General features: G+C 42.2%; 1 protein-coding gene across 1 annotated transcript; it reads right to left on the reverse strand.

The window, feature by feature from the left end:
- Positions 1-19933: 19933 nt before the first annotated feature.
- Positions 19934-55092, reverse strand: TMEM156 (transmembrane protein 156). Its single transcript, XM_055139988.1, has 6 exons — positions 54961-55092; positions 33099-33365; positions 30402-30659; positions 22693-22812; positions 20269-20352; positions 19934-20025 (listed from the first exon to the last, which is right to left on the reverse strand). Exons 1-6 carry the CDS (start codon positions 55046-55048, stop codon positions 19934-19936), a joined length of 909 nt encoding a protein of 302 aa, XP_054995963.1. The 5' UTR covers positions 55049-55092.
- Between the last annotated feature and the right edge of the window lie 16997 nt (positions 55093-72089).

The raw sequence follows: 72089 nt of genomic DNA on the forward strand, positions 1-72089 counted from the left end.
AAAATATATCAGACAGAGGGGGTAGAATGACACATGGCTGAAACTTACGTAGAGTTATAATGCAAAGTTCTATTTTTTTAAGTTTATGGGTTGTCCATTTCCCCAGGGAATAAATTAATTTTTTAAAGTTCCTACTATTCCCATTAAAGGATTTTTGTGTCCCTACATAATGCAAGGGCTTTTAATTATATCCCTCAGAACATGGCACTAGCGGTAAGATTCTCAGCCTAGGACCCAGGACACATAGAATCTCCCTGAGCATTTGCCACAACAAACATCTGACTATTTTCACTCTCTGTGAAAGGAAAGTATAAGTGTTCAAGTTGATTTTCATTATAATCGTCCATGATTCTAGTACAAAGATACAGAAATTGGGATTCATTCATTGATTCCTAAAGGTATTATTGGATATGTATTAAGGAACAGGCAATAGAGCCTCTGAAAGGGAAGAAGGGCCGGCTTCCACACCACACTGCCCAAATCTTTTGGAAATGCCGCTATGTCCTGGCATTATTGGAAGCATGGGTTCCCTAGGCTCACGGCCACACTAGTAGGTGTGTTACTTTTGCCAATAAGGAAGAGAATTCCTGGCACACCATTCAGCTAATGAACAAAGGAGAGTTCTTCCTGGACAAGGTTGATCAACCCAGCACAAAGCCCAGAGAGAAATCTATCCAGCATAATCTGCAGCAAGAGCTGATCACAGTTACAGCCAGGCCAGAGTGACAGTACAGCAGGGAAGGTGTATTGCTTGCATGTGACTGACAGGTTCAATTCCGAGAGCCACCAGGAGTGATCTCTGAGCATAGAGTCAGGAGCAAGCCAGATGTGGCCCAAACCTTCCTTCCCTCATCTCCCCCCAAAAAAAATAAAAGAAAAGAAAAATCACAACTGCAACATAAAGTAAACCCCACCTGGGAGCCCCTGAGCCCATAGCAGACGGACTGCACCCACCCCTCCTCCCTCTAGCCCTGGTGACAGCCATGCCTCTGGAGCTCGTGTCCCCTCGGTTACCTTCCAGTCAGCTCTCCACCTTTCCCACCCTGCATGGGCGCTGAGAGAGCCAGTTAGAGCCCGCTGGGACACTGCATGTGAGCAGGGAGCTGGCACATGGTGGAGCAGGCGTGCAGCCAAATCAGGCTGTTCATTCTCTCCCAGGTAGCCGTGAGGCTTCTCCAGAGATCCCCGCTGGTGCCAGGCAGCACGGCACGAGCTTGACTTCTGAGTGTGTGTGTGTGTGTGTGTGTGTGTGTGTGTGTGTGTGTGTTGTGTCTCAGGTTTCCCTGCCCCTCTGGTCCTAGGGAAAGAAGCAGCAGCATTCCCCATTTCCCCAGGACAATTCTTTTTTTGTTTTTTTAACCCTGTTTGTTGGTTGAGGTTTTGTGACGTATAACACACAATATTAAAACCCTATCATAATTGATTCCAACACCACACCAATCTCCAGTCCCTACCTCCCTCCCCGGAGGATGCCACTACTCCTCCTTTTCAGTACCCCTTCCCCTCATTCATTTTATGAATCAGTTCTCCCTACCTTCTTGACCTCCCCATGTCATAGTTGGTAGCCCCTTACTATCGTCTCCTTCAAATATTCCCTCTGAGTACAGCATCGATTCTCTGCTAGAAGCTGGAATGTAATCACCCGAGTATTCTTAATAGTACATGACCCAGCCTGTCTGTCCCAAGCCCAATAGAAGAATCTGAGCGGGGCAGGAGGTAGTGTAGTGATTAGGGCTGCACGACCCAGGTTCACTCCCAGCATCACCAGGTGTGACCCTGAAGGCCCATCAGGTACCCCCAGCGCCAAAGGACCCAACCAACAGCACACGTTCAGGTCCTGGCCTTGAACCCCTGGCTTGGCTGGCCAAGACCCACCCCTGGGGCCTCCAGGCCTACTGGTACTGCTTAGGAGTGCCCGCGCCCAGCCCCCAAAATTCTGTAAGTGCTAGTTTCTTTCTTCTTCCCTGTTATCATTGTTATAACCTCCACAGTGGTTATCAATCAGGCCTTTAACATAGCAGCTATTTTAGGAAATCATTGAATGAACGGACAAAATGTTTACCAGAACCTCCACTACAGTTTTGAGGCCATATTAATGGGAACCAATGTATATCCATCCACATCCCAGCTGAAGACTGGTCGTCATGACCCCATATGAAGTCACTTGCTTGAATGTGGGGTTTGTTTCAAAAAAATTCTCTTTATGATTTATAACCAGTAGGGGTTTTATATATATGTAACATATATAGACATATATATGTCTATTTTATGTACCTATAGACCCAGGACCTTGTTAGAATTTCTCAGGTGAAAGATGTCAGGAGAAGCTTAAGCAGCTCCAATCTAGATGATCAGATGTTAGTTTTGGAGGTATCTGCTATTTATGTTATTGAGGGCCAGTGGGTAGTGCTGCCTTTTAAGTAAGCATCCTCTCTCTCTCTCTCTCTCTCTCTCTCTCTCTCTCTCTCTCTCTGTCTCTCTCTGTCTGTCTCTGTCTCTCTCTCTGTCTCTCTCTCTGTCTCTCTGTCTTTCTCTCTCTCTCTCATGTTTCTGCAGACACAAAGATCAGCCTGCTGGGATTACAAGTCAAGCCCAGGAAAGGGTGACATTTTTAGGCGCAGAGGGACTGATACCCATTTCCTAGTCTTTTCTAGATCTTGGAGAGATCTTATCTCGTGCCACTTAACGCAGATGAACTGATTTTGCCAGTTTAGCCCTCTCGGTCTGCTCCACCAGAGGAGAACTGCAATTTGGGGTAAACTCTACTTTCTCGAGCCCACTGTAGTGAACAAACCCCTTGAGTCAATAAAGGCCTTTTTACTTACCGTGTGTACTGATTTTGCTGGTGTGTCATGGATGTGACTTCTAGTTCTGGTATTTGAGGGAGCATTTCTTGGGTCTGAGATAAAGACAGCCTCTGAGGGTGGTCTATCATTAAAGAAGGAGATCCATTTAGTCTGTAAGTGGTGCTACAAAAACTCATTATTTTATGATGAAGTAAGGATTTCTTCCCACCACTCACTGAAATTCCTTCCTGTAACTCTCACCCTTCTAACCCATTTCTCTTAACTCTTGTTGGCTTTGAGGAGGGGGGGCGTTGCAGGGAAGAAACATACTCAGCGGTGCTCGGGGCTTACTCCTGGCAAGGCTCAAAGGATCATATGTGGTGCCAGAGGTTGAGTGGGAGTCGACTACGTGCAAGGCAAGTGCCTCGACCCCAGTACTTTCTCTCTGGTCCTCACCTCTGATTCTTCTCTTTCATTCCTCCCCTCTCCCTCTGTTCCTGCATTTTCTGTGCTTGAAACCTGAAGCATAGTATTGAGCGAGCCAAGGAAAAAAAGAAAAAGGTTTAAGTGCACTATCAGATAGCAAGCAAGAAAATAATCTCAGTTGGAAAACTGCAATTAAAAAAAAAAACATTTGCTGAAATATGTCCCTAAAAATTAGTAACCATGTCCCTGATTTCAGGGACAATTTTACTGAGACACAAAATTACAGGTTAGATGAATTCTCATCTCTCTTTTTTTGCTATGATTATGCAACCTTTATAACTGTTCTAATACTGTCTCCAGCTGACTTAAGGAAGAGATAAAACCTCCTGTCCTCGCATAATGGGGTCTCTTATTCTGCTGGGATCCTTGGTATTACTTTCTTTTTTCCTTACAGAAACTTAAGTTCTTCATTATACAAAAGGTTTGGGTTTCAGATCTCTTTATTTTATGCAAGAACCTGAATGCCGATGTAAATGAGGTGACTGACCTCTAATTAAAAAAAAAATGTTGAAATACTTACTTCTTAAGGAAAGAATCAAAAAGGATTTGTGTGACTCATCAAAAAGATCATACATCACGACCAAGTGGGATTCATCCCAGGGATGCAAGGATGGTTTAACATTCGGAAATCAATCAACATAATCCAGCATATCAACAAAAGTAAAGATAAAAACCATATGATCATATCAATAGATGCAGAGAAAGCATTTGACAAGATCCAACATCCTTTCATGATGAAAACCCTCGCCAAAATGGGGTTTGGAGGAACTTTCCTCAAGATAGTCGAAGCCATCTATCACAAGCCTACGGCAAGCATTATCCTCAACGGGGAAAAACTAAGGGCCTTTCCTCTGAGATCAGGCACAAGACAAGGATGCCCACTCTCACCACTCCTCTTCAATATAGTACTGGAAGTACTTGCGATAGCTATTAGACAAGAAAAAGAGATTAAGGGCATCCAGATAGGAAGGGAAGAAATCAAACTCTCACTATTTGCAGACGACATGATACTATATCTAGAGAAGCCTAAAACCTCTACTAAGAAACTCTTAGAAACAATAGACTTATACAGTAAAGTTGCAGGCTACAAAATCAATACCCAAAAATCCATGGCCTTCATATATGCAAACAATGAGGCAGAGGAAAGGGACATGAAAAAAGCAATCCCATTCACAATCGTGCCCCAGAAAATCAGGTACCTCGGAATCAGCTTAACCAAGGAAGTAAAAGACCTTTACAAAGAAAACTACATAACGCTACTCCATGAAATCAAAGAGGACATGAGGAAATGGAAACATATACCCTGCTCGTGGATAGGGAGAATCAATGTTGTCAAAATGGCAATACTCCCTAAAGCATTATACAGATTCAATGCGATCCCTATAAGTATACCCATGACATTCTTCAAAGAAATGGATCAAGCAATCCTAAAATTCATATGGAATAACAAACATCCAAGGATAGCTAAAACAATTCTTGGGAAAAAGATGATGGGAGGCATCACCATCCCCAACCTCAAACTTTACTACAAAGCAGTAACAATTAAAACAGCATGGTACTGGAACAAAGGCAGAGCCGTAGACCAATGGAACAGGGTGGAATATCCCTACACACAACCCCAAATGTATGACCATCTAATCTTTGATAAGGGAGCAAGAGATGTGAAGTGGAGCAAGGAAAGCCTCTTTAACAAATGGTGCTGGCACAACTGGACAACCACATGCAAAAAAATGGGTTTAGACCTTGACCTGACACCATGCACAAAAGTCAGATCAAAATGGATTAAAGACCTCAACATTAGACCACAAACCATAAGGTACATTGAAGACAAGGTCGGCGAAACCCTCCACGATATTGAAGATAAAGGTATCTTCAAAGGTGACACGGAACTAAGCAATCTAGTAAAAACAGAGATCAACAAATGGGACTACATTAAACTAAAAAGCTTCTGCACCACAAGAGATACAGTGACCAGAATACAAAGACTATCCACAGAATGGGAAAGGATATTTACACAATACCCATCAGATAAGGGGTTGATATCAATGGTATATAAAGCACTGGTTGAACTCTACAAGAAGAAAACATCCAACCCCATCAAAAAATGGGGCGAAGAAATGAACAGAAACTTTACCAAGGAAGAAATACGAATGGCCAAAAGGCACATGAAAAAGTGCTCTGCATCACTAATCATCAGAGAGATGCAGATCAAAACAACCTTGAGATACCACCTCACACCACAGAGACTAGCACACATCCAAAAGAACAAAAGCAACCGCTGTTGGAGAGGATGTGGGGAGAAAGGGACCCTTCTTCACTGCTGGTGGGAATGCCGACTGGTTCAGCCCTTCTGGAAAACAATTTGGACGACTCTCAAAAAATTAGATATTGAATTCCCATTTGACCCAGCAATACCACTGCTGGGAATATATCCCAGAGAGGCAAAAAAGTACAATCGAAACAACATCTGCACATGTATGTTCATCGCAGCACTGTTTACAATAGCCAGAATCTGGAAAAAACCCGAATGCCCCAGAACGGATGACTGGTTGAGGAAACTTTGGTACATCTATACAATGGAATACTATGCAGCTGTTAGAAAAAAGGAGGTCAAGAATTTTGTAGTCAAGTGGATGGGCATGAAAAGTTTCATGCTGAGTGAAATGAGTCAGAAAGAGAGAGACAGACATAGAAAGATTGCACTCATCTATGGTATATAGAATAACAGAGTGGGAGACTAACACCCAAGAATGTAGAAATAAGTACCAGGAGTTTGACTCCATGGCTTCGAGGCTGGCCTCACGTTCTGGGGAAAGGTCAACTCAGAGAAGCGATCACCAACTACATTGTAGTCGAAGGCCATGTGGGGGAAGGGAGTTGCGGGCTGAATGAGGGCTAGAGACTGAGCACAGCGGCCACTCAACACCTTTATTGCAAACCACAACAGCTAATTAGAGAGAGAAAACAGAAGGGAATGCCTTGCCACAGTGGCAGGGTGGGGTGGGGGGGAGATGGGATTGGGGAGGGTGGGAGGGACACTGGGTTTACGGGTGGTGGAGAATGGGCACTGGTGAAGGGATGGGTTCCCAAACTTTGTATGAGGGAAGTATAAGCACAAAAGTGTATAAATCTGTAACTGTACCCTCACGGTGATTCTCTAATTAAAAATAAATAAATTTTAAAAAAAATAAAAATAAAAAAAAATTAAAAAAAAAGGATTTGTGTGTAAACAAGTATATAATGCTTTTTATTCATAAATATGATCAAGTACCAGCTACAAAATCAGATGGTTGTCAGATCTGCTGTTGGAATTTTATCATTTTATTAGGAGAAAAAAAAGGTTTTGATAGAAAAACTTGTTTGGGGATTATTTATTTTTCTAAATAAAAAAAGACATTTACATGATCAAAAACATTTTAAGCATAAAAGGGTAAAATTTTATGTAAAATTCTCTCTCTCCCTCTCTCTCCCTCTCTCTCTCTCTCTCTCTCTCTCTCTCTCTCTCTCTCTCTCTCTCCCTGTGTTTTTAAGGCCAACCCAGGTGGAGATTGGTTCTGGCTCTCTGCTCGGGTCGGGGGGTGGGGGGGTGATCAGAAGACCATGTGGTAATGGGGATCGAACCTGAGTCAACTGCCTGTAAGGCAAGTGTCTTAGCCCCTGGATTCTCTCTGGTCCCAAATGCTTTTTTTTCCATCTTTTCCTAGATAGTCATCCTCTACCCCATGACATTGTTTCTTCCTCCTCCCCTTCCTCTCTCCACGGCTAACCATGGTTATTAGCATTTTCTGTACCAATAGATGACAGAAAGAGGACACAGACTTTGATGAATATATGTATGTTCTTTCCTCTTTTTTACATAGTTGGCAGCATAGTATAACATATGCAAACTTAATGATTTATCTTGAAGATACTCTCATATAAATACTTCTTCATTCCTCTTAGAGGGGTGTTGGGAGGAGGGGAATTAGTATTTTAATGTTAAGAAATCAGGGCCAGGGGCTGGAGCAATAGCACAGTGGGTTGCATGCATTTGCCTTGCACGCAGCCAACACAGGTTCGATTCCCAGCATCCCATATGATCCCCCGAGCACTGCCAGGAGTAATTCCTGAGTGCAGAGCCAAGAGTAACCCCTGCGCATCGCCGGGTGTGACCAAAAGAAAAAGAAGAAGAAGAAATTAGGGCCAGGAAGATATCTCAAAAGGCCCCAAGTTCAATCCCCAAACTGCCTGGTCCCCACCACCACTGCCAGCTCTGGAGGCCCCCGAACACCTGTGCGGTACCCCTGGGCCCCCAGCATTGCTGGGCCCAAGCAATCTTATGTCACTGGACCCAAACATTGGACAGCCCAGCCCACTCCCAACTGCTCAGACTGCCTGAGAACTGCTTGTGAGCTACACCCTCCTCAGAATGACAGAACCTGACGATGTGACTGTTCCGAGGTCCAGGCGGGTTAGCAGCGATGAGTCCCGGAGGCGGCTCCACTTGGCACTGTTCTGGCCTCCCCTGGAAACCCGGGCTTCAGTGATGGCCCTTTCACGCCCGAAGGTGCTGCAGCCAGCTCTGCAGGAGGCCTTCTCGGCAGAGAAGCCAGCTTCCTCTCCTGCTCCTTCGCTTGAAGTGCCAGTTGGCCACCTCGACCACTGTTTGGGACTGTGCCGGCCTCCATCGTTCCTCATTTGCTAGGGGCCCTTCTCTCTCTGACTCATCTCAGCACGATTCCCTTCAGTTCCAGCCAAGTCGCAGAGAACTGCAGCTTTCCGCTTCTCATAGCTGAGTGCGTGATCACAATTTCTTTATTCACTCCTTTGCTCTTGGGAACTTGGGGTGTTTCTAAATCGTGGCGATTGTAAATAGCACTGAGCACAGGTGAACAAGTATCTTCAACTTGCTTCCCTATAGACTAGGGGAAAGTTACTATCTTTGACAAACTGCCAATAATTTATTTTGCCCTGATATTTTTATTTGTATTTATTTTTTACATCATCAAATTTAGTCTCTCAGCTGAGTCTCGTGTCTCTATTAAAAGGCCCACATTGCAATTGTAAATTAATGCCATCGTTGTTTATACTATAACTTCTAAGACGTCATGCTTACATTATAACCATTGATCCATTTGAAATTTATCTGCTACTGCTATGAATTCTGGATTGTCATTGTTTTTCTAGATGGTTTGCTCAGTTGAATGAACACTATTTTCTAGCAATCCCTTTTCCTACTCATCTGATATGCCATTTTCATTGTTTCATCGAAGTCATGAGCTTTCTGATTTTTCATTTGATAATTTTTTCTAGTTATATACTAGTATTATAGTAAAATCACTGATTCTATTTCTTCCTCTGTCTTTTTTTTTTTCTGGTTTGACAGCTTGTTTTTTTCTGGATTAACAGCTTATTTTTCACAAGAATTTATTGCAATTATCCTGTTTATTTTTTAAAATATCATTTGTATTTATTGGTTTAGGAAGAATTCACATCTTAACATTCTCATCTTTCTATCCAGGAATATGGCATATTATTTCTTTTGTTCAGACCATTTTACAGACATAAAGTGTTTTTTCTATGGAGTTTTTAGGAATGTTTTTCTAAAGTTTTCTACAGAAAATTTGTGTAATTCTTGCTGAATTTATTCCTAGTAATTTAATATTTTTATAGTTGCTTTAATTGCAGCATTGCTTTTAAAAATGCATAATACTATTTATGTTTTATATTACTTTTGTACCCTGTTGAATTTCAACTTCTTAAATAGACCTTTGGGAGTTGCCTTAGATTTTCCACACACTCATCATATTAAGAAATCATTTTATCTATTGTTCTCAACTTATTAATCTTGTATTTCCATCTCTTTCCTAAAAGGCTAGTGTTTCCAGTTCAATGGTGAATTAGTGGCAATTGTGGGAATCCTTGAAATTTCCTGAGGTTAGTTAGACATGCTTTTAGTATGTGTCTATTAAGAATAATTCAGAGTCTTTGAGACAAATATATTTTATTATTTTGTGAAAGTGCCTACTTCTCTTTTTAGGTGTTTTCATGAAGAATGTATATTACGTTCTTTCAAATGCATTTTTGTGTCTATAGAGAAGATCTGGAACGATAGCACAGCGGGTAGGGTGTTTGCCTTGCATGCTGTCGACCCAAGTTCAATTCCTCCGCCCCTCTCGGAGAGCCCAGCAAGCTACCGAGAGTATCTTGCCCTCACAGCAGAGCCTGGCAAGCTCCCTGTGGCATATTAGATATGCCAAAAACAATAACAACAAGTCTCACAATGGAGACGTTACTGGTGCCTGCTCGAGCAAATCGATGAGCAACAGGATGATAGTGATACAGTGATAGAGATGATTAAACAATATTTCCCACAGCATTCCTGAGATAAGCAGCACTTGCACATAGAGTGAGTTCATGGAAACTGTTCCTTGGATTCTTTTGCTAATATTTGTTGAGGATTATGTACATAAATGTGGCTGATTCTTAGGAACAAAGTGGGGAAGTTGTTAAGGAGCTCAAAAACTGGTTCTTTGAGAGAGCCAGGAGTATCTCATGTTCTCCCCTCAGTCGTAGTCAGGAAAGCTTTGTCATTGAGTTTGTAGGAGGCTCAACAGTCTGAGGAAAGAAATCTCACACTGATGGCTATTGTGGTATTTTATAGACCTAGGAGAGCCCTCTATGGGTATCAAACATAACCCTAGAAGACAGCTACTGTCCCTCAAGGAGTAGTTGCTAACTTTATTTTTGATATCTCCAGTTAAAATAGATCAGTTTCTGGGAAAGTTTACAAAACCTAACCCCAGAAGAAACGTAAAATCTAGACAACGATCTTAGAAGAAATAGAAAATTTCTCAGTTACTTCTCAAAAAGTAACTGAAAGATCAGTTCACAAGGGAATTCTACCCATCTCTTGAAAGAAAAAAATAAAATGTGTTATAGACTGTATAGGGAAAAGGATGTTTTATAACTCTGCTTATAATGTTATAGCTTATAGAATTATATGCTTATAACTCTGAAATAAATATTATAACATTCAAATCTAAGAAAGATCATGTTCATTGAGAAATATTGCTTATGCTTTGAATGTGGCTAATTCCAGTTAAATTCCTAGTACCACATGGTCCCCCAAGCATTGCCAGGAGGAGCCCTGAAGCCTCCCCTCCCCCCCCACCTATGCACCAGTGAGGTGACCCAACACTGCAGGGCCTAAGCAGCACCAGAATCTTGTCAAAAGAATCCCCAGGAGGGAGCCTTAGGTCTTCTGAGAAAACCCCTCAAAAAAATGTTTAGGGGCTGAAGAGATGGTACAACGAGTAGGGTGACTGCCTTGCATGTGGCAATCTGGATTCAATCTGGAGTAGTCCCAAAATCAAAAAAATAAGTAAATAAAAAGAAAGAAAGAAATATTTCGGCCAAAGTAACTCTCCAGTGTTTCTCTAGTGTACATTATCTTCCATTTCTCCTAATAGCCGAAATCATGTAGCATATATATTAAGAGCAAAAGTTTTTAAAAGTTAAAAGAAAAAAGCAAAAAGGCAAGATACATGTCATTTTAATACCTTCTTCAGAATAACTGAAAGGTATGGAGTGTTTTCTAGTTCTACTTGGGGAAATAGAATTTATTTCAAAGAAGAGCAGTTCAATAACATTAGGTAAGGCAGCAGAAACAGTCAGAAATATTTTCAGAAGTCTTTCTGTGAATCTGTCAAACCTCTAAGGTGAACAATTCTTGGATAATTTTACCCCAGGAGCCCTAGAAAAAGCCTTACAATATCAAAGGAAAACCCAGTCTGAGCTTTTACCTGACTGCATCTAATGCAAACAAATAGATTTCAAGCAATAGCAGCTTTGATTAAAGATAAAACTTCATGCATTCTTTTGCTGAATAAAACCCTTCCCACTGCCCACGACAAAACCCAGGCTGCCTTGAATATTTCTTTCCTTCTTTTTGTCAGATCTCTATAGCTTTTCAAAGTGCTTCAGATTATGACATCTGGGATGTAACCTCAATTCATGCTTCCAAAGTCATTTTGTCTTCCCGCTGAGTCACCGAATCTTGCAAAGGACTTTCTTTGCTCTGTACGATGCTCTTCGGGTCAGAAATAAACGCACCTCCCTCAGAGAAGGTACATCTAAGGCAGCCTCAGCCTCACCAGACTCTCGGGGCTGCTGGGAGCATTTGCCCATCAATTTTTGACATTTTTCCCCAGCTAAGTCCTAACTTGACCTGTCCCTGCTTAGCATCTGAAATCAAATGAGATCAGGAGGGTCCAGAGTGGTATGACTGTGAATATTTTGACATTATCTCCAAAATGACAGCTAAATTGTTATTTTTTTAATGTTTTTCTTTTTGTTGCTTGGTTATTTAACTGGAAAGCCCAAACGAGTTTAGAACAAGGAAAGGTCCAAAGGTTAAAGGGATGAGAGTTCTCACCCTCCATAAACTCTGCTTAGAGTGAATTTATTTTGTTTTGTTCTCATTACTTATGTATCTACCTCCTCCAGTTTAAAGAGGATGTTTCCTGGGGTGTGTGTGTATGTGGGGGGGTGATATTCCCAGACCCCAACTCTAAGATATAGAATACTGAGACACAGCAGGTCCTCAGGAAGTGTGTGTGAATGACTGAGGGACTGACACCACAGTGGTTAGGGATTATGCCCAGCATACAGCAAACCTGGGCCCCACTCCTGGCCCCACGTGGTCCCTGGGCATCACCAGGTGCAGCCTTGAGGCCTCTGTGCACTGCCAGGGTGTCCCAGTTTTCCCCGGTGATGACAGCATGGCATCCATGGGTCCTTGTATTGACCCCTCCAGGACACTTGTCTCAAAACCCATGGAACCACCCACCCCCCATCCCCTCCCCACAGACCATTTGGGAGGTCTGGAAATTGTTTTGAAAAGAATGCCACCAGTGCTTCTAGATTTGGCATGAAGGGCTGTTCTATAACAGCGTTCAATGAACAGACAGAATCAATCATCATATTGTCTATAGATTCCACACACTTAGGCATTTTTCCCTTCCAGCCTCTGCATTTTTATCCGCCTGTCATCAAGCCTACAGCCATAACCTTGACTGCTTTATGAACCCGAGCTGTATTTTAAGAGTCAGATATAACATGCCTCATTTTTCTTCCTGAAAGGACCTTCTGGTTCCATAAACCGTAGGTGTGAGCTGGATGACGCCATGCATCTTCCTTACGTGTGGCAACTACAGGAGGCAGCACCGGCAGGCCTGGTGGGAGGCTTCAAACCAGGCCGGTTCACCCAGGCAAAGCCCTCGGGCGGTCTCGTGGGAGGCAGCAGACAGGGGGCCTCTCCTGGAAGTACCAGCCTTGAACCCCACAAGCCCAGGGCAGAGGTTTTGCATTGAGTACTGACATGCAAACTCCATGATGCACCAAGATCAAGTACTGTGGCTTTGGAAATACGGATATGGCTGCTGTGAGTCTAACAGAAATGAAATACATGTAAAAGTAAAATGGTCCAGACGGTACAGCAGCTACCTGCTTGCATGCAGCTGACCTGGGTTTAATACCTGGCACCCTATGTGGTGTCCTAAGTCCTGAGCACAGAGCCAGGAGTAAGTCCTTAGCACTGCTGGGTGGGGTGTGGACCATAATTAAAAAAATTTTTTGAAACCGTGAGTAATAAAGCTGTATTTGAATGTACTGTGAAAATTTTTTTAAAAACCCACGACCAAGTGCAAGAAAGGAGTATTTTGCTAGCATCTTTTAAGCCTATTTAATGCGTCTTACTCATAATTTGGTGGGGGTATGAGGGTGGGGGGTTGGGAGACCAGGGTTGGATTTACTGGTAGGAACTATTTCTGGCTCTGTGCTCAAGAGTCATCCCCGGAGAGATAGTGAAGGAGGTAGAACGCATGTGCCTAAACTGGGTTTAATGCCAGCACCCATACGGTCCCCTGAGCAGTAGCGGACCATGAGTGCAGACCCAGGAGTAATCCCTGAGCATCACCAGGTGTGACCCCCAAAACCAAACCAAAGAAAAACAAAAAGAGAGTGATCCTTGGTGATGCTCAATGCTTTGTCAGAGTCAGTCACACGTAAGGCAATCGGCTCTCTTCCTAGATGCTCTCTCCAGCTCACTCAGAATTCAGAAGGACCTACAGATGTGTTCCCTGGAGAAGGGCTATGTATGGCTAGACTTGAAAATGATGACCCTTGCTACTTCCTTACTCCCCTTTGAGCTTGGAGAAATTGAGTCCTTATGACACTTTGTAGAGAGAGCAACAAACATCCATGACCCACAGAAGCACTTGGTGTCCGGGGCTGCAGAGATAGCACAGCAGGCAGGGCACCTGCCTTCCAGGATCAATCCTGAGCACCACTAAGTTTAGTCGGCCCAAAACCAAAAAACAGAAAGTAGCCCTTGGTCTTCTCAAAAGAGCTTTACATGAGGGAATTCAAGTTACTCTTCACAGATTACTTGGGTCAAGACAGATGTGGAAAGTTTCAGATGATTTAGTGATATTTATTTGGTTCTCTAAGTAGGCTTCAAAAAAATCATAGAAATAAAAATGCAGAGCTCAATATTGCTACCTGTCATTCTGACCCTTTAAAAGGAGAGTGAGAGGAGCTGGAGCAATAGCACAGCGGGTAGGGTGTTTGCCTTGCATACGGCCGACTCGGGTTCGATCCTCAGCATCCCGTATGGTCCCCCTAGCACCGCCAGCAGTAATTCCTAAGCACAGAACCAGGAGTAACCCCTGAGCATTGCCGGGTGTGACCCAAAAAGCAAATAAAATAAAATAAAATAAAATAAAAAGAGAGTGAGAGAAAGGGAAAAAATCATTGGCACTTTCTTGTGGGCCCAAGACAGCTAGTAGCCTTTTATGGCTGAGAGATCCAATGATAACAGCTTAAAATAGATTTCCATTCTTTATGATGTTAACTCTACAATATTCCAAGTTCCATCTGCTATGAACAGTGATCCTAAGACCATTTATCTTTTCCAAATCTGCCCAATGTGAAAAACAAATGAGGATGGAAGACTAAATTACTGCAAAATTACCTAGAATTAACATGTAAAGAGAAAAAGGCATTTCTGGAACAGACAACTGCCAATATTATGAGTCATTGACTCTGTCCCCGGGTTATTCACACCAAAGATAACCTTAATATTCCAAGAAATGAAATTGATGAAGTGTTTCACCATTCTCCTTTCATTATTTGGGATCGGCATTATCAAAAATTAGAATTATAGAAGGAAAAAGTTCTTGAAAAGTCTTTGTAAGACAGCAGAGCCCATTCTTTCAATGGAGCCAATGACAGGGTCAGGGAGAGAGTACAGGCCAGGCACTTGCCTTGCACAAAGGTGACCCTGGTTGAATTCCCCAGCACTGCCTGCGGCTCTCTGAGCACTACCAGGAGTGACCATGACACAGAACCAGAGGTAGCTCCTGAGAACTAGGTGTGGCCCCAAAATAAACCAAAAGGCAGGTTTGCAGAAGCAGGCAGGATAGCTTGGTGTATGGACAGAAAACATCTCTGCGTATGTTTTCTCATCCATTCTTCCATCCTGAGTGTTCATAGCCGACATACAAAGGCATTCAATGAATGCAGAGAATAGCTTGTCATCCCATTCTGCCTGTAAAGTCTTCACCCGTAGGGATTTTTTTTCCTGCATCAAGAATCTCCTCTGCATTTGGGGCTGTTCTGTAGCGAAGCACATGACTCTAACCTTTACTGGGTTTATGAACCCAAATCTGTATTTTAAGTGTCATAACTCTTATCGTGGAGCAAGTAAAAATTAGATGTTCATGTTATCTTGCCTGGTGTTTTGACATCTGGAACCAGTGATTTATCTTTGCCTCTTCAGGAAATCGAGATCCACTTCATCTTTATTATCCCAACCATCAACATGTTGCAAATTCTAATTTTACATTCATTTTATTTTGGGCTAATACAAATTACGGGGCCCAGCCACTTATCTTAGCATTTAGTAATTCCCTCTCACAATTAAATTCTGTTTCTTTGGCTTCGTATTCCCTAAAAGCCCGCCCACATTAGCTGCAAAAAAAAAAAACATTTCAACCCCTGTTTTCCGGGATGACTCACATCGTCACACACAAACTCCTACATCCTCACAAAGAGAAACGTTTCATCTCCATTTCTAAGGTTAATACAAAAGAGTTTTGATCTGTGGTTCAACCCAGCTGGAGTCCACTCCCTGGGTCACCGCTGCCTTGAAGTGCCTCTGTGGAAACTGCACTGAGTCTAACTCTGCGAGGGACTGGCTGTGGCTTGGTTACTTCAACTCCTGTAGCTTCCATTTTCTCATCAAAAAATAAACAAGAGGGTGCTGTGAAGTTAAACAGTATGAGATGTCTGGGAAGTGTTAGGACTTTCTTCTCCTGAGGCAATCAGGGGAGCATCTCCGTGACCATGATACCAGCCACGCAGAGGCAAGGACTGTGCTGAGGCCGACGCCCCTGCACATCGATGCTGAGCATAAAGCCCACGGTTCCCGTTCCACAGAGTTTGGTTGACCGTGAAGGTGAAGAGGTGGAAGGTTTAAAATCTTCACCGTTATTGGTGGACACAGAGGGAGTGACATGAAGATGCCTTCCCTGGCCGGGGAAGCAGCTCTCCTCATTGCAGATATTTCACTGTTGGCTGTCGGGGTGATATCACTCAGGGGTGCTTGCCAGCACACAGCCACCCAGAGGAGGCATATTTTCTCTCCACCTTCTCTGCGCCCGGAGCTCCGTCAACTGTGCTCAACTTTTTCAATACTCTGGCCTGGGGCTTGCAATCCTGGGCAAAATGCAAAGCTGCAGGAGGAGGTGGAAGGGGAGCCCCAGGGGCCACCAAATGGGGGGCAGAGATGGCGAGAGAGGCAGAGGCAGTCTTACCAGACCGTTCCCAGGCCGTGACTTGCATTTTTCTCTGCCTGCCCTTCCGTAACTCCTATTTCACTTCCAAACTCAAACTCCTTAACCCGCCCACATCATTTCTTCAGTTTCCAAGGGCACTTCTTTTCTGCCAGGTCTGCCAAGTTGGCTTCCGGCATTGGCATCCATGATTCAGGTCTTGCGCACTGTGCCTTTCCTTGACCTTGGTCTCCCACCTGGTCAACCAGTTCAGCTGGGGACACTGGGAAACTATTCTTTATTTTTTTAAATTTTATTGAATCACCGTGAGATAGATACAAGCTTTTATGTTTGGGTTACAATCTTACAACGATCAAACACCCATCCCTCCACCAGTGCACATTCCCCACCACCAATATCCCGGGTATACCCCTGCTTTCCCACCCTCCCCTAGCCTCTATGGCAGACAATATTCCCCATATTCTCTCTCTACTTTTGGGCATTATGGCTTGCAACACAAGGGATCACTAAGAAAATGATGGCTGGGAAACTATTCTTACCTGGTCCTCAAAGCCTCATCTGCAAGATGGTCACTGGTTTTCCTTTTTCTCTGGTATCCTTAGCAATTCTCAAAGTGCATTATACATTTCTTTCAAGCAGAAGTATGTTCTTCCACTTAATTTTCCTTCCCCTACCCTAAAGATTTATCTCTTGCTTTCTTGCTATTTTTGCTTTTTTTGCTTCTTTGTTTGGCTTTGGAGGGAAGTGCTTTTTATTTCCTGTTCAAATCATTTTTGTTTATTTGTGGGGCACCTCCAGCGGTGCTCAGGGATTTCTCCTGGCTCTGTACTCAGGGATCACATCTAGGGGTTCTCAGGATCAAAGCCAGGCTGCCATGCACAAGGCAAGCACCTTTCCTACTAGTTCTCTGGTCCCTTATCTGCTTTTATGTTTAGGGTTTGTGTGATTTAATAAGCTTCTACTGCACATGAACTGCTTGCCAGACACTATGGCAAGAACACAGATGCAAAGATGAATATAACAGTCATTACCTTTGTGATGATAATAGTGGAACAAATAAAATGTAGATCAATGCCAAATGCAGCAAAACGTATCCCATCACGCTTCTCAAAGGCAGGAAGAAAATATTAGAGACATGCAAACGCTTCAGATTCAACCTGGTACAGCATTCCTCCTGACAGAGATGTGGCTCTTTTGTGTTCTATTTCCTTTTCTGGTGGCTCAAAGGAGAGAACCCAGGACTCACGTGTGCGGAGCATGTGCCCTACCACTGCACCCAATCCACAGCCAGACATTGTTCTCTCGGCCCGAATGTGCCTTCACTTACATCCCGGCCACCGAGCCCGCTTGGCAAGATAGTCTTATTTCCCTCTGTCTTTTTCAGGGTATGAACCCCCCTCTCTCCTTGTGTGTCTAAATGCAGCAACACTTGCTGTCTAACCCATGAACAAACTGAAGGCACACTCCAGAGATCCGGCTGCTGAGCTGCGTGCACCTGGTCCCTGTGCTCTTTGATCTACATTTCTTCACTCCTGTTACAGCTTCTCCCGAAGACCTCTCAGCGTGCTTTTCACCCTGACATTCTCCGGCTGCCTCTAATCCATCATTACAGAGCGAGGCCTTAAAAATGGCACTCAGGGGAAACATCAGTTCCTTTCCACTTCTCTCCCAGAAAGAGCAACTTATAATGGGGGACTGATGGAGGGGGGACTTTTTAGGTTAAAGAAATATAAATAACAAGAAAGAGCTTGCTCGGTTCTCCCTTTAAGATGCTAGGCTTCAAGCTTTAAAAAATTAAAATAGCCTTTTGGTTTTAAAAAATAAATAGCAATCAGCCCTTGGCCTTCTTAACCATTAATATTATATCCATGGTAATAAGGCCAGGGGAGGCTAGTGGGAGCTATTAAAGGTAGGAATGGTTGAGACCATTCTCTGGTGAATGAAGCACATGAGTGCATAAATATAACCTGTGTGAGGTTAGCCTGGTGCTTCCCTAGTGCTTGAAATTTGCGAGTCCCCTGATGCAAAGAGCAGATGGGGAACCTGTTGGGTTGGCTTTTGTTTTGTTTTTCAGACAGGGCTGCAGTGCTCAAAATTACAACTTGAGGAAGTGGGGCTGGAGCAATAGCACAGCAGGTAGGGCGTTTGCCTTGCACGCGGCCAACCCAGGTTCAATTCCCAGCATCCCATATGGTCCCCTGAGCACTGCCAGGGGTAATTACTGAGTGCAGAGCCAGGAGTAACCCCTGTGCATCGTCAGGTGTGACCCAAAAGCAAATAAAATAAAATAAAATAAAATTACAACTTGAGGAAGGTCCAACTGCGCCAGGTTGAAACATTGCCAGGGTCTGAAAGTCAGGTGTGGGCTGGCCAGAGGGAAGAGGACCGGATGTTATTTTCTTCATTGGAAAATCTGGTGTTGCCATTTGCTACAACCTGTGTTTTTTATGTTATTAAGCCAGAGTGTTCAGTGCACAAAAACTTTCAACTTTCTCCATTTTATTTTTATTTATTTATTTTGATTTGGGCCAAACCCGCCCTGCTCGAGGGCTACTCCCGGCTGGCTGCTGCTGGTCACCTCCCTGAAGCCCTCGAGGCCTCCTACACACAGCACGTGCACTCACCGAGCCTACTCTCCAGCCCAGCGCTGGCTAGTTTTAGCTGTTGTCAAAGGGTCATTTAGCCAATATTCTTTCCAGAGGCTAACAATTTTACTGTCAATGTTGGAAGCAGAAGGTCTACACCTGGGGGAGTTACATTCAGCAATTGCAGGGTGGGTACCACAGATGCTGGACATGCCTTATCCCTTTGAGCTATCTCCCTGCCCAAACATTTAGTTGTTATTGTTGTTGTTGTTGTTTTGTTTTGTTTTATTTCAGTTTTTAGCTAGGCTATTGAGAAGCATCTATTCCAGTTTTCCATCAAGCCAAGGGTGCTGCTAATTTTATTCGTTTGCAGGGCACAGAAGTGTTAGGGAGGCTATTCCCGACTCAAGGCTTGAAGATTTTTCCTGGCACATGAGGGACCACGGAGAGGCAGGGGTAAAACCCAGGGTTCCTTGGCTGCAATACATTTGAGCATCTCCCTGCAACAAAGCGGCTGCTAAGAAAAGTGCAGCTGCAGTGTCCGTGGAGTAAGTAAGCCCTGAGCACCGTCAGGTATGGGAGGAAGAAAATAAGTCCTGTATAAAGTGCTAAGTGCCTAGAGATGAGTTGCAGGAGGGCAGGGTTAGGGACAGTGCACAGGGCTGGTGCTCAGGGTTCAGCCACTGTCATTTCCGTTTCATTTCGGTTTTGAAGACTGTTCCCAGCAAACTTGCAGCTGCTGAGCGGGTGTGGGAGTGAGTTGAGGTCTCACTGGGGTTTCCCACGCCTGGAGGATTCCTTTCCAACTTGACGTTCCTTTGGGGTGGGATTGGGTGAGGAAATAGGCCACACCGCTCTATATTGGGGCAATTCCTACCTCTGTGCTCAGGAGCGCCCCGTGACGGTGGTGCCCGGGATCTGAGCTGGGGTGGGCTTCATGCAAGGCTCTTCATCTCCTTGCTTCTCCACAGCAGCTGGGATTCAGGGGGCTTTGCACGCTGGAAGATGGAGCCCCAGCGTCTGTGCTAGCTCCCTCCTTCCTGCTCGGATTAGGCATCCCTGTTTCCATTACTCAGGAGGGGGCAGGGGACATTTTAATTGGAGCTATTAGAAGTTTTTGTTACACTCGTTGCCCTCCGCGCAATGACGGCTCCCTCAAACGCCCCTGCCCACTCGGCAATTACTTCTTGCATTTGGAGACTTAATGGTATCTTGTCTCATTTAAAAATAAGTCGGAGGTTTAGACCTCACTGCCTGCCCTCATCTGCCTACTCATAGGAGTTTCTCTTTGCCAATTAAGCACACTTTCCGCTCTTTTCTTTCCGATGATCGCTGTGCCCGGGGATAATGACATTTAAACATTTAACTCAATTTTATTTGCCTGCAGCTTTTTTTGAATATAACTCTAGTTTTGTTTTGTTTTGTTTTCTTCTGGGGGTTTGGTTTCGGGGTCACCCCCGGCTGTGCTCAGGGCTTGTTCCTGGCTAGTTTAAAGAAATTCAGAGAGATCAGGCTCAGGGCACAGGAGAAGCCCCGGAATTTCCGACCGGTTCCCTGTGACGTCACAACACTCACCTGCAACCACCCACACATTCAGCGTTTGCAGTTTCTCCGAATCACTTTCTCTTAAGAGAGCAGATGTAGATGTGTACTTATGACCTGTTCCAAGAAAAGAAATGAAATATTAATATGTTAAAGAAGCACATTCTTGATCTATGATCCCGAGATTGGCTCAATGGGTTCTTAGGGAAAATGGACCATTCCACACTCCAGGGCCGGAAGACATTGATGTTAAAAGCTTTTCTATAGTAAGTGATTTTCCATCAACATAGTCAAGTTCTTTCTAAACCCAGTGGCTTCCCTGCTATCATAAAAGCCATTATGTCATTTCCTCTAATGGAAAACACCAATTCTACATACAGAATATTATATTATTTATGTCATTATATATATATGACATTCAGAATAGTTAGCACATGTTTGATACTTAGTGCCCTTCGTGGAGCGGTGTTTTTCATGATTTTGTAGGCTTGGCTTTGTAACACAGCCTTTGAAAGCCACTAAGTCTGAATATTCAAAAAAAAAATTGAATGTCATTTCCCACAATTGTTTTTTTCCCAGGCCCTTTTTTCTCTTGTTTTCTGTCTCTGTTTCTTAATACATTTAAAAGGGGAGGGAGAAACTCAGAAGACTCCAAGCTACTCTTGGCAAATAGTCCACATTTACTTAAAATAACACGATCATCAGATCTTGAAAGACTCTGGGTCTTCATTCTGACAATTTATTAGCTGTTCAACTTGGAACAAACAACCTCTGCAGCTCAGAGAGCTTTCATCTGTAGAATGAAAATCATAGCACACACCCTATTCATATGCTTTGAAAAACTAGTGAAAGCTCGTGAAATTTCTCTGGAAATGATTGTTCTACACGTAGACAATGATGACGTCGTTAACTGATGCAGGAAGGACCTTTTATAGTAACGGACTGAAGGTGAGATGTGATATGAAACAAGCTTCAGGGCCGGAGCGATAGCACAGTGGGTAGGGCGTTTGCCTTGCACGTGGCCGACCCGGGTTCGATCCCCGGCATCCCATATGGTCCCCCAAGCATCACCAGGAGTAATTCCTGAGTGCAAAGCCAGGAGTAACCCCTGAGCATCACTGGGTGTGACCCAAAAAGCAAAAAAAAAAAAAAAGAAACAAGTTTCAGAAAGATCTGCAGGGTCAGTGAGAAACTACAAGGGTTAAGGCACTTGCCTTTCAACCAGGGTCTCTGGTTCAATTCCCAGCACCTGAGAGCCTCCTGGAGTGGTCCCTGATCACAGAGCCAGGAGTAAGCCTTGAACCAAGTCAGATGTGTCCCTGCCCCTCCATAAATAAGGAGAAAGTTTAACAGCTGAAGCTTAACCAACAGGATGAGCTGCAGCCTCACTCAAACCTGGAGGCTGTCATTTCCCCCTGAATTCTTCTGCACAGCCTTGACTGCCCAAGAAATGAGCTGGGAGTGGGCCTCAAAGCGCTAGAATGCTTTGCGCATAAAACCCATGATTTGGTGGTTATCCCCTCAAGTGCCACTAGATTTGAGACCCCCACTTGATTTTTTGGAAAGAATCTTGGGAATACTATAACCAACACAATATCACCATGCTTTATTGAGAACTACCAAGCACAAGACATTCTATTGAATCTCTTACAAAGTCTCTTTATTTCATTCCTGACCTCAACCCTGAGGGGTGATGGTCATGAGTCTGGCTTTATAAAGAAGAAAGGAGACACTCAGATATAGTTATTTATTCAGTCACATAAATAGCAAGAGAGGGTATCAAAAGTCCAGTCCTGCTGTCTCCAAAGCCTGTTCTCTCAATACATCTTATACTGTATCTGAGAGACCATAAATGGCCCATAAACATTCATCAAACCTGATATTCATTATATGAATGAATATTCACTTCCAGGACCAGGGTATCTTGGGCACTCACCAGCAGGGCCATGCCAGGAGTTTTCTATCCTGATAGGCGGGTGCCTGAATCATGGATGTTAAATATTTGTAATATCACCCTCTGCTATTCTCATTTCCATTTTAGCTCTGCCTGACGAAATCTATACTGTGCCACTTTCTAAATATTGACGATTTTTCAAACTCATCAACTAGAACCTTTCTGTTCAAACTCTATAACTCTGAAATGTAGCCTCAGCACTTCATATTCTTCTATCCTTTTTGGTCCACTTCCACTCTGCTTAGCCTCCCATCAATCAGCTTTCCCAATTCACTGAGCCTCTCTTTCCACCTACTCACTAGTATTAGGAGAAAGGGACATGGAGTTTCTCAACTCCTCATCCTAGGCCTTTGTGATACTTATATTGCTTAGATTGTCTCGAATCACCACTCTCACAAAATTGTTGCTCAATAAATGATAAGTTGAACTTTAAGAAGAATTCAAATCTCTAGCTGAGGCATTCAATGAACTTATTCAAACAATACATCTATCTCAATACTTACTCTGCCACTTCTGTGCTCTTCTGAGGTCTTCAAGTATCTTGTAGATAGTGAAGATAAGTGAAAATATAAAAACCAATAGAACTAAAATATACCATGTGATCTTTATGGAGCAAATAAAATCTGCAAAGAAAAAACATACTATAATATTACAAGAAAGTGATGCAGCCAGTAGGTGCTACAGTTGGGTTCTACATATCCTGTCCTCAACTGAAAACTGAATATATAACCAGCAATGTTAGAGAGTCACTTGCTCAACTGAGCTCTTTGTTGGTGAATTGAATAAGTACATTTGACTGCGTGGCTTCCAGATATGCATTTTATTCCAAAATTTCATCATGAATTTTACTTGCCAATTGTGTGGCTTTGGTTTCGCTAATCTTTCATCTCTCTCATTGAGTCTACCCCACAGCACATCTCAGAATCAGAACTCCTGGAAATGAACAACTTTGACCCAGACTACAGAGCTAGAAACATATGTTCTCAAATCAATCAAGATGCAGAAAGGCAAGAAACAAAGAGAGAAGGCAGCACTGCGACACGCATAAAAGAGGTCATGTAGATTCACCCGAACTGTTCCACTGGCCCTCACAGCAATGATCCTATCAAGTATGTGCTTTCACTCAAGATAACTCAGCCCCTTTCTTAGAAAAAGAAAAGCTGAGCTACGGATGTAGTTGATTGCATTTATTTGTGGGATATAAAAATAAAGAAACAGTATGAAACTAATATCCAACACCAGGGAAAAATGGACCAGGAGGACTGGTCAATGGTGGGTCAATGGTGTGGGAGATGGAGGTGGTTAAGGTAGAAGAGGACCCATTATCACAGTACTAATTGACAATGGATGGGAACTGAGTGTTAAAGGCAGGTAATATAAAGGCAGGAATATAGATGATAACCTTTCAGCATCTGTATTGCAAATCATAATGTCTAAAATAAGAGAAATAAGAGAGAGAGGAAGAGAGAGAGAGAGAAGAGAGATACCTACCATAGAGGCAGGCTGGGGTAGGGGGTGGCTTGAAGGGGTGGGAGGAAAACTGGAGACACTGGTGCTGAGAAATTACACTAGTGGAGGGATGGGTGTTGAAACATTGTATGACTGGTGGAGGGATGGGTGTTGAGACATTGTATGACTGAAACACAATCATGAACAATTTTGTAATGCTCTATCTCAAGGTGATTCAATAAAAAGTTTTTTTTCAATAAAAAATAAATTTCTTAAAAAGAAAAGGAAAGCAAAGCTGGCAGTTAACTGCAGTGCCAGCAAGAGGCAAGGTAGGTCCAATCTCCAAGGTGAAGTAAAACACTATTAGGACTATGAAAAAAACATCATGCATGTATCATCTTTCTAAAGCAAGGGCGATCGTGCCCAATCGGGGGGTCCCAATGCATTCACCAAAGCATCAGCACCACCAGTAGAGAGCTTTCCCACCTCCCTACTGCCCCCTTGCCCTTCCATCACGGAGAGAGGAGCAAGCAAGATGAGTAAGAATCAGAAAATAGCTGAAGGAGCCAGTGACAGTTTCAGAGTAAGTTTTCCAGTTTGAACTAAATTTAGTTTCACCCCCTGGTGGATAGAACAGTTAAGAGAGATCCCAATTAGTCTTTGCATAGCAGAATGAAAGATGAATAAATTTAAACTTTTCTACACAAGGAAAAATAAATGTGCAGCTTCCAGATTACAGAGCTCCATAATTGGGCCTCACTATTATTTCTGAGCTATGAGTTCAATTATTTATCATTTGGGGCTGACTAGAATGTGTACGTTTTTTCCCATTAACCCAAATATAAATTATCTTAGAAGCAAAATTATGAAAATTATTCTTTCCTTTTTATATTTTTGAAAATATTAAAACTCACTAGCTGGATACAAAGATGTACAGTAGAGCAAATGTTTAAATATCTGTGATCTTTATCTTTCAGAGGATATCCTGGTATGTTTATGCAAGCGTTTCAATACATTCTTGCCCAACTCACTCTTTTTTTTTTTTTTTTTTTGCTTTTTGGGTCACACCCGGCGATGCTCAGGGGTAACTCCTGGCTCTGCACTCAGGAATTACCCCTGGCGGTGCTCAGGGGACCATATGGGATGCTGGGAATCGAACCCGGGTCGGCCGCGTGCAAGGCAAACGCCCTACCCACTGTGCTATCGTTCCAGCCCCAGGCAACTCACCCTTTTACTCAGGTCTCAGCTATTTTCCCAGTCTCCCCACCACACATACATGGACACATACACATAACTGCATGCACTTATGCATGCACACACATGCACATGTGAAATAATCCTCATTTCAGAGACTGTGGGGTCCTTGGAAAACTAACTCAGAAGGGGCAATTTTTTAAATCTATAATTTATTTTAAAACCTGCCTGTGTATTACCTACTTGTGTTTGCTCTAAAGTAAGCATGGCATTTTGAAAATAAATGCACCCAAAATTATTAGAGCTTTAGCAAAGCAGTTTATGGCTTCCATTAGGATGGAATAATAAAATTCAATTGCTCTCCCATAGCACCTGCCCTCGGGAATGCACTTACTTGCTTATTTTACATTTATCCACCTCCAAGTCCTTACTACCTCACATTCTGTTCTACAGCAGGCACTCATTAAAAGGCACACTATAAAATGTCTTTCAAGAGTAGATTTTTAAGAGAAGTGGGAGTACACTGTTTAGAGGAAAAGATCAATGACGGTAACTGAGACTAGGATGACTTGGTAGTTAAATCTTGACTTGATTGGTGAAACAGTCAAACAGAATTAAGATACATGCAGACTGTGTGTTCGCAGTATCCGCCTTTCTCTCAGGGCCACCCAGTGACCCACATTGCCTATAATCAAACTATCTTAATGACATTGCATCAAAAATCACATTTAATCCAAGTCTGGTTCTCATCTCCAAGGCAGAGCGTAAAAATCAATTCAATTCAATTCAATATAACACATTACAAAAAATACAGGAATTTTCATGTTTAAGAATTAATCTTGGGGGTAGGGCGTTTGCCTTGCACGTGGCCAAAGTGCCGGGTTCAATTCCCAGCATCACATATTGTCCCCTGAGCACAGCCAGGGGTAATTCCTGAGTGCAGAGCCAGGAATAACCCCTGAAAAAAAAAAGAATTAATCTTGGGGCTGGAGTGATAGCACAGTGGGTAGGGCGTTTGCCTTGCATGCGGCCGACCTGGGTTCTATTCCCAGCATCCCATATGGTCCCCTGAGCACCGCCAGGGGTGATTCCTGAGTACAGAGCCAGGAATAACCCCTGTGCATTGCCAGGTGTGACCAAAAAAAAAAGAATTAATCTTAGGGACCAGAGAGATAGTACAGCAGGTAAGGTAATTAATTTACACTCAGCCAACCTGGGTTTGATCCCCAGCACCCCACACGGTCCCCTGAGCCCTGCCATAGTAATTTCTGAGCCCTGCCAGGAGTGATCCCTGAGTGCAGAGCCAGAAGTAAGCCCTTAGCACAGCCAGGTGTGGCAAAAATAGACAAATAAATAAATAGAAAAGAAATCTCTGTGACAGGATAAAAAAAATTAATATGATTAATGCTATTGTGCATTGGTTTGCTATACATAAACAATGAGTTAAAGGAAAGGGAAATTAAGAAAACAATCCCAAAATAGTGAGAAAAGATGAACAGGAACTTCTTCAAGGAAGATATACAGATGGCCAATATTGTATATGGAAAACAGTCTTCTGTATCACTGATCACCAGAGAAATGCAAATTAAAGCAACAAGGAAGTATAACTTTATACCAGTGAGACCAGCACATATCACACAGAACAAAACCAGTCTTGGAGTAGATGTATGGAAAAAGGAACCCTCATCCACTACTAGTGGGATTATCGACTGATTCAACCGATTGGAAAGCAATATGGACACCTCACAAAACTAGGAATTGAACTTCCATATGACCTAACATCTCCCACTTTGGGGCATCTACCTCAAGACACCAAAATCTCCATTTAAAGAAGATATTTTGCATTTCTATGCTAATTGTAGCACTATTGGAAATAGCCAAAATCTAAAACAATTCAGGTGTCTAAGGACAGATGAACTGGAAACAGATGAACTGGAAATGACACTACAGTACATATACACAATGAATACTACTTGACTAGGGAAAAAAAAGATGAAGTAATGCAATTTTCCACTACATAGATAGAACTAGTGCATAAGCCCAGTGAAGTCAGCTATGAGGATAGTGACAGATACATCATGATTCCTATCATATAAGTGAATCACAAATGGTCCAAAGCAAGAGAATTTGTGAACTGGTCTACACAACTGCTTTCCACAATGGGGAGAGAAGGTGTAAGGAGCTGTGGGGAGGTCTAAGACAATGGTGGATGGAATCTCTGAGGGATTCTCTGGTGTAGAGTTTGGTGTTGGAATGTTGTATACATATCATTGACAGCATTGTAAGTCATAGTGACTAAAATTAATAGTTTTTACTAAAATAAATGCTGAAAAGAATAAAATGATCTCATTTGTAATTGCATCAAAAACAGATTAAGGTCATTGGCCACCGTCCAGATCACATGGCTGCTTCTCCCAGAAGGGAGCATAACATGAGGCCCCCATAGCCATGCCACAGGACCATGCTGTTTCACATGGGGCGTCCCAGAGGGGGGCGGGTGAGAACCCTCCCCGCCTCATGGGATCCAGCTCTGGCAGTCAAAAACCTCCACAACCCAACCACTACCATGCTCAAGGCCAGTCCCCATGTACTTGGGTGGAGCTTTACATATGAGTAAACATATTCTTGGACCACACGGCTGCTTTTGTGGCCGTGCAACACATCATAAAACACTCCCTACCCATTTTCCATAATTATTACACTACATTTGATGGGGTTCAGATAGTAGGCAACAAATAATAGAGGGAAATATATATATATACATATTTTCAGATATATATACCAAAACTCCCAACACCCCAAAGTTTAACAACATGTTAGCAATATCCTATAGAATATCTTAATGGCTCCTGCCAAAATAGAACAATCTTCACACTGTCTCCTATATGAACACCTTTTTGTAAGCCCGTTCAGCAGTTCTTCATAACAGACAATATGAATCACGAATCATGAATCACGAAATCCCGTTAATCACCGATTTCTCGGGCGGGCTCAGTAACATCTCATTTCGTCCTTTCCCTGAGATCTTAGAAGTCCATCTCGACTCAGCCCTCCTAACGATGTTGCACTGGGGCTCTTCAGGGTCAGGGGCATGAGATCCAGCTTGTTACTGGATTTTGCATATGAATATACCATGAGAAGCTTGCAAGGCTGTCCCATGTGGGCAGGAAACTCTCAGAATATTGCCAGTTTCTCCCAGAGGGAGAAGTAGGCTAAAGATATGCAATATATTATACAGACTATCTGAAATATATTATTTCAGTTGTGTTTTGGGACAGGGATTGGGGCTTGGATTGGAAACATCCCGAATTTGATGGTGGGAAGGTATAATGGTGGTGGGATTGGTGTTTGAATATTGAATGTAATCAAACATGTGAACTAACTTATAAAACAAATAAATAAATAAAGAGAAAGCTGTAACCATGCCCAGAAATCCAATCCTGAAAAAAAAAAAAGAAAGAAAAATTTTGACCAGAAATCTGCAGTTCAATGGTAGAGCACATGTCTCATATGTGTCAGGTTCTTAGTTTGATAACAATCACAACACAGAAAACTGTATTTGTTGAATGACTATATAAATTCTTAGGGGATATGAACACGATTCCATATGCTAGATATTCATGCTTTTATAAAGATCATTCTAGGGGCTGGAGCGATAGTACAGCAGGTAGGGCATTTGCCTTGCATGCAGCCGACCCAGGTTCGATTCCCAGCATCCCATATGGTCCCCTGAGCACAGCCAGGGCTAACTTCTGAGTGCAGAGCCAGGAGTGACCCCTGTGCATCACCAGGTGTGGCCCAAAAAGAAGCAAAAAATAATTATAAAGATCATTCTAAAAAGAAGAAAATGAGTATTTATCATGAAAAATAAAAACTTATTTTTAGACAAAAATTGTTTATGAAAAAAAAATAAAAAACAGATTAAAATAGCTGGGAGTAAACATAATGCAAAAGGTGAAAAAACTATACACTGAAAACTATTGGATATTACTAAATAAACAGAAATACCAAAGAAATGGAAAAACATACTACATTTAGAGATTGAAAGAATAAACATTATTAAAATAGCCATCTTAAAACCATCTACAGAATCAACAAAGTATCAAATTTTTTTTTTTTTGCTTTTTGGGTCTCACCCAGCGATGCACAGGGGTTACTCCTGGCTTTGCACTCAGGAGTTACTCCTGGCGGTGCTCAGGGGACCATATGGGATGCTGGGGATAGAGCCCGGGTCAGCCACATGCAAGACAAACGCCCTACCCGCTGTGCTATCGCTCCAACCTTCTGTCAAATTTTTAATGTCATTTTTTTAAGGAATAAAACAAACAATTCCAAAACTTGTATGGGAACACAAAGCATTCCCGAAAGAACAGGAGGGAAATGGAGGCATCAGGCTCTCTCACTTTGACTACATAACAAAGCAGTAGTGCTTAAAATGGCATGGAAACTAACGAAATAAGAGCAGATACACAGGACTGAGAATAGTGGAATAGAGAATCCAGAATTAATCCACACATATATGGACAAAAGAGCCAAGTCCAAACAAATATGGGGAAAGGAAAGCCTCATCAACAAATTATATAAAAACTAAATAGCCATGGCAAAAAAGGAAAAAAAAGAAGAAATTAGGTCATCACCTAGTATCATAAATTAAAAAACTTTTTAAAAGGGGGATGAAAGAGAAAGCTTCTGGGACTGGCGTGATAGTACAGCAGGTAAGGCGCTTGCTCTGCATCCAGCCTACTCAGGTTTGATCCCTGGGATCCAAATAGTCTGCCCCTGTACATACCCCAGGAGTAATTTTTTTAGTGCAGAGCCAGGAGTAACACCTGAGTACTGGATGATTGTTTGCAAAAAACAAAGAAACAAGCAAATAAATAAGAAAATTTCTGCACAGTTCAAGAAACTACAAAAATCAAAAGGCAACCTAGCATCTGGGAGACGATATTTATACTGCATACATCTGACAAGGAGGTTGGTATGCAAAAATATGTAAAGGACTCACACAACTCATCAACAAAAAAAGCAAAGAATTCAACCAAAACATGGACAGGAGAATGAGTAGACACTTCTCCAAAGATGACTACATCTGGCCACACAGATAAAAAAAAAAATGTTTGACTTGTTACTAGGAAAATGCAAATCAAAATCACAATGAGACATTGTTGCACTCGGTAAGGATGGCCTGTGTTAAAAAGATCAGAAACAACAAATATTAGTGAGTATGTAGAGAAAGGGATTCTTGGTAGGCTCTTGGTGGGAACTTAAGTTGAGACAGCCTTAATGGGAAGTGGTCTGGATTTTCTTTAAAACAAATCAAAATAGAAATACCACATGATCCAGCAATACTGTTTTTAAGTATTCAGCCGGAGTATATGAAAAGACTCATTCAAAAAGATGTATGCTCCCCTACGTTCATAGACCATTATTCACAACAGCCAAGACATGGGATCCCGTGACAAAGCCTGTGGATGCGGGAGCCCGTGTTTAATCCCTGGCATAACATGACCCCTTTGCTCCCCAGCAGCACTGCCAGAAGTGCCTTTAATATTATTAAAATAAAACTTACTTTTGACATCCATTTCCAGGTGCAAAGAAATATGTGTACAATTATTTAAATAGTTCATAACGGTACACGTGTGGTTTCTAGACATGTCCTGAGTTGGATCTCCATCAGACATTGCTGCGTAAGTGTGGGCTTTGAGGTTCTGGGTAATGTTATATTCCTCCAAATGGTTGACTGCAGAAGGGACAGTGATGTACAAATGCCGACAAGATGAATTAAGGTAATTTGTGTTCTCTTCTATTGAACCTCTCATGACAAGACCTGGGAAGAGATTAAGAACATGTTAATGGCAAAACAGGAAAACACATTCAGGTTGGGATGTAGCCCAGGAATAGAATGTTTGCCCTGCTTGTGTGAGGCCTAGTTTAATCCCAAACACCCCCCCCACACACACACACACAAACCCACACACGCACCTCAAAACTAAGTCTATTCCCTACACAAATCTGATCTTAGAACAAAGATTGTGTGCTTATAGCTTTCAAGATTGTGAAAACCAGGAGGGCTGAGAGAATTGGAACGTCTCATAAAATCAGACATTTCCCTGATGACTGACAGCACCAGCTGTATCCTCCAAAAACAGTTACAACAGTAATTCCCATGCATAGTGTGCTGTTTTACTGGGGTGGTCCTCACAAAATACCATAAAATGGAAGCATGAGGAGCTCATTGCTTTGTCTCCCAATTCTGGAGGAATTTCAGGATGAAGATGGTGCAAAGGTGCTTCCTTCCAGCTTTTGCTGCCTCTCTAAGGTCCAATTCCCAAAGCCTGAGGAACTCCAAAAGCATAAATGCTCTGGAATGTCAAAGAAAGAAAGAAAGAAAAGAAAGAGAGAAAGAAAGAAAGAAAGAAAGAAAGAAAGAAAGAAAGAAAGAAAGAAAGAAAGAAAGAAAGAAAGGAAGGAAGGAAGGAAGGAAGGAAGGAAGGAAGGAAGGAAGGAAGGAAGGAAGGAAGGAAGGAAGGAAGGAAGAAAGAAAGAAAGAAAGAAAGAAAGAAAGAAAGAAAGAAAGAAAGAAAGAAAGAAAGAGAGAGAGAGAGAAGAAAAAGAAGGAGAGAAAGAGGGAGAGGAATGAGAGAAAGAGAGAGAGAAAGGGGGAGAGAAAGAGGGAGAGAAGAGAAGGTAGAGAAAGAGGGAGAGGAGGGAAGGAGGGAGGGAGAGAGGAGGAAGGAAAGAAAAGAAAGAAAGAAAGAAAGAAAGAAAGAAAGAAAGAAAGACAAGAAAGAAAGAAAAGAAAGAAAGAAAGGAAGGAAGGAAGGAAGGAAGGAAGGAAGGAAGGAAGGAAGGAAGGAAGGAAGGAAGGAAGAAAGAAAGAAAGAAAGAAAGAAAAGAAAGAAAGAAAGAAAGAAAGAAAGAAAGAAAGAAAGAAAGAAAGAAAAAGAAAGAAAGAAAGAGAGAGAAAGAGAGGAGAAGAGAGAGAAAGAGGGAGAGGAGGGAGATAAAGAGGGAGAGAAAGAGGGAGAGAAAGGGGGAGAGAAAGAGGGAGAGGAGGTAGAGAAAGAGGGAGAGGAGGGAAGGAGGGAGAGAAAGAGGGAGAGGAGGAAGGAGGAAGGAAGGAAGGAAGGAAGGAAGGAAGGAAGGAAGGAAGGAAGGAAGGAAGGAAGGAAGGAAGGAAGGAAGGAAGGAAGGAAGGAAGGAAGGAAGGAAGGAAGGAAGGAAGGAAGGAAGGAAGGAAGGAAGGAAGGAAGGAAGGAGCTGTTGCTTTCAGTCCCTGAGTTTTGGGGAAATCTGTTATACCACCGAAAAACTGGAATATCCTTCCAGATGGCATGTAGCGTGTGTGAGCTACCCAACCTCAAACCAGTTCGCAGTTCTTTGTGCCTTACAGGTGTTTCCCCAATTTGCTTTACAGTGACTCGGGCCCAGAACCCTTCAAGAATTACAACACTGCTTGAATAAGAACACAGAAAAAGACAAGCTATTTCCTTAATTCAAAGTCAATGCCAAAAGATCTCATTTACCACTCAGAAAAAAATGGGGGAAATTTTGAGAAATTAATGAGAAGCAATCTCAATAGATATCAGCAATCAATTGATACTTGGACTTGAGGCCACCATTTTTTTTAAAGACTGTGAATGAATAAATTAATTTTTGAGAATCCAAATGTATTTAATTAAATATTATATATTGATCTCAAAGTAAATGCGAGATTCAGTTCGGCACTACAGATAATTTGTAGCGATTTTTTTAATTTGTGGCTCATTCATTAAACAATGACTTAATTAAATGCCTCCTGTCAGACTTTAGATTAGGATGTAGAAATGCAGTAGTGAACAAAGTCCTCAGCGACCGATAAGAAGACTGCTCAGAACCAGTGGACAAATGTCAGGCAGAAATTGGTGCACATGCAGCAAGGATTCAATGACTCCTTTGGAAACCAAGGTTTGACTTTACTAAGAGAACCTAGAAACTTGCCTTGAATATTTTAGTTACTACCTTTGAAAAGAGAGCATTTAAGCAATCTCTAAATCATCCAATATACTTGAATTACAGTCACATTCTGACGTATTTTTAAAATACCATTTTGGGGTAGATCAAAGACAAATGACTAATATAAGTCACTTCTCAAGAGTTATCCCTTTCAGGGCCACGGCCACTAGACCGAAATCATAACATATTGTTAATATTTTTTTAAAACTAAAAAGGCATTTTTATATACTCTTCTTTGATAAATTTATTCTCACTTTTTCTTTGTGTTTACCTTTTGATGTTTGTTTTTGTGAAATAAAATCCCTATTTCCTTTGGATTCACAAGCTAAACACAAGTGACACCTTTTAAATTCACTTTTGACATTCCGGCAAATCCTGGCAAAGTTTTGAAAGTTGGTGTGATTTTGAAAGATTCCCATTACCAGCTGAGTTTCCCTTATGGGTTGCACAAAAGTCACAAAAGAAAAATTCAAGGGAAACAAGGAGGTGAAATTAGATTGTAAAAACGTTTTCAGACATGATAACTCCAGCGTATTTCCTGGAAAAGAAAGAAAAACTTTATTTAGTATGAAATTTTGAGTTTTTGACATTCAAATAAGTATATAATGAGCTTCCAGTTTTATTTAGGTGGATACAGTATATTTTAGTTTTTAAATGGTAATATTTATTTATAAAATGAAGTGATATTTAGTGAGATTTAAATACTTTTCTAAAATTTCTAAATTCAAAAAGACATCTCCTTGCTAAACTATAAAAAGTCCACAATAAAGAAAAATAGTCAAGGCTACTAAGGAAAAGTGTAAAAACAATGGTGGCCATTTAGACTATCATTTCATTTCTCAGCAGAAATTCTGCAGTCTAGTAAAAAGTGGAATGATGCATTCACAATCCTAAAGGATAAAATCTTCCAACCAAGAATACTCAAAAAATTACCTTTCAAATATTATAGAGAAACACAGAACTTTCCCAGATAAACCAGAGTTAATGGGGCTTACTACCATTAGACTCTGCCCTCTGAGAAAGGTTGAAAGTTCTTTCACAGAAATAGAAAATCCACACACCCCCAAAAAGAAGAAGAAACCCACAAAATCTTGAGTACGATGATAAACAACTAAATCTTAGCAAGAGTAATTAAGCCAGAAAAAGACAGCTAATAAACCCAAATTTGGGAAGAAGTAAACTATCATTATTTGCAGCTGGCATACATAGGAAGCCCTAAAGATTCAACCAAAGAATTATTAGAAATTATAAATGAATTCAGTAGAAAGTCAGGATACAAAATCAATAAACAAAAATCTACTGTATTTCTACATACAAACGATGAATTAGGGTCAAAGAAAATTAGAAAATAATCCCATGGCCTGGAGAGATAGTACAACAGGTAGGGTTGCACATGGTCAACCTGGGTTCAATCTCCAGCATCCCATATGATCCCTGAGCACTGCCAGGAGTGATTCCTGAGTGCAGAGCCAGGAGCAAGCCCTGAGCAGGAAATGGTGTACCATCCCCACCCCCATGGAAAAAAAAAAGAAAGAAAACAACCATATATATGACTCACAGCACCACACCACTGTATCAAGACTCCAGAAAAGAATCTATTCTTTTGCCCTCTTCCAATTTCTGGAGACTGCTGGCATTCCTTGCCTTGTGTCCCGATTTCCATTGTCACACTCACTGCCTTTTGCACCCTGGCTGTGTCTTCTATTCTTTGTTCTGTGTAGGATAACATGGCTTCAGGTAGTTTAGGTTTATTGGGTTACTCCCGTCACAGTGCTCCCATTCCTCTGTGTTTATTTGTAGCTTCTTTCTTAGTGTTCTGTTGACTTGTAAATAATGTTTTTCTCTTCTCCTTGAGTCCTTTGCATAGTTTATTCAGAGCAAGTCCTTTTTGTATGGACACAGGAAGACTTAACAAATGCTATGCTTTTGTAACCTGGGAGTCATTTGACTCTACATGATATTTTCCTCCAGGGCATCTGTTCTCTTGACCTAAGCCTCAGCTGCCCTTACTTCCTAGCACCCCCAAAGCACGGTCCCGACGTGGGACGAGAAGGACCCAGGGCAAGCGGTGAGTTGTGTGCTACCCTGGCATCGAGATGGGCCTGGCCAAAGTGCCTAATGCTTAACTATAAGTTAAGAGCTTGATCGTGGACAAATGCTGTCATGATCCAAACAGTGATAACTAGATTTGGACCCTGCTAGGGTGAGGAATGATTAATCTGGCCTGAGTGCTGTGGTCTGAGCCTGTGGCAAGATGTTGCCAGGAGAGCTGCCTTGCAAGCCTCAATGTATCCCTTGCTATGTCCATACAAAAATAGCTAGCATTCATTTGTGAATAAGTTCTTGGACTAAGGAAAAGAAAAAAACCTTAAGAGTCAGGAAGGGCTTTGGAATGCCCTGCCCTCAGGAAGGGCTTTCTTATGTTGATTTTGCTACCTGGCTGGGTGTAGCCTAGAAGGCAAGGTGGGAGAGAGAAGTGGTGGAGAGACTAGAGAAGGCAGCGGCAGTAGATCCAGAGAGAGGCCGCAGCTGGGAGTGTGGGAGATGAGAAAGATGGAAGTTTGAATAAACGGTAACTAATCAGCAACCAGCTTGGTCCTCGTTCTTCCTTCGCCTTTCCTTGACCACCGGCTGTCCCGATCCAGTCCACACACTGCGGTTCCAGGGCACCGAACTCGGGTGGTGAGACAGAGCCGCCGGGAGAGCCCGCGAGTGCACTCGCCCCTCGGCGTTCCCTAGTTTTTTACAGTTCTGTACCAAATTTCCCTCTGTCATTCTCTTATAAAAGATGAGTGATTGGATTTAGGGGGCATGGATAATACAAGATAATCTCACTATCTCAAGATCCATCACTTACTCATATCTGCAAAGCCTTTACAGGTTCCCAGGATTATTACCGAATATCTTTGGATGGCCGTTATTCAGCCAACCTGGACCTCCAAAAGTGAGAATTAACAGTGTGGTATCATTCTACTTTTGTCTGGAGACAAACATCAAATATGAAATGATGATATAGCAGAAAAACCGCAGCTTGTCATCAGCCAAGATACTTGTCAATTGGCTTCATCTCTCTGTGTCTCATTTCTCATCAGCAAAATCAAGATAACTTGAGATCCTGCCAACCCCATGAGGTACAAGTGGCAACAAGTAGTAGGGTACAAATGAAAACATTTTTGAAATTTTTTAATTTAAAAATTTCAGAGTAAGAAGTTAAAAGTTTATTCTTCAGCTTCATCATCAGAACTATTAATTAATTCATTAAAGTGATAAAATCTCACTCTATAAAGAATGGAAATCCCTACTTACAATCAGTCACGATCAACGAAGGAATACATTACCTCCTCTCCAGATTTCTAGACCTACAGTCATTTGGTTTTTTTACTGCATGAGAACACTACTTGGGTATCCCAAAGAGGAATCGAAAGAGCTATGCTTGGAGTATCACGTTTCACTCAAGTGAGAGTGAAATGGTCTCTTCCCAGATAAACCAGGAATCTGGGTATGAGAAGGAATCTGGAGTTCTGACCTCTCTCGAAAATCAAGAATCAGGGACGCTGTCTCGTTTGCCAACGCGTCAAAAATCAGATGGGCCAGACACATAATGAGATTCAGAGACAACCCCTGGACTAGAGCTATTACCGATAGGATTCCACGGGACGTCAAAAGACCACATGGCCGCCCACCTACGAGATGGTCAGATTTCTTCACCAAGACCCTGAATAAAGAGCCTGGCTTGAGGCTCTTCATGTTCCTGGAGCGAGCAGACGCCAGTGGGCTACACTAGCACGTGACAGGGATGAATGGAGACGTTACTGGCACCCGCTCGAGCAAATCGATGAATAACAGGATGACAGTGATACAGTGATACAGTCATTTGGTAGTGGGAATAAAAGAACTGACATGCTCAACTCTGCCTTACATGATTATTACATAGGCATATTATTATTATTATTATTACTCACTGTATCACTGTCATCCCATTGCTCATCAATTTGTTCGAGCGGGCACCAGTAACATCTCTCATTGAGAGACTTATTGTTACTGTTTTTGGCATATCCAATACGCACGGGTAGCTTGCCAGGCTCTGCCGTGCGGGCTCGATACTCTCGGTAGCTTGCCAGGCTCTCTGAGAGGGGCGGAAGAATCGAGACTCGGGTCGACCGCGTGGAAGGCGAAAGCCCAACCGCTGTGCTATCACTCCAGCTATTATTATTATTATTATTATTATTATTATTATTATTATTACATAGGGAAGAACATATGTCTTTTATTTCCAATTAACGTGGAACTCAGTGAAAACATTCATTTTTTGATGATGACTTTTAGTCACAATCCTGATTTAAACTATCTTTAAAAAATCAAACTACAACTGATAGTAAAGCACATTTTAAATGCGTGGGTTTATAATCATGATTCCTTTGTGTTAATTATTATTATGCTTTATTATTTGATAGATCAAAACCTTCTTTGGCAGACCTCTACATTTTTAGTTGCTTCTGTAATAATACACAGGGGATTACATATTTAGATGTTATACCTGAAATCATGAAATGAATCAAAGAAAACACTCATGAAAGCATTCCATAGATACTGGGTTCCATATATATATTTGGACATTCTCTGTCAAGGCAAGGGAAAGAAGCAAAAGGAAAAGTAAGCAGAAAAAATTACTTACACTGGAAAAAAAAACACATCTGCACAGGAAAAGAAACTGTCACTAAAACAAAAAAGGTATCCTACTGAATGGCAGAAAATAGTTCCATACCATATAATCTGACAAAGGCCCAATATCCAAGGTACATTCGGAAATCACAGAATTCAACAATAACAACAAAACCCCCATGCAATCCTGTCAAAAATCTGGGGAGAGAAGCCGGACAATTCAGTGAGAAAGTCTTTCAGTTGTCTTCTTGGCACAAGAAAAATGCTCACTGTCATTACAAGGTGATGTGAATCAAGACAACAATGAGATACTGGCTTGAACCAGTGACAAGAACCTACATCACACAGGCCAGACAAAAGATGCCGCAGAGAGGGCATGGAGAAACAGGACCCTCAGATACCGCAATGGCCAGGTAAATTACTTCCACCTGCTTGGAAAGCAGTAGGGCACTCTCTCAAAATATCCAAAATAAAATGATTCATTGAATGATCCAGCAATTCCACCCAAGGTATCTATCCAATAACACAAAAGAATAACTCAAAAACATGCTTGCAAACCTATATTCATGGCAATCTATTTACAATAGTGAAAATATGGACACAATCCAAGTACCCAACACAGAAGAGTGGATGGAGCAGAGGTGATGTAGGCGTGGAGGAACTAGGATGAGGATTAAGTCACGTGCCTTGCATGCAACTGACCCCAGCCCCAGCACCATCGCCATGACCCAGGGAAATCCCAGCCACAAGGCCCAGACAGCACGACATCCATCAGGATTGGTTGAGATTCTCAGGAAGAGTTCCCCCAACCACCCAGGCTAACCCTTGACCCTGAAAAAGATGTACTCTACATACACAATGGAATATTGCTCAGCTACAAGGAAAAAAATTAATACCTACTCAGAAACTAGCAGTTTTATTTATTTATTTATTTATTTAGCATTTTGGGTCACATCCAGCAGGGCTACTCCTGGCTCTGCACTCAAGAATCACTCCTGGCTGTGTTCAGGGGGACCATATGGGATGCTGTGAAAGGATCCCAGTTCTGTCTCATGTAAGACACAGGCCCTGATGCTGAAGCGATAGTACAGGGGGGTGGGGGGCAGTTGCCTTGCCTGCAGCTGACCCGGGTTCAATCCTCAGCACCCGATATGGTCTCCCGAGAACCGCCAGGAGTAATTCCTGAGTGCAGAGCCAGGAGTATCACTGGGTGTGATACAAAAAGTAAAACCAAAACAAAACAAAACAAAAGACAAAGGCCCTACCCGCTGTACTCTTGCTGTGGTCCCACTATAAGAAACCTTGGCTTTTGTGAGAACATTGAAGGAAAGAAAGAATATGGAAGGAATGCTAAGTGAAACAAGTCCGAAGGAGAAGACAATGATTAGATGTTCTCACTAGCATGTGGGTTAACGAGAAGCGAAGCAGACTAACCAATGGAAACAAACCTTATACTCAGACTGCAGAGCTGTGGTGAGCCAAGGGGAAGGGCAGCCTGTGGGACGGAGGATGCTCTCTCAGGCTGTGGCACTGGGATACTGGCGTCCTGATGATGGTTGTGGTATGGTAACAGATACTTCAAAGAAAAGTGAAATTGTACCCCTAACACAGAGTTTTATTAAGTCATATTTAAAACAAATAATAGGGGTCAGAGAGACAATACAATAGGAAGGGCGTTTGCCTTGCGTGTAGCTGACCTGAGTTCAATCCCTGGCATCCAATAAATATTGTTCCCCCAGCACCCACTAGGAGTAATTCCTGAGTGCAGAGCCAGGAATAAATCTTGAGCATCGCCAGGTGTGACCCAAAAAAGCCAAGTCAATATGTAAATAATAGTTATAAATTATTGATCTATGGTGTATTAAAATCAAACGTGAGACAAATGCTTAAAACTTTTGGAAGGGAATGTAAGAAAGCATTATGATCCTAAAGTAGAATATTGTCTTTTATTTTTAATTATTTTTAAGAATAAGTTACTTTTAAATTTAGTTTATTTATTTATTTAGTTGTTTACGTGAGGAGTACACTCCACCACTGAGCCACACTCCCAGCCAAAAATGTCTTCAATAATACACGAAAAGCACAAGGCAAAAATGAAAAGACATATTTATGGTTTAATTAAGACTGCGAACTCTTGAAAGTGACCCAAAAGGAATTAAGAAGTGGACTCCTAATTAAAACCATCAAATTCCTTTGGGCACAGGCCATTCAGAACACAAAGAAGGTTGCATTTTCCCTCATTTCATCCTTCCACCGAAAGTTTGTACAAGAGAGACAGTGTGTAGCCTTCCCCTGCAAGGGAAATCTTTAGATTTAGGTACCCAGGAGCCAGCATGACAGAACCAGCCCACAATCAAGCTCATTGGTTACCCATGCGTAAGAGCCTGCAGCAAACTTAGTCTAAAACAGGCTTCGCTGTTCTTTCCTACAGAAGGCACTTCTTAGTACCTTGCAGGTTCTCTAGTTCTAGACATGTGAGCCAAAGATGTTTGTGCCATTTCCAACCTGCAATCATGTTGTTAAAAAACATGTTTATTGGGGCTGGAGCAATAGTACAGCGGGTAGGGCATTTGCCTTGCACTCGGCCTAGCCAGGTTCAATTCCCAGCATCCCATATGGTCCCCTGAGCACCGCCAGGGGTGATTCCTGAGTGCATGAGCCAGGAGTGACCCCTGTGCATCGCCGGGTGTGACCCAAAAAGCAAAAAAAAAAAAAAAGAGAGAAACATGTTTATTTTCAGGGATAGAGGAGAATGGTTCGGGCAAATGTCCAGGGTCACCTGACCTGGGTTCAATCCCTGGTACCGCTTGCTCCCCCTAAGTGTCACTGGGTTCAGCCCAGGGGGGCCCTCTGAGCACCCTCCGAGGATCCTGGGGAACCCGAGGAGCCCCTACACTGCAGGGTCCAAGCCACATTGTATTGTTCATCAGTTCCTTGCATCAAACCCTGACCTAGTTGACCAAAAATCAACCAGGGGCCCTGAGCCTCTTGAGTGACACTTGGGAGACACCCCACACCCCCTAAAAACAGCAAGATACCCTACAAGGATATCTTAAATAGGATACAAGATATCCTATTTTAAAAAAACATATATTCACATGATTTCCAGTTGTAAAACCATATTTGAGCTACTATAAAGGGTTTTTTTGGGGGAGGCAAGGGAGAGATGAAATGATGTGCCAATACAATGTTGTAATCACAATATATTATAAGCAAAATTGTCATCAAATAATGACCGTGTGTGTGTGTGTGTGTGTGTGTGTGTGTTTAAAGACTGTCTTCAATTGTAATCATTCCTTGGAAGATGATATAAAGGCACCAGATGATAGAAAGCTAAAATGTAGAACTTTTAATATTGTTAAAACATATAAAAAGCAAGAACTAATTTTTGCTCTCTTTCTACTAGCATTTTTATCTTGTGGAATTTTCAAGTCCTTGATTTTCTATTCTTATGGATGTGACCAGAAGGAAGATAAAAACACTTTCTCTGTCAGTGTTGCAATATTGTCCAATGAGTGATCGACTGGTCTTTCAAGAATTGATAATAGAGTCTTGTGTCTGACAAAGGTCATTTTGTAATTGTTTTTAAACTTAGTTTAAAATAATTCAATTGGAAAAACAACAAATATATCCTGCCCTGTATAATTTTAAGAAATAAATAAATTCCACTCAATCATATTTGTTATGGTGAGTTATCTACTCATCTTCGTGAATGAAGATTTATGGATTTAACTATAGTTAAATATTACTAGGAGTCACACCATTAAAGATGTACTCTCGGGGCTGGAGCGATAGCACAGCAGGAAGGCTGTTTGCCTTGCACACGGCCGACCTGGGTTCGATTCCTAGCATCCCATATGGTCCCCTGAGCACCACCAGGAGTAATTCCTGAGTGCAGAACCAGGAGTAACCCCTGTGCATCGCCGCGTGTGACCCAAAAAAGAAAAAAAAAAAAGATGTACTTTCAAGATAGAACTGCATTCCAAAATTATTCCAGTACTGACACAACCATCTTTCAGAGTAAGTATAAAGAATAGTAAACAGAATTATAAAAATTACAATTTAGGACAAATATTCAACTCTTTTTTTTTCTCTTTGGGTCCCACTCGGCGATGCTCAGGGGTTACTCCTGACGTATGCACTCAGGAATGACTCCTGGCGGTGCTTGGAAGACCATACAGGATGCTGGGAATTGAACCTGGGTCAGCTGCATGCAAGGCAAATGCATTACACTTAGTGCTATCACTCCAGCCCCTCTCTCTCTCTCTCTTTTTTTTTAACAAAAGCATAGGAGCTGGAAAGATAGTACAAAGGGTAGGGCAGCCTGGATTGGATCCCCAGCACCTTGTCTGATCCCCCAGGCCTTGTCAAGAGTGATCCCTAAGCACAAACCCAGGTATAAGCCCTGACATCCCCTCAAAAAAAGTGTGTGCCCCCCCCTCAAAAAAGAAAAGAAAGTATAAAGTAAAACTAGCAATATCAATTATCTTTATTTTTTGTTTTAAATAACACTCTGTGCCTTTTACTCAGATTAAGAGGCAGTGTTTATCAACATCTTGGAAAAGCTATACTTCCCATTCCGACACATTCCTTACTTAGCCATCTATCATGAATTTTCTGTTTATTATTCCCTAGTCTTCCCAAGTGTATACATTCCTAGATCATATTACAACATTTGGCCTATTTTAGAAATGTGGACAACACTATATACAGTTGTCTCTGACCTCTTATTTTTTTAAATTTGCATCATGTTATTGTTAACCCACAATCAGATATTTTTCTGTAAGAACTAGAACTCATGTTTGAGATTCAAGGCATTTGAAGCCTTTAAATAACAATAGAAAAATGAATAGCTTTCTCTTTGTGCTTAATATTGTAGCTAGTTGTGCTATTCTTTTGAATCAGTATACCACAATGCAATTATTCCTTCTTCTGATGGTGAATATTTGAATTGTTCCAATTTTTTGCTTTATGAGTAATGTTGAAATGAACTCTAGCACTCATACATATCTGCTGAGAATATAAAATAGTACACCACTTTGGAAACAAATTTTCATTTTCTCTTATAAGTTAAACATATACTTACCACAGGATCCAATAATTCAACTATTAGGAATTTACACAAGAGTAATAAAATTATATGTTCACACCAGTCCCTTTAATACATTTTCATAAATTTTCATGAAAGTTTTTTTAATATCTAAGACCTGGGGAGAATTAAAATATCCAGCAATGGGACCAGAATAATAGCTCCACGGGCTGCGTGGACACTTTAAATGTAGAAGGTACAGGCTCAGTCCTAGCACTGCATGGCCCCTGTGCAAAACCCAGAGCACAGAGCTAGGAGTGGCCCCTGAGAACCTCCCAGGGTGACCCCAAAACCAAAATAAATAGATTATAAAAGTAAAATGTCCAACAGTTAGTAAATATATAAGCAACTCCTGGCATATCCAAATAGAGTGGAATAGTATTCAACAGAAAGGGAAAAAATTCTGGTATGAGTCACAACATTGCTGAAATTAAAAGGCATTATGCCAGGGGGAAGAAGCCAGGCACAGTGACCACATACTGTGTGTTTCCATACTACGAACCCCTAGAAAATAGAACTATGTTGATAGTGAGAGAAAGGTTCTCGGGCAAGAGGAGAACAAGTGATAATTGGGGGGTGCTGAAAAATTTTAAGTCTTGATGGGGGTGGTAGTTGCATTACAGCTTACATTTGCCAACTCTAACTTAAAATGGAAGCATTTTACTACAGGTAACTTATATCTTAAGACGTTTTTTGAAAATAAAGCTACTAATAATGTATGTAAATATTCATGAATATACCTCCTAGCATACAAAAACAGAAGTTTTTCTAATGGTTAGATAGCAGTTTATATTTTAATCTACAATATATAAAAAAGAGATCTGTTGACAAATATCTTGGTCAACACTTCTCATGTTTTGTCTATATGATGAGAGCGCAATTGTGTTTCATAATGATTAAAATGCATTTTCCTAGCCAAAAGGCACATGAAAAAATGCTCTACATCGCTAATCATCAGGGAGATACAAACCAAAACAACAATGAGGTATCACCTCACATCACAGAGACTGACATACATCAAAAAGGATAAGAAAAACCAGTGCTGATGCGGATGTGGGGAGAAAGGGACTCTCCTACATTGTTGGTGGGAATGACAACTGATCCAATGTTTTTTGGAAAACAATATGGACACTCCTCTAAAATTTAGAAATTGAATTGCTACATCATGTTAGTTCCTTTTTCCCCCCTGAGAAATCACCATAGCATGTGGACCAAACAATAGTTCCACCACCAGTTAATGAGGGTTCCTTTTCACCACATCCCAGCAGCACTTCATTGTTTCTGGTCTTTTTATGTTCTTAGACCATATCCAACAAGATGGCATGTCGGATTTCAGAAGGGAGAACGTTTGGAACGACATATCCATCCTTCAGAATTTGGTATGTGAGCAGGGGGACATGGCTGTCAAAGAGATCCGAGTAGAAGTCGTGAATAATCCTCTCCATTGCCTTTCTGGAAGACGTGATAGATCCATCGGGATGTCAGAGGGCAGTCATCTTGGTCTTGTAGTTGGCTAAGGACAGGCGAGCGTTGCGAATACTTCTATTCTAGGCCATGTGTCCCAAGGCACCAAAAATCAGATGGGCTGGTCATGTAATGTGATTCACAGACGACCACTGAGCTAGAGTTGTTACCAACTGGATTCCATGGGACGTCAGAAGACCTTGTGGCCGCCCACCAACTAGATGGTCAGATTTCTTCGTCAAATCCCTGAATGAACGATTTGAGGCTCTTCCTATTCCTGGAGTAAGCAGATATCATTGGGCTGCACTAGCACGCAACAGAACAAATGGAGATGTTACTGGCGCCCGCTCGAGCAAATCAAAGATCAACGGGACTACAAGTGATACAAGTGATACAAGACCATACCCAGTGATGCTTAGGGGTACTCCTGGCTCTGCACCCAGAAACTGCTCCTGGCAGGGCTCAGAAGATCTTTACAAAGCAATGGCCCTAGTTGCTGTACTCTCTCCAGCTCCAATTTTTGGCCTTCGTGATGTAGGTTGTGCTCACTGGTGTAAGGTGGTAGCTCACTGTGATTTTGATTTGCATTTCACTGATAATCACTCGTGCTGAATACATTTTTATATGTTGGCCACCTGTATGTATTCTTTCATTTGTTTGGAGGGGCCCGCAAGTAGCAGTGCTCAGTGAACCATACAGTGCTGATTGAACTCTAGCCTTTTGTTCGTTTTGTTTTTGTTTGGGGGCCATACCAAGTAATGCTCAGGTTTTACTCCCAGTGGTGCTTAAGGGACCACATAGAGTGCCAGGAATCAAACCAGGTTGGGCACATGCAAGGAAAATCCCCTATCCACTGAGATATTTCTCCAACCCCGGGCCTCTCTTTCATATTTTCTATTTCTTTGGCTTTCTGTACTGTGTCATAGGCATTTCTTTAGATCTAAATTCAGTTGTTTCTAATCTGTCTATTCCATTCTCTATGTTTCCACTTCAAGTTTTTTAAATCTTCATAGTTTCTAGTTTTGGGGGTTTTTTTGGGGGGGTCACACCCAGCGATGCTCAGGGGTTGCTCCTGGCTATGCACTCAGGAATCACTCCTGGCAGTGCTCAGGGGACCATATGGGATGCTGAGAATCGAACCCAGATCGGCCGCTTGCAAGGCAAACCCCCTACGCACTGTGCTATCACTCCAGCCCTCAAATTGATTTTTTTTACAAAACTGTTTTTAATAGTCATATTCCTTACTTATGCCATCTTTATTTACTGAAGCAGATTTCTTAGTTTATGTCTTATAATTCTAATACTTGTAAAGATTCATCAGGGAGATCGTACATTTTTGAGTTCCATTTTTTCCTGATCTTAACTGTAACGTACTCCTTGGGGTCAGTTTCACCGACATCATCTAATGTGGCCACACATCTTGGTACTGTCATTGTCACTGTCACTATCATTCTGTTGTTCATCGATTTGCTCAAGTGGGCACCAGTAACGTCTCTCATTGAGAGACTTATTGTTACTGTTTTTGGCAATATCAAATACGCCACGGGTAGCTTGCCAGGCTCTGCCTGCGGGTTAGATACTCTCGGTAACTTGCCGGGCTCTCCAAGAGGGGCGGAGGAATCGAACCCGGATCAGCCACGTGCAAGGCAAATGCCCTACCTGCTGCGCTATCGCTCCAGCCCAGCTTGGTACTCCCTGAAGTAACTCCGTTATTTTTAAATTCTGCTCGGCGTAGTCCAGGGCCGTGCGCTGCCTCTTGTTCAGCACCTGGGCGGAGGCTCCGTGCAGCAGGAGCAGCTCCACCACCAAGACCCGCTTCTCCAGCACCGCCGCGTGCAGCACCGTGTGGCCCTTGTCGCTGGTGACATTGATGGAAGCCCCGTGCTGCAGCAACAGTGCAGCCACTTCGTGGTGGCCACCGGAGCAGGCGTAACCAAGCTCACTGAAGTTCCGCGAGAGTTCAAGATGCCGCTCTGTCTAACGTTTATCAACTTAAAGAAGGCCTTCGATTCTGTTGAGACTGAGGCGGTCATCGAAGCCCTGGCCAAACAGGGCGTTCAAACTCAGTATATCAAAATGCTCTGTGAGCTGTATTGTGGATTCACCACCAGGATCTCACCATTCTACAAGGAAGTGATCATTGATGTAAAGAGAGGGGTGCAGCAGGGTGATACCATTTCACCGAAACTCTTCAGTGCTGCCCTTGAGAACATCATGCGACGACTGGAATGGGAAGGAATGGAAGTGAAGATAGACAGTCGGCAACTACACCACCTCCGCTTTGCTGATGACATCGTTCTCATAACACCAAACATTAGCCAAGCGGCACAAATGCTGGCTGACTTCGAGTGTGGAAAGGTCGGACTACAGCTGAATCTGTAATCACCAAAACAATGTTCATGAAATATGAACCTGACTAGTTCATTTGCTCACAGCAGAACGAACATCTCCAAATGCAGCAGCTATATGTACCTCGGTTGAGAACTCAACATGAGGAACGACTTGGCACCAGAACTGCACAGGAGGGAGAGAGCAGCATGGAATGCCTTCAAGAGCGTCAAAGTGGTTAAGAGGACAAAGAAACTCTGGCTCCAGGCACATCTTTTTGACTCCACCATTCTTCCTGCACTAACATACACCTCAGAGACCTGGGCCCTTCGAAAACAGGATGAGAACACTATTTGGCTATCCCAAAGAGGAATCGAAAGAGCAATGCTTGGAATATCACGTTTCACTCAAGTGAGAGAAGGAATCCGGAGTTCTGACCTCCATCAACAATCAAGAATCAGAGACACTGTCTCATTTGCCAAGGCATCAAAAATCAGATAGGCCAGATATGTAATTCGTTTCAGAGACAACCACTGGACTAGAGTTGTTACCAACTGGATTCCATGCGACGTCAAAAGACTGCGTGGCCGCCCACCTACGAGATGGTCAGAATTCTTCATCAAAACCCTGAATGAGTGGTTTGAGGCTCTTCCTGTTCCTGGAACGAGCAGATACCATTGGGTTACACTAGCACGCGACAGGGACGAATGGAGACATTACTGGCACCCACTCGAGCAAATCAAAGATCAACGGGATGACAAGTGACAAGTGAAGTGACAAGAATCCTAATACTGGATTATTTAAAGATCTGATTAACTATCTAGGGAACTTTGGGGGAAAGCACAGAATGTTTCAAAAAATAATAGTATTTCAAGTGTAAATATTCATTGTCAGAACCCTATTTCAATGAGGACCAGGGTTAGAAGGTTGATCCAGAAACTACAGGACCCATATTTAGCACTCTCCCATTGTTTCCTTTCTCTGCAGACACTGAAAGTCACATGTGGTTCATGTGAGGTGCTACCGCTGGTGAGGGGTTCAAGAAGAAAAGCCATGAGTGCACCTGCTCTCAGCAGGAAAGCACTTTTATGCTCCTTTCTTCTGTTGTTACTTTCCTAATACATCCTGGCCATCTCTTACCTACTTGATTGTCTTTCTTGAGGTTATAAAAAAAACACATTATTGTTTCTGTATTTGAGTATAAACTACAGAAGACAAGACTTTTTTACCATTAGGAATACAGTACGGCCATTTTGGAGAAGCATATGGTGGTTTCTTATAAAATCAACTCTATTTAGACATTCTAAAACCAGTTACTCACTAGAAATAAAAAAAAATAGTCACGCGAAGACATGTACAAGAATGTTCTTTGCAGCTTTTTTATAACTGCTGAAAACTGGAAACAACCCAATGAGTAAATGGGCCAAGGAAACCTATTTGTACATTTGGACTACTTGGCACTAAAAAGAAAGGAACAGTGAGTGCAATCAGTCACATGAACGAAACTCAAGAGACGTTAAACGGAGCTCAAGAAGGCACATCAGGGGCTGGAGCGATAGCACAGCGGGTAGGGTGTTTGCCTTGCATGCGGCCGACCCGGGTTCAAATCCCAGCATCCCATATGGTCCCCTGAGCACCGCCAGGAGTAATTCCTGAGTGCAGAGCCAGAAGTAACCCCTGTGCATCGCCGGGTGTGACCCAAAACGAAAAAAAATTGGGGGTGGCTCTTCCTGGTGCTGTGCTCAGGAAGGGCCAATAGGGATTCTGGGGGACTGAATTTGATGCTAGAGATTCAAATCAAAGTCAGTTCCATGCAAAATAAGTGCTTTACCTCCTGGTACTCTCTCCAGTCCTACCAGCAGCATTTAATTTTTGTATTGAGTCACCATGAAATTACAAAATTGCCCATGATTAGATTTCAGGCAGGCTATGTTTCAACACCCATCCCTTCAGCAGTGTGCACCTATCTTCACCCATGCTCTCCCATCACCCCGTATGTAACCCACCCGAAAAGGCTCCACCCAAAGCATTTTGTGTCTGCATGTATCACAAAAAAAAATGAATGTAAAAATACTGTGTGCAGTAACTGTCTTCTTAAAAATGCAGAGATTCAAAATGCAGCAAGACAGAAAATCTTACAACAATGTAAATGTACACTTTTCATTGTAGTCTTATAGCTGAAGATTTCAGAATACTGTCTCTAGAGGCGAAACGCTTGATCATGAATGGCTTGAAAGATTTGGAGAGTTAAAATGAGTTATTAGATGTAAAGTAGTTGGCAGAGTGCCTGATACATGTATAACTGTTTAGTAAATTAACATTTTATTATATAGAGATAAAACTAAAAAGTTTATTGGGTATTGCTTATGAGATGGAAAATAAGTCAGTAAAAAAAAATTAAATGCCCATTTTGAAAAACAAAACCTTCCACCAGATTCTTTGCAGTCATTCCTGATTCCACAGTTCTTCCTACTTTTGACTAAAGAAATATGTGCACAGTCTCATGGACTTCAGGATTTGTCCTACACTTGGGGAGTATTTGAAATACTTTTATTGGGACTGGAGCAATAGCACAGAGGGTAGGGTGTTTGCCTTGCACATGGCCAACCCGGGTTCGATTCCCAGCATCCCATAGGGTCCCCTGAGCACCACCATGAGTAATTCCTAAGTGCAGAGCCAGGACTAACCTCTGTACATTGCCGGGTGTGACCCAAAAAGCAAAATATAAATAAATAAATAAATAAATAAATAAATAAATATAGCTTTATCGGGGCTGGAGTGATAGTACAGTGGGTAAGGCATTTGCCTTGCACGTGGCCAACCCGGGTTTGGTTCCCAGCATCCCATATGGTCCCTCGAGCACCACCAGCAGTAATTCCTGAGTGCAAAGCCAGGAGTAATCCCCGTGCAAAACCAGGTGTGACCCAAAAAGCGAAAAAAATAATTATTTAAATTTTTAAAAATACCTTTATCGTCTGTTTTCTTCCATTTCTCTGCTCATCATACTCCCATTTCCACCAGAAAGTGTGAAAGGCAAGGGAGAAATGAGAGCTTGTGAGCTTTGTTTCTCAGTTGACTCTTAAAAGTAAGCAAGGAAGCCAGAACAGCTAGATAAAATTAGGTTTGAGGTGTTTCCATCTGTACTATTCCTGTCTTACACTGCCGCAAATCATCAGGGGCACACTTGTTTAAAATTTTTTAAATTATCACAATTTAGGTAGCAAGTTTATATGCCACTGTTACTGTTCATAATGAAGGTGCACAGTTACCCCACCTTGCATCCAAAGTGCCCTGTACTCTACATCAAGTAAATATGTACCTAAATAAGTGTCCTTGTGTTACTTCTAGTCTGTCTCTTCCTTCTCTCGCCCCCCACTCCCCGCCCCTTATCTTTCCACGGCTTAATAATTTGTTTTAGGAATACACTTGTTTAACTCACTACAATTTCTGGGCTCAAGGATTTCTGAGATATGAAGATGAGTATCTTGTACTTCTACTGTGATCAATTACAATTGTTTCTCTTAGTGCTTTGCCCACAGGTAAGGAAATGATCATTTGAACATTTGACACTTGCAATTTCTCTTTGCAAATGAAAATGGAAGGAGGATCTTCCCCAGGCAGGCCTGGAGCAGCTTCTACCTTGTCACCCCATCCTTTTTCACTTCACTGTTTCAGTAATCACAGGACAGCAGTTAATTACTTGCCTGGGAATTCTCCTCCTGAATGAAAACTCCTTGAACGAGAAAATTGCCTTCTACTTTTGCATACAAGTTCCCTAGTACCAGGAGACACTTCATACGAAAAAATAATATGTAAGGGAAAGATCATTAAGACCAAAGTGCACTAACCAGCTCTCTCTTTCTTACACTCACGTTTGAGAAAAGATTAAAGAAGTGCCTTGTTGTGGGGTGACCCTGTTCCCTTTATTCTGCACAAGCTTCAGAAACAAAATTGATCCAGTCTCTTTTCTCTTTCTTTACCTACTTGGAATGGATCTACACAAACCAATGATTCTGTCAAACCAAAAGTAACAGTGCATCAAGCCTAGGACAATAACTATTTCATCTTACTACAAACTCCTTACTGCAACCTACCTTTCAAAAAAACTGAAAATTAGGGCAGATTGTTGCCACAGCTGACTCAATACAAACTCATTTCAAGTCCCAGCACTGCTGAAGGAGTTTGTCTTCCTTGGTAAAGTCAGGATAAATAGTTTATGCTGTGTGATTATGATAATAAAATATTCCAAGTAATGATTATTCAGGGACTCTAATACATTCTTGATGAGAAAAAATGATCAAACACAGCACTCTATTTTAAACTCGGGCCTTCAGAGGTTTGATTATTTTGAAATCAAATCTATTAAATCTCGTGAATACATTATTCCTCACTAAGTTTCCCTTTGAATGAACCTGACATCTTAAAGACAAGGTATTAGTGAATCATTTAAAAATGAAAATAATTTTGTAGATTTATTGTAGACATTAAAGGGAATAGAACACAAGTTAAAGGAAAAACAGACACTAGGAAAATAATAGGTAGTGTTCAGACTACACCAGAAAATCCTCACAGTTAATTTTAGTACTTTTTTTTTTTTTTTTTTTTTTTTTTTTGCTTTTTGGGTCACACCTGGCTCTACACAGGGATTACTCCTGGCTCTGCACTCAGGAATTATCCCTGGCGGTGCTCAGGGGACCATATGGGATGCTGGGAATTGAACCCTGGTCGGCCGCATGCAAGGCAAACGCCCTGTCTGCTGTGCTATCGCTCCAGCCCCAGCACTTTTATTTTTGTTCTAATTTTGAGCCACACCCAGAGGTGTTCAGGATTTACTCTTTAACTCTGTGTTCAGGGATAATTCAGGAGACCTTAACAGGAAGCCAGGAATTAAACCCAGGTGGGTCACATGCAAGGCAAATGCCCCACCCCCTGTCCCCTAATATTAACACTTTTAGAAAATTAGGGGCTCTGGCCCCTAATTTTAACACTTTTAGAGAACTCTCAGTTCCTCATCTAAATAGTTTTGCCCAAGTTGGGGAACTATGAGACAATGGTGGAAGATTCTGGAAATACTGGAGGAGTAATTGTGATAGCTGCTCTACAACCATAAAACAGCAATGTCAATATTAGTATAAATTAGGATACCTCAATAATTAACTTTCAAAAATCTATACCAATCCAAAACTTTCAAAAATGAAACAAAAGCAGCTGGTTATAAAAATAAATAGCACTGTAGCACTGTCGTCCCATTGTTCATCGATTTGCTCGAGCGGGTACCTATAACATCTCCATTGTGAGACTTGTTGGTACTGTTTTTGGCATATAGAATATGCCATGGGTAGCTTGCCAGGCCGTGAGGGCAGGATATTCTCAGTCACTTGTCGGGCTCTCCGAGAGGGACGGGGGAATCAAACCTGGGTCGGCCGCGTGCAAGGCAAACACCCTACCCACTGTGCTATCGCTCCATGTTATGAAATAAATCAGTGAAGTGAACTAATTTTATACACAACTCTTGTTATGGGGGGAAAATTACCAAAACATAACCAAACAAGAATGTACCCTAATTTTAATCAGGATGGGACTATCTGGATGAGACTCTTGGAACCTATTCCTGATCACCCATAAGATGTTCTAAAACAGAAAACACTGCTATTCCACCTTTGCAGGTGTAAAATATTTTTGCTAAATCATTTACTTTTTATTTACAGCGTCCCAAGCAAAATTTCTTCCACAACAAAATGAGTTGAGGAGAGATGATGGTTTTCAAACATTTCTGTTGGTGACCCAGAGAGGGTTCAAGTTCCCAGATAAATCCATCCCACAAAAGAGAATTTGAGTAAATAGCTGTGACGCTCTAGAACCAACAACGGAGAAGTGGCTAGTTAAATTGGGAGGCACAGTATTATGTATTTTCACTCAGTAAACTCAAGAATTAAAAATAAGTGCTGTTTTTACAAGAACTAGCACTTAAGCACTACCATGAGTAGATCAAAAGGAGATTAAAAAAATGCTATCCTCAGAAGTCTATATTCCATGAATTGATTCGAATTACTTCTGATATTCTGATGTTAGAGAAACAGCCGTGTTCTCTCAGGTAATGCTACCATTTGGTGGTCTGGTGCTAGAAACTGACCGTGGACATAATCTTTTTCATCATCAGGACCGCTCCAGCCCTCTTGATAAATATTTCTTTTTTTTTTTTTTTTTTTTGCTTTTTGGGTCACACCCGGCGATGCACAGGGGTTACTCCTGGCTCTGTACTCAGGAATTACTCCTGGTGGTGCTTAGGGGGCTATATGGGATAATGGGATTCGAACCCGGTCAGCTGTGTGCAAGGCAAACGCCCTACCCACTGTGCTATCACTCCAGCCCCCTATTTCTTTCTTACGAAAACTAAAAGAAATATTTTCTGAGGCTAGAGCAAAGCACAGTGAGTAGGGCGTTTGCCTTGCACGTGGTGATCTGGGTTCAATTCCCATTATCCCATATAGCCCCCTGAGCACCACCAGGGGTAATTCCTGAGTGCAGAGCCAGGAGTAACCCCTGTGCATCGCCAGGTGTGACCCAAAAAAAGCAAAAAATAAAAAATTTTCTATATACACAAATAAGTGTGTGTATGTAAATGTGACAGATGAGTGTACACAGAACAGACATAGAAACAAATTATTAAATATGATGCTATAATACATATGAAGAATATGCATTAAATTTTAAATAAAGTAACCCTCATCTAATAGAAAAAGAAAAGGAGTAGTTACTCTATTGATCTTTGGGTCCCATACCTTGTTAAATCATTTATTTATACTAGGTTATTTTCTACATTATGTTAGCCTTAAAGTACAGAATTATTTATGAGTAGTTATGATTTAAATTCTACCTTGATGCCCTTTTTTCTTTTTCTGAAATTATTGCACTGAATTGTTTTTATGATACTAGCTGATTTTTTTCACAATTGCTTTATGTCAAATTGAAGAGGATTAGTTGTTTCTTAATTGCTAACTTTATATCCTAAGTTTATGTTGATTTTGTTGAAGCCTCTTTTTGAGAATAATGTGAACATAAAATTATTCTATCAGTGATGATCTTTGTGGATAGATAGTTTACATTGATCAGTTTAGGTTAAGCCAAGGACTCACTTTGTCTTGACTGACATACAGATGGGTTTAACACGTTCACTGTATCACTGTTGTCCCATTGTTCATCGATTTGCTCGAGCAGGCGCCAGTAATGTCTCCCTGTCCCTGTAGCGTTTAGTGTCGGAATGAGGCCCATTATTATTACTGTTTTTGGCATATCAAATACACCACAGGTAGCTTGCCAGGCTCTGCCGGTCAAGATTCTTTATCGCTCTCTTCTGGGAGCTTTGCTTTATAGTCTCTGGATCTCTGGTTTTACATGTTAGTTAGTTCAAAGTTACAGGATATAATTTCCTTTCCTAGAACTGTCTTTGCAACTTCTAAACTTATTACTTTATTTTTATAGTGGTATCAAAAAGAGCTAAAATATAAACAATAAAATAACAAAGAATATAATGCTTAATCTAAACAACATAATGCCAGAAACCCAAGAGTAAATGAAGAGTTTCAATCACTTACAAAATCACAGCCTTAGTGTTTTTTCAGCAACAGTATTTTTTTTAGTAACAGTATTTTTATCTGAGGATTTAGCATCAAGCATATACAACATTAAATAATCAGTGCAGACCCGCAAAAAAAAAAAAGAATAATCAGTGCAATATGTCATCAAATATAATTAGCAAAACATTTTAATCTGGCCACTTAGCTTTGTGTATATGCAACAATAATCACAGCAGCAAGTCTTCAAATGTAAACTTTTCTTTGGTTTTCATCACATCTATATGATAACTTTTTTATGAGAAAATACAGTACTTGCTTTTTCTTTTTCTTTTTTCTTATTAAATGCTAGGGAGCACAACTGTCATCCAATCATCTTAACATATTTTCAATATTTTGCTGACATAAAAATTGTTTTTAATTTGTGCTGTTTGTCTGCCATAAGTCTCAGCAATAATGTTACAATTCCCTAAAAATGCAGTTAATTTTGTTTTTATTTTTATCTCATTACAAATACATGCACACATGACTACTAAAATTTGCATTTTGCATTTAATTAAACCCTTAAACTCTTCTGTTTTTCAAAAAGTGACAGTGAATTATTTACATAAAAATTGTTATGGAGAAGACACCAACTTTTTAATTCAATAAAAATTTCTTTCTTTATTAATTAACTCCAGATATAAAAGCACACTTCAACCTTTCTGAAGGAAACTCTTTTCAAAAGGCACAAAGCACACCATGAGATTATTATAACCCCAGGGTCTGAAATTGAAACTGTAAAGTCTAAATATTTCTTCTTAGCTTCTTATTTTAATTTTCCGTTTGCTACAATAATTAAGCACAATGAGCAAGGTTACTACGCTAGGTGATAGTCAATTAAATTTGTGATCTCATTTTATTAACTTTCTAGACTTAGAACTTGCATATCAGCAGAGAAGAGCTCTGTAGCTGTTAAGTAACATACTGTTTTATAGATTAGAAAGCCAAAAGATAGATCATAATTATGGACTCACCTTTGGATGTCTTGAAATATTCTGGTAACATTAAAATCAATGTAATCCCTGCTGCCAAAAGCAATTTCAGGAGGACTATTTTGGTCATGGTAACTCACATGCCCCATGGGTTCCCATTAAACACATTTCTTCCTAGGGTAGTCTCATCTCCTCCACGGCTCTAAATTTATGCAACGTATTTCTAACTTCCTTTGGTGTAAAACTTAAAAAAAAAAAAAAGAAGAAGAAGAAGAAAGAAAAAGAAAAACCACCCTGAACTGAGACCTCTTCGCTTTGAGTCACCTTCCGTTGAGAGGCATACTTATTTATGAACACTTTCAAACTCTCTCCTAAACAAGGAAGAAAAAAAAAAGTGGGTTCTAGAAAGGGGTCTGTCCTGTCCTCATCTAAATTTGAAACTGTTTCTCCATGTTTACTAATCTGGGTAAAAAAATAGAAACTCACAAAATGCTCAAAATAGAATTATAATGAATCCCCAAGTCAAATGGTGAAGGGTGTATGCACATCATCCATTCATCCACTTAGGACATGATCTCTGACATATGGGCGTTCAGAACTCAGAATGTCTCGAAGGCAGCCAACTGTGCAACATATTAAGGAGAGACAAAACACATAGACATAAATTTGGCTCTACAACTTATCATCATGATGCCTGTAAGCACTGCGGTTATTGTTATAGAATCCACATGCTCAGTGCTAGTTTTGGGGGCTGGAGTGATAGCACAGCGGGTAGGGTGTTTGCCTTGCATGCGGCTGACCTGGGTTCGATTCCCAGCATCCCATATGGTCCCCCAAGCACCGCCAGGAGTAATTCCTGAGTGCATGAGCCAGGAGTAATCCCTGTGCATTGCCGGGTGTGACCCAAAAAGAAAAAAAAACCTTTTATTATAATAATCACCTTAAAACACATTCTCTTAGAATATAAATGAAAGCTAGGGAAAAGTCATGTTGTATAATGTACACGCAACCATTTTTATTCCATTGTTGTTGTTTTCTGGCTTTGAAAAAAAAACACAGGTACCAGTCACCTTCAGTGACATTCTACTTGCTCACTTCCTCCTGTAGCCTCACCAACCATGCATTCCATTTCCATTTATCTGGCTCTTCATTCTTACCAATCTTAGACTTTCTTGAATGGGGAGTGAGTTTGGAATAAAAAGCTGAGAACAGTGAATGCACCTCAAACATATCGACTATTGATTGATTGCCTTTAGGAAAGGAATTGGGAGCAGCAATTTGATGGACAGCTGGGTATCAAGGGCAAAGAACAATGTAGGGGGACACCAAAGAATGTCTGGAGGCTAAAGGCATCTGACTTGCAGGCAATAGACAACAAAAAAGTTAAACAATAAAGGGTCAGTGGCCAGGGCGGTGCCACAAGGATTGGGGTACAGGTTTAACCCCTCTCCTCCCCACACCACCCCCATACCACATGACCTCCTGAGTATCTCTTGGTATTGCCTCATTGCCTCAGAGGCCCCTAAGCATTTCCAGGTGATTCTGGTGGTCTTCAGTGGTGGAGAACAGAAGCAACACCACATCTCCTGGCCCTAGCACTGAACCACAAGCGTGGTGGACGGAACTTTGCAGGAAGTGTTCCCTGGGTCCCCTGAGTATCTCTTGAGAGACCCAAAAAATAGACCATTAACATTTTTAAAAATTAAAAAAAATAAAGGGTCAAAGAATAGGGATGTGGCTCAATAAATACTGTGCTTGTCTTGCAGGTATGAGGCCCAGAATTCAATTCCAGCGTGAGAGAGGAATCGAAGGAGGCAGTCGGCTCTGTATACACACTATACGGGTGGTGCGTATAATGACCTGATTGGTCTTTATCTGAGCCATCTGATTTATCTTTATCTATGTGATTTGATTGGCTGCTTTGTGTGACCAATCAGACAACAGGGGCTGGGTGGGGGAATGCATAAAGTATATAAACACACATCCTGGGCTGAGGCAAGTGCAGTCCTGCCTGAGAAAAACGCTGATGCTGCTGAAATCTACCCTGTCCTCAACAGAGGCTGCTGTTGACCTCTTACGAGCCATAAATACAGTGCTGTGTGCTGAAGACATTGGGGGTTGTGACCTATTCTTTACCAGCCTCAAAAACCAAGAAGCCCAAAGCTAACCACTTTCATCACTTGTGCTATAACATTAGCACCGCAAAATTTGGGTTTTGGTTTGGTCTGGTTTGGTAGGTTCTTACTTGGGGGCCACACTCCACTGTTCTTGGGACTCACTCCTGGCCCTGCAATTAGGGGTCACTTCTGTCAGGGCTCAGGGAACCAATATGCGGGTCGTGTTAACTCCTCATTTGACTTTTAATTCTGAAGCTAGGATTTTCCATTAAATTTTATCTTATCTGAAGGTAGAATCACCCAAAGAGCTGGAAACCAACCTACCTGGAGTAGACAATGTAGCCATTATGTTATCTTTGGCTTTGATCAATCTACAGCTAGGCATCAATTATCAAGAAGTTAGATATCTTCTGACAAATACCCTGTTCAGCACTGTTGTCATTGTGCAAGCACTGTCGAGTATAATTAGACAAACCTAGTTAGTCCAGCCTACCATACTCCCACACTCTGATTTAGCCCACTGGAACCATGATTGTCTAGTGGCCCACCTTACCCTAAAAAACATGAAACAGGGTATGATTGTAAAGGGATTCTAAACCTTCAAGTCTATGACTCTGTATTATTGTTAGAAGCTAATGAGGACATTTACCCTGAGGAACTTGGAAATCAGGGAGGCTTCCAAGCCCAAGAAAGAGGTAGGGACCCAGGGGAATGGATGACTCTGTCTAATGGCACCAGCCTCACAGACATGAGGTCATGAGTTTTAATCCCTAGCTGCCCATATACCCTTAGCAGGGTCCCAGGGGCTCTGCTGTCACCGCTGCAGCGTCTGGCCTATCGTGCACAGCCAAGTGCACACACCGTGATGACAAGTGTGTGACCTTGGGCAAGCATCCCAATGAGCCGGGCAAGCAATGCCACTGTAATGCATGTGAGCAGCATACCTAGGGGGTGTCCTCTGCGAGCAAACGTGCTAGCACCAAGCTGGCTGTGTGATTCCCCAGGGACTGCGCCCCCAAGCGAGTGCAAGCCTGAGCCATCACAGCAGCAACTGGGAAGATGGAGAGGAGGTGAGGGGGTGCTGGCTGCTTGCTGCTTTTCTCTCCTTCCCTGCCCTTTTTGTTGTTGTGATGACAAGGGGACGCACACAGAACCAGACTCCAGGTTGGGTGTTATGTCTGCTGGTGTGGTGTGCCTGGTTGCATGCTTGCTTGCTGGGGGCAGTCAGAGGCTGTGCATTTGATCCTAATGCTTGCACACATCAGACAGTACCATACCTGGCTTATGGGGCAGAGCTGGGGATCGAACTTGCATCTCACTCTTGAAAGGCTGGGTCGATAGCACCATCGGGTAGGGCATTTACCTTGCATGCGACCAACCCAGGTTTGAATCCCAGCATCCCATATGGTCCCCTGAGCACCACCAGGAGTAATTCCTGAGTGCAGAGCCAGGAGTAACCCCTGTGCATCATCGGGTGTGACCCAAAAGGCAAAAAAAAAAAAAAAAGGCAAGTGTTCCACAACTGAGTCTCCCTGAGCTCCCGTTTTACTCTTTTAACCTTTGTCAATTCGAAGAGGGAAAGAAAAAACCAAAAACCTGTGGCAATTTGCGCTACATTGATTGCAGAACATTTTTTGTTTGCTGGAGATTAGCTTTCTTCTCATGGGGACTGCCCGTTCTTGTGTTTGATTGATGCATTCATACCCTTGTTGTTGCTTTCTAGGCCTTGTTTTCTACTGGGAATCTGTACCCTTTGCCATCTGTGTCACAGACAATTTCCCCAGGTGGTCATGTTCCCTTTCATTTTGTAGAGAGTGTCTTTTTTTTCCTTCCTTGCTTTATGACAGAATATAAAATTAGGCAGGCAACGTACTTAACAGTTTTCTGCTAAGAAACAACCCTTCCCCATTGTACTTGTAATATTTTGCAAAACAAAAATTATGATACATCAGATAGTTGCATTTTCCTAAATATAAAATAAGATTCTGATTCTGGCTTCCTGAGACACATACTGGCAAACGGGAAACGTTGCCCTCTCCCTAACAATCTAACAAGGTCCAGTCGATGCTTATGGCTCTGGTTCACAGCTTCTTAGTCTAATTTCACGATTTTCAAGGCACCTTGACAAACATTAGGCTATGAATGGATTGGCAACACATCTGCAATTACTTGCACGTTGGGGACTTCTCCCTCCTGCCTCCATGAAGAAATAAGAGACGAATAAATCAAAAATGCAGCAGATTGTGGTGATTGCATTCCTGTTAACTTTCCTTCATCTATAGCTTATAGTTGTTATTCCAGTTCTCGAAATACCTTATTGTGTTTCTACTTCTAAGACTGAGAGTGCTAAATTTTTTTCAATGACAGAATGCTTTATTTCAAGCATCGTTTTTCCAGGAAAGCAGGAAAGCGAGAATCACATATATTTTTTTCCTCCTTGCCATGCTCCGGGAAGCAGGGGCCGCTTCTAGCTGTCCTTAACCCAATAGCATGAGCCTGGAGCTGCAGCTCTGGCAGTCGCTGGTGCTGGGCCCTGGCCAGAACTGGGCAGGGCACGCAGTGTCAGGGATGGGAGCTGAGTTCTTGCATATGCCTGGTGTGTGTTCAAGCCCTTTAAGCCATTTTCCCGGCCTTGAAACAACATATGTTTCTGGTTTTGTGGGGGAAGGTTTGGGCCTAACACGTGACTCAGAGGATATTCCTGACTCTGTGCTCAGGAGTGACCCCTGGCAGAGTTCAAGAGAGCTCGTGTGCTGTGTCATTATTTGAACCTGGGTGACAGCAAGGCAAGTGCCTTACCCCCTCACTATCTTGCTGGCCCCACGACACATATTTTAAAGTAATAAATAACACGACCCATAGAAATGGCTCGAAGGCGTGGAGAACATATCTGGTATATGCAAGACCCCAAGTTTTATCCTGGTCACCCCCAGCACTTCCCTGAACACCCCTGGATGTGGCTCTGTGTCCCTTGAGCATGATCGGTTCAAGTATGCAATTGTCAGGCCCACACCACTAAGGCCAAGCATCACTTGGTAGCAATAAATTGCAGCTTTGAATATAATGAGTTGGGTTTAACTTCAGGCCATCATCTATTATTATGGGAAAGAAACATTTTGTGGTGTATAACTAATATGAGAAGTCTATTTTCTATTTTTTCTCATTGAAACTATATTCTGCAAAGGCCATTTTCGGTGGTCAATGAAAACAATAAACACGATCAATGGCATTGATTGAACTTTTACCCTGAGTTCTCAGTGCCTGATTGAAGATTATATATGTATTATTTTAATCAGCAGTGTCAGCAACCCTCTGAGAATCGTGCTATTGTCATTTCAATTTCACAAAAAATGATTAGGGAAGAGGTGGAGAGATAGTACCATGAGTAGGGTGTTTGTCTTGCCTGCAGCAGACATGGGTTTGATCCATGGCATCCCCAAATGTCCCCTCCCTTAGCCCAGCCAGGAGTGAACACTGAGCACAGAGCCAGGACTAAGCACTGAGCACTGCTTGGTGTGGCCCCAAAACAAACAAACAAAAATTATTGGAAATAGAGAAGTCAAGGGTTTGAAATCACATTATTGAATGGGAAAGCGTTCCTTTCAACCCAGAGAGTGTGCAGGCAAAACATGATATGTTCCTTTCCCCTGAGCGACACCTCCACCCTCAGTCTGCATTTGCCTAGATAGGTCGTATTTAAGAACAATAAGAAATACAACCATTGTCCAAATATAGCCCCTTGTCTGTGCCTTACGCTGTTGTCACGTTAGGATTCTCCCAGGTGATAACATGTGTTTGGCTGTGTATTCTTGAAGCGGCAGACTGGATCTGGACAATGCTTTTGCAACTGCCAGTAGCAACCTCCCCCATCCCAGTTTAAACAACAAATAGGTGTCTCTAAACATTATCTAGGTCTGCAGGGGCAGGTGAGATAATTCCCAGCCGAGACCCACTGTGACTGGCATCTCCACGGGGCCATCACATCCTTCCAACAGCCTGTCACAGCATGGCTGGCACAGTTTTCTTTCTGCTCACTCCCGCCCATTCAGTGCCCTGTAATCTAATCACCCAGAAAATGAATGGAAAAGACAATTCATAATCTGGATCAGCCTCATTACTTCTAATTGTGTTCCTTGCAGATAGCACATCAGCTTGGGCAGCTCGGCCATGCTTGGGCTGGGACCTTTGGGGAGGGGGACAGAGGGGGACAATAATCTCTTCTTAATGAGGCCTGCCCCAATATGGAAATAATTTGGGGAAGTTCTGAAGCCCTCATTTAATTTGCAGTTCAGTCCCCCAAAATATTCATTGACCCCCTGCACAATGCCAAGCAGGGTTCTGAACCCCAGCATCATCTCTACCAGAGAACAAAATTCTTTTTTTTTTTTTTTTTTTTTTTTTAATTTTTTTATAGTTTATTTATAATTAGTGAGTCAACGTGAGGGTACAGTTACAGATTTATACATTTTTGTGCTCATGTTTCTCCCTTACAAAGTTTGATAACCCATCCCTTCACCAGTGCCCATTCTCCACCACCAGTAAACCCAACATCCCACCCCCCCTTCCCAGTCCCGTCTCCCCCCACCCCACACTGCCACTATGGCAGGGTATTCCCTTTTGTTCTCTCCAGAGAACAAAATTCTTGTAGTATTTTTAGTAGTCACAATCTGGAGGGCTTAGAGATGTTAGAAACAGACAATGAGCAAACACCGACACTAATTAGTTTTCAGATACTGTGAAGCATTCCAGAAATAATAAATAAATAAATAAATAAATAAATAAATAAATAAATAAATAAATAAATAAATAAATATGGAAAAGTGCACTGTGCTGAGAGTGGGTTAGCATACTTATTTTAGCATGTTTTATTTAGCATGTGTATTAAAGATTAGGGGATGAGGGTGGGCAAGAGAGACAGTATAGGGATTAAGGCACTTGTTTTGCAGGTGGCCGACCCCATTTGTAGCTGACACTGTAGATGGTCACCAGAGTACAGAGCCAGGAGTGGTTCCTGAACACCACCAGGAGTGGATCATCTCCCCTGCACCCTACAAAAAGTAAGATTTATTTTCATTTGTTTGGAGGATTATACCCAAAAATGCTCTGAGACTATGGTGTGAGGGATTGTTTTAGGCTGGACCACACACAAGTCAAGTGTTTTGACCACTGAACTGGCTCTCCAGACCTTAATAAAGATGCTAAAGGAAGTCTTGGATGACACAATTTATAGAGTTTGGGAGAATTCACAGCTACAGAGACTGAAAACTAATCAGTGAGTGTTGGGGATGGAAGGAGAGAGAGTGGTTGACAAGAAAGAGCCACAAAGGAATTGTTAGAGCATTGGAAATGTTCTGTATCTTGACAATACTTTCTTTATTTAATTTATTTTATTGAATCACCATGTGAAAAGTTACAAAGTTCTCAGGCTTATGTCTCAGTTATACAATGTTCAAACACCCGTCCCTTCACCAGTGCCCATATTCCACCACCAAAAACCCCAGTATGCCTCCCACCCGCACCTCCCACCCCTGCCTGGGTAACTGATAAATTTCACTCTTCTCTTTACCTTGATCACATTCCATATTTCAACACAAAACTCACTATTGTTGTTGGAGTTTCAACACAGACTCACTATTTTTGTTGGAATTTATCCCCCAAGAATACAGCTCTATTAACAAGGAAATATTTGATATTGAGTTTTCCACTGATGAGAATGAAGAGATAAAAAGTCACGCAGCCGCAGTAGCGGCCCCGCGGTTTACAATTTCTGTATTTTAGTAATTAAATCCAGGGAGATTAAAGTTGGAAATTGAATCATTTCCCTTCCTGGAGCGGCATGGAGCAAAAGCTTAGTTCACAGTCTGGATACATGGTTGCAAGCACTCTCTGGAACCCCAAGTCTTATAGCTGCCTCTGGATCCTGCTCGTTCGGCATTCACGCGGCTGTGCAGAGGCATGGCCACCTGGGTCGAATCTTGGCCGGAGCCCAAGCTCCGGCCTCGGCCCGAGCCTGCCCAGGTGTCCCGGTTTCAAGTTCAAAGCACACTTTTTTTTTTCCATGCCACAAAGTTCATACCTGCTCAAAGGACCCATAAAATGTCAGACACCACACCTTCTCCCCCGGGAGGGAAGAGAGACTAAGGGAGAAGGATATTTCCTCCGTTAGCTGTTAGCCGGCGTGGGGCAAAAGCTTAGTTCACAGTCCGCATACATGGTTGCAAGCACTCGCCGGAACCCCAAGTCTTATAGCTGCCTCTGGTTCCTGCTCGTTCGGCATTCACGCGGCTGTGCAGAGGCATGGCCACCCGGGTCGAATCTCGGCCAGAGCCCAAGCTCCGGCCCAGCCTGAGCCTGCCCAGGTTTGACAATACTTTTAAAAAATTTTTATTGATTCACTGTGAGATATAGTTACAAGTTTTCATGTCTGAGTTACAATCACACAATGATCAAACACCCATCCCTCCACCAGTGCACATCCCCCCCCCCCCACAATATCCCCAGTACCTTTCCCACCCTCCCATTGCCTCCATGGCAGACAATATTTCCCATACTCTCTCTCTCCTTTTGGGCACTATGGTTTGCAATGCAGATACTGAGAGGTCATCATGTTTGGTCCTTTATCTACTTTCAGCACACATTTCCCATCCCAACCAATTCTTCAAACCATTATTTTCTTAGTGATCCCTTCTCTATTCCTGCTGTCCTCCCCCCATCTACTCATGAGGCAGGCTTCCTGCTGTGGAGCAATCTTCCAGACCCTTCTATCTACTGTCCTCAGTGTCGGTCTTGTGTTATGCTATTTTATACTCCACAAATGAGCACAGTCCTTCTATGTCTGTCCCTCTCTTTCTGATTCATTTCACATAGCATGATACTCTCCATGTCTATCTACTTATAAGCAAATTTCATTACTTCATCTCTCCTAACAGCTGCATAGATGTAGATGTACCAAAGGTTCTTTAACCAATCGTCTGTTCTTGGGCACTTGGGTTGTTTCCAGATTTTGGCTATTGTGAACAGTATTGCAATGAACATATAGGTACAGATGTCATTTCTACTGTGCTTTTTTGCAGCCTCGGGATATATTCCCAGAAGTGGTATTGTGGGGTCATGTGGAAACTCAATTTAAAGTTTTTGAAGGACTGTCCATATTGTTTATCTTGACAATACTTGGTGCTGGTGGTGGTCATACAACTGGATAATCCATTAATCCACTAACACAGCAGGGCAAAGGGCGGGTCTTGACTGTATGTAAACATAAGTTAATAGATACAATCCCCTCTCTCTTTCTCCAGACAGGTCTTTTCTGTGGTGGAAACAGAGAGTACTTGAGAGAGGGTTTCTGAATCTAGGAGCCTGAGGTAGAGCATGCGGTCAATTGCAGCAGCAGCAGCAGGAAATCATAGTAGCCCGCCCCTGGTTACCAAAATAACTGTGGGGAGACAAATTCTAACAGGATATGTTTGCACACAGGAAGTGACCCAGCCAGTTAGACCCGCCTGGGAACCAATAACAAGCTCTGTGAGAAGCAGGCAAGGTGTTAAGCATTGCTCAGGCCAGCTTCACGCTCTTTCTTCATCTCCGCTCAAGGGAAGATCCGGTTTGATCTGCCACCTCTGTGTTTAGAGCTGTGGAGACAAAGCAGAGCTCTCCAGAAGCTCTCCCCAGGGCCTCTTCAGAGGTGTGTGGCCTCTGCGTGGGCAGCCCAACCCTGTTACTCTGTCCCCACTTGAATCACCTGTGGCAGGCAAGGCTGAGTCTGTGTGGACTAACAAACAAAACTCGCTGCTCTGAGAACTGGCAGCTCCTGTAGCAAAGAAGCTGTTGGGGCCATTTATTTTTTTCACAAGGAAGCTATGGTGGCCTCTCAGAAAGAAGGCATGTCCACAGAAGCATACTGAATGGATTCCTCGGCTAACTGTGGTATCCCAGTCTCTGGGAACACAGGTTTCTGTCAACTAACTTGACCTTGAAATGTGTGCCGATTCCAAGTCTAAAGAGACAAGAAAACAATGCCTTTTCCATGATCCCAGAATGCCAGCATCTCTGACTCTAAGAAATTGAGTCAAAGGGCTGGAAAGATAGCACAGCGGATAGGCATTTGCCTTGCACGTGGCCAACCCAGGTTCAATCTCCAGCATCTCATATGGTCCCCGAGCATCGCCAGGACTAATTCCTGAGTTCAGAGGCAGGAGTAACCCTGTGCATTGCCGGGTGACCCAAAAAGCAAGAAAGCAAGCAAGCAAGAAAGAAAGAAAGCAAGAAAGCACGAAAGCGAGAAAGAGAGAAAGAAAGCAAGAAAGAAAGAAAGAGAGAGAGACAGAGAGAGGGAAGGGAGAAAGGGAAGAGAGAAAGAAAGAAAAAGAAAGAGAGAGAAGAAAGAGAGAAGAAAAGAAAGAGAGAAGAAGAGAAAGAAAGAGAGAAAGAAAGAAAGAAAGAAAAAGAAAGAAAGAAAGAAAGAAAGAAAGAAAGAAAGAAAGAAAGAAAGAAAGAAAGAAAGAAAGAAGAAAGAGAGAAGGAAAGAAAGAGAAAGAAAGAAAGAAAGAAAAGAAAGAAAGAAAGAAAGAAAGAAAGAAAGAAAGAAAGAAGAAGAAAGAAAGAAAGAAAGAAAGAAAGAAAGAAAGAGAAGGAAGGAAGGAAGGAAGGAAGAGAAGGAAGGAAGGAAGGAAGGAAGGAAGGAAGGAAGGAAGGAAGGAAGGAAGGAAGGAAGGAAGGAAGGGAGGAAGGGAGGGAGGGAGGGAGGGAGGGAGGGAGGAAGGGAGGAAGGAAGGAAGGAAGGAAGGAAGGAAGGAAGGAAGGAAGGAAGGAAGGAAGGAAGGAAGGAAGGGAGGGAGGGAGGGAGGGAGGGAGGGAGGGAGGGAGGGAGGGAGGAAGGGAGGGAGGGAGGAAGGAAGGGAGGGAGGGAGGAAGGAAGGAAGGAAGGAAGGAAGGAAGGGAGGAAGGAAGGAAGGAAGGAAGGAAGGAAGGAAGGAAGGAAGGAAGGAAGGAAGGAAGGAAGGAAGGAAGGAAGGAAGGAAGGAAGGAAGGGAGGAAGGGAGGGAGGGAGGGAGGAAGGAAGGAAGGAAGGGAGGGAGGGAGGAAGGAAGGGAGGGAGGAAGGAAGGAAGGAAGGGAGGGAGGGAGTCAAATGAGTGGCTCAGAGGCTGAAAGCGATGAGGTCCACTAGGACCAGTCTCAGATAAAAAAACTGGCTGCAACAAAGGGCATTTCTCTGTCAAATGATGAGCGCCTTTCAGTCTGCTCCCTTCCATCCTCAAGAAACACAAAAATTAGTATTACCTTGAGTCAGAACAGCCCTTTGCTGTAGTCAGTTATTTTTATCTGATTCAAGACTGGTAGGACCTAATCTTTTCAGACACTGAGCTATTGATCTGACTCTACTTCCTGAAGAGTCAACAGTTGTTCTGTTCTAGCATCAAGAAGAAAGTGTTGATTCTTTTCAGTCTCTTCAAACATGCCAGCTATAAATACCACTATTTCTTGGGATGGAGGGGAGGAGAATGAAAGATTTTGTTTCTGACTGCATTATCTTGCTTAGAGCGTATCACTGAAAGTCCTCTGACATGCAGGATGGAGCCACCCTCTAGCCACCCACTGTCATCTGTCTGAAGGCAACAAACAGCTTCATACTCAACCAGAATTCTGCCCGCCCTACCCTGTGCAAAGAATTCTTTGCTGTATCTAGTCCCTGACTGACTCTGTGCAGGTGTGAACATAAGCGATTTGAAAGAGATGAGCCAAACAAGAGAGGAAGAGGAGGCAGCATGATTCATTGTATTCATGTCATTGTATTTCTCTTTGATTCATCTTTCTCTTCCCGAAAACATGCAATAAAATACCCTTGATGCCAAAGATTTCTCTTCATATTATTTGGTGAATTTGGGCCAAAGCGATAGTCAGGACTTAAGGAGCTTGCCTTGTATGTGACTGATTCCAGTTTGATGCCCAGCATATAATCTCCAGAACACCTCCAGAAGTGATCTCTGAAGACAATCAGGAGTAAGCCCTGAGTACTGTTGGGTGTAGCCCAACCCCCACCCCATTGTTCTGTTGAGAGAGAAAGAAAGACAAAAAGACAGAGATCTAGAGCTCAGTAGACATCCTTTGCAAACAGAAGAACCAGATTCCATCACCAGCACTCTCTGGTCCCCTGAGTACCACTGGAAGTAGCTTCTAAGCATTGAGACTGGGAGCAGCCCTTGAGCATGGCTGGGGGTGACTAAAATCACTGTATCACTGTATCACTGTCATGCCATTGATCATTGATTTGCTCGAGCGGGCGCCAGTAACATCTCCATTCGTCCTTGCCCTGAGATTTTAGCAGCCTCTCTTTACTCGTTCTTCCCAGTGGTGTTGCATTGGAGGCTCTTTCAAGATAATGGGAATGAGACACATAACTGTTACTGTATTTGGCATATTGAATACGCCAGAGGGAAATTGCCAGGCTCTGCCGTGCAAGCAGGATGCTCTCAGTACCTTGACAGGTTGTCTGAGGGGGAGAACTAGGCTATAAGAAGTCGTGCAGCCGCGAATGCCTGTACATTAATATACTTTATATTAATCCAGGCAAATTTTATAACTGAAAAAAAAATAGATGTAATCATAACATGAATAATAGTAATCTTAAAGTCATTAAAAAAACCAAAGTCTATACTTAATAAATATTCCATAAACATTTACTAATAATATTTACTGATATTTAAGAACTAGTTCAAAGCGGTAGTAATTAAAACAGCATGGTACTGGAACAAAGGCAGAGCTGCAGACCAATGGAACAGGGTTGAATACTCTGACACACACCCCCAAATATATGATCATCTTGTCTTTGATAAGGGAGCAAGAAATGTGAAGTGGTGCAAGGAAAGCATGTTTAACAAACTGTGCTGGCAAAACTGGACAGCTATATACAAAAAAATGGGCTTAGACCTCAATCTATCAACATGTACAAAAGTGAGATCAAAATGGATTAAAGACCTCAACGTCAGACCAGAATCCCTAAGGTACATTGAAGACAAGGTCAGCAAAACCCTCCACGACAATGAAGCCAACAGGTATCTTCAAAGCTGACACGCCACTGGCAAAGCAAGTGAAAACAGAGATAAATAAATGGGACTATCTCAAACTAAGAAGCTTCTGCACCTCAAAAGAAACAGTGACCAAAATACAAAGACAATCTACAGAATGGGAAAGGATATTTACACAGTACCCACCCGATAAAGGGTAGATATCAAGGATATACAATGCACTGGTTGAACTCCACAAGAAGAAAACTGCCAACCCGATAAAAAAATGGGGTGATGAAATGAACAGAAACTTTCCCAAAGAAGAAATCCAAATGGCTGAGAGGCACATGAGAAAATGTTCAACATCACTAAACATCAGGGAGATGCAGATCAAAACAACAATGAGATATCATCTCACACCACAGAGACTGGCCCACATCCCAAAAACCAAAAGCAACCGGTGTTGGCGTGGATGTGGGGAGAAAGGGACTCTCCTTCACTGCTGGTGGGAATGCCGACTGGTTCAGCCCTTTTGGAAAACAATGTGGACGATTCTCAAAAAATTAGAAATTGAGCTCCCATTTGACCCAGCAATACCACTCCTGGGAATATATCCTGGAGAGGCAAAAAGGCATAGTAGAAATTACATCTGCATTTCTATATTCATTGCAGCACTGTTTGCAATAGCCACAATCTGGAAAAAACCAGAGTGCCCAAAAACAGATGACTGGTTAAAGAAACTCTGGTACATCTACACAATGGAATACTATGTAGCTGTCAGAAAACATGAAGTCATGAAGTTTGCATATAAGTGGATCAACATGGAGAGTGTCATGTTGAGTGAAATGAGTCAGAAAGAAAGAGACAGACATAGAAATGTTGCACTCACATGTGGAATATAAAGTAGCTGAGAGGTACAAGCTTGCAATGATGCAATTTCTGGCAGCTATTTCTCTGGACTCAGTTACTAAAATACTAAAATACAGAAATCCAAAACCATGAGGTTGCTAGTGTGGCCACTTGACCTCGTATCTCTTCATTCTCAGCAATGAAAAACAAATTATCAAATGCTTCCTTTTCAGCAGATCTGACTTTAGGGGGGAGAAACTCCAAATAATAATAGTGAGGTTTTATTTGTTGAAATATTGAATGTAATCAAAGTAAAGTGAAAGTAAAGTGAAATTTATCAGTTACACAGGCGGGATAGGGGCCTGGGGAGGTGGGGGAGTGGGGGGAGGTATACTATGATTCTTGGTGGTGGAATATGTGCACTGGTGAAGGGATGGGTGTTCGAGCATTGTATAACTGGGACTTAAACCTGAAAGCTTTGTAAATTTCCACATGGTGATTCAATCACAATCAATCACAATCACAATATCCCGTTAATCACTGATTTCTCGGGTGGGCTCAGTAACATCTCATTTCATCCTTTCCCTGAGATCTTAGAACTTTATCCCGACTCGACCCTCCTAATGATGTTGCACTGGGGGCTCTTCAGGGTCAGGGAAATGAGATCCAGCTTGTTACTGGATTTTGCATATGAATACACCATGGGGAGCTTGCAAGGCTGTCCTGTGGGGGCAGGAAACTCTCAGAAGATTGCCAGTTTCTCCTAGAGTGAGAAGCAGGTTAAAGATATCTGAGAGCTTGCTTTTAAGTCTCTCTGGATGTTGGCCGTTGATGGGATTACACACACCTGGGTTCCTCTGCCCGTACCTTCATGCATGAGACCTGTCCGAACATGTAGAGAGGAGCCTCCAGCATGGCTGCAGCTAGGTTCCGGTGGTCTTCGGCCGCCAAAGCTCTGCTTGGGGTGGGGAGGGAAGCTGGAGCCCATCCCCTCCGAGGAGCCCTGGGGAAGACAGCCAGGCGTGTGGGCAAGAGACTCTCTGCCGGTGATTCAATAAAAGAATAAATTAAAAAAAAAAAACTAGTTCGTAAAGTATTTGGTAGGATAAGGACAAGTGGAAATACAACATGTATATCATGACATTTTCTTTAAAAACTAAGTCATGGCCACGACCCTCCCTCCCAGAACCGCTCTGCTGGCGTGGAAGCACCTGGATGGAGCCTGGGCGTGGCAGGGAGCTGAGTCAACGCGACAGCTCGTGTGGCCTGGATCATAATTAGTTCTTTTTCCTTTCTTTTTAAATCTTCCATTAAACAAATCCCCTTGAGGTTTGCTGTTCCGGGAGGAGGGGAGGTTGGATTCCTTACACGGTTGAGAACACGGACATGGGGAAGTGACGGGACCAGGCTTACATTAAATAAAAGGGCTTAGGAGCCAAAAAATAATAATAATAATTAGTAATAATAATAATAATAATAATAAATAAAAACAAAGTTGGAGAGATATTACAGTGGGGAAGGCACTTGCCTTGACACTACATGGTTTCCCCACCCCGCCAGGAGTGATCCCTGAGCACAGAGCGGGTAGTAATCCCTGAACACTCCAAGGTGTACTCTCCCACCCCCAAAAATGTCTAATAAGATTTGTTCCAACAATTTGAGAGTACTTACCTGTAGTTAGCAAGGTTACACTGAATCTTGGCTTTTTGTGTTTTGTTTTCTCTATTACAATAAGAACATATACATTTGAGAGATGAAACCAAAAGATTAACACTGACTTCAAAGTTATAACTTTGCAAGGAATTTAAAGAAATAATTTTAAAAAAACAACAACTAGAGAGCACATAAATGTAATCAGTGTAATATTTATATACATACACACAAATAAATAATCTGGCAGTCCTGAAACTCAGGAAATAAAAACAAATATTCTGGGCCAGGAAGATAGCTCACAAACTGGAGCAAATGCTTGGTAAGTGGAGACCCCAAATTTGATCACCAGCATTACGGAGCACCCCTGGGTATGGCTCTGGTGGCCCTCAGTGTAGCTAGACCCAAGCAATACCACACCACTAGGCATGAATATTGACCCATCCGTTCTGCTCTCTGGCTCAAGTATTACTGAGCACTGCTTGGGAGTCCGTTGAAAGTAGTAATACTAAAAGAAACTATATCACCAAGAAAATGGGTTCTAAAAAATGGGGAATCAAAGAACTATTAACAGCTGTCATTAGTGCAAGATGTGGGTGGATGGACAAATTTCAAATTACAATTTGAATTCATTACTTACAGTGAAATTGATTTGGATTAAGAAGATATATTAAGAAACAAATATAGCCCTTTTGGCGCAGCTGCCGATCGAGCATGATAGAAGAGCCCAAAAGAGCGCCCTTGGACTCCAGCAGCCCACTGAAATAATTCCAGCATGGGAACGGAGACCCCACGCCGGGCTGCGACAGTGGAAGCTGGGCATTCCCCAATTTTTTTAACCTCTCTCTCTCAACCCCTTCCTCCTGAGCACAGCACAGGTTCCACCGCTTTGTGAGCACAAAATGGAGACGCCGAGCCAGCTCTCTCTAGGTTCCTCCATCTTATGAGCACCATAAAAGGGTAATAGTTTGTAGTGATGTCATTTCTGGTTGTACTTTCCCTGGACTTTATACAGAAACCCAAAACCTAATGTCATCTAAGCATCAGTAATATGTAATGGTTCCTTTTTAACGGGTCGGACTTTGGGGGGAGATCCTAACAAGAATAGTAAGTCTTTTGCTGAAATATTGAACGCAATCAAAGTGGTAGCCATCTCTCTAGACTGAACTAAGCCATAACCCCACTCCGGCTGAGAAGAAATATCCTTCTTTCTTGGGAAGAAACACGGTGTGGCGTTAACCATAGTGTCCATTAAGCAAACACAGACCTGGTGGCGTGGGAATGGGATATAAAGGAAAAAATTATGTACATGGAACAGCGGGACGCTGGTGGAATCTCGAGCCGGAGCCAATACCAGCGCACTACTTTTGGTTCCAGAAACTGCTTGCAGACATTCTACTAGACTATCAACTAAGCCAGAGCCCCACGACAGCTGATGACAGGAAATAACCATCTTTTTCGGTTTGTTTTTTCTCTTTGTCAGGCAGCGTGGCGATTACTAAACAGGCGTGAACTGGTGGCGCAGGACGAGGGGGGAAAAAAAAAGAAAAGTT

Source organism: Sorex araneus, chromosome 5, assembly GCF_027595985.1.
Source record: "Sorex araneus isolate mSorAra2 chromosome 5, mSorAra2.pri, whole genome shotgun sequence".
Classification (NCBI taxonomy): Eukaryota; Metazoa; Chordata; class Mammalia; order Eulipotyphla; family Soricidae; genus Sorex; species Sorex araneus.

What these genes read in the sequence shown, in the direction of transcription:
- TMEM156 (XM_055139988.1), bottom strand. Translation starts at nt 55,048, where the DNA reads ATGACCAAAATAGTCCTCCTGAAATTGCTTTTGGCAGCAGGGATTACA. An exon ending in AAGAGCACAGAAGTGGCAGA is followed by an intron (nt 20,353 to 22,692) that starts GTAAGTATTGAG and finishes TTCTTGGAACAG; the next exon opens with GTCATAAGTACACATCTACA. An exon ending in GAATGTGTGGGTGGTTGCAG is followed by an intron (nt 20,026 to 20,268) that starts GTGAGTGTTGTG and finishes CCCCGGGCACAG; the next exon opens with CGATCATCGGAAAGAAAAGA.